Genomic DNA, 60,948 nt, shown 5'->3' on the forward strand with positions numbered 1-60,948 from the left:
AGCCCAACTAAAATAACCTAAGCAACTCAAGCCACAACTCAGCGCATGCACACTTGGTTGCAACGGACCCACTAGATCGAACCCAACTTGCAAACGCGGTTCATGCGCTTTCCATGGACTCGGGTGGTGATGGTCAATGGCATTTTGACACAGGTGCAACTTTTCACATTACTTATGATACAAATAAATTGAACTCATTCTCTAATTATTCACCAATAGCGTCAATATTTGTGGGTAATGGTAATAAAATTTCAGTTATGGGTTCGAGGTCTTCAATTATCCTCACCACATGCAGACCCTTACACCTAAAATCCGTTTTGTTTAACCCCAACATTAATAAAAGTATTATATATGTTCGTCGTTTTAACATTGATAGTAATACTTCCATTGAGTTTGACCCATTTGGATTCTCTGTGAAGGATTTCAAGGATGACACGATCCTGAGTCGTCACAATAGTACATATGATCTTTTCCCACTCACATCCAACGCTTCTGCCATTGCTTGCTTTGCCTCCACTAAAGATTCTCTAGTCTGGCACAACCCACTTGGACACCTGGGTCAACCCGTTATGGAGTTTCATCATTCAAAGCATTTTATTTCTTACGATAAACTGAATTTATCTTTTTTTTTTTGTCAATCTTTTCAGTTGTCTAAACATTAACGGTGCCATATGTTGATTCCACAACTCGTACTTTTTGGCCTTTTGCTATTATACATTGTGATTTGTGGATATCCCCTCTATTGAGCCATGCACGTTACAAGTATTATATAGTTTTAACCGACGATTTCACTCTGTACACTTGGTTAAGTTATACCCTTTAAAATTTAAATCCAATACGTTTACCAAGTTCACCCATTTCCAACAGTTTATTAAAACACAATTTCAATTACCAATCAAATCCTTTCAATGTGATATGGGGGTGAATTTGATAACACCAATTTTAAATATTTCCTAATCAAAATGGCATGCAATCTCGGTTTTCGTGCCCACACACATCCCAACAAAATGGAAAGTCCGAGCGCATAGATTCGACGATAAACGAATGTTCACCCTTCTCACACATGCCAAACTACCTTCTACATTTTGGGTCGAAGCCCTTCACATGACTTCCTACCTACACAACATTCTTCCCACAAAATTACACAACTTTCAAAACCCAATCTCGATGTTTTACCTACATCAACCCCCGTATAATCATCTTTGCGTGTTTGGATGCCTTTGTTACCCAATTCTCTCAACCACTCGTCCACATAAACTCGCCCTTCGCTCCACGCCATGTGTATTCCTCGGGTACCCAACTAATTACCGCGGGTACCGGTGTCTTGAAATAACAACCGGAAAAACCATATTCTCGCGACATGTCACGTTTGACCAATCACAATTTCCAGATGTATCTTACAGTTTTTAATAACTCAAGAGACTCAGAGAGTACAGTTTTCATCACATATGATTATGAATTAATTTTGAAAGTAAACCAAATGCACCTCCGTATATATGTGTGTAACAATGATGATAATATTCACAATTAAAGACTACCTAGCACAACGTGACTGAAGCATAGCATGAGCCAACATCTTCCCAACCTGAACTTGGGCATGGGTGCTGAGGTGAAGCCCATCTGGTTCCAGTAAGAGTCCCTTTGCATCCACTGTCATTACATTTGGAAGGTTGATTTCATATTGAGCTTTTCTTACCGTTTCTATATAAGGTCCTTCACCAGAGGCCAAAGCAACCTATTATTATTTTATACAAAAAAAACATGTTAGACGAGAGCATATATACACCATATATGGTTCCAAACATGTACAGAAACACTTGTCCCATAATACAACTACTTCCAAGATACGTTGCAATATATCAATACATGGGTGTGTGTATGGGATGGATCAATTGCAAACACATAAATAGACATTTATTTTAAAGCTTATTACGCCAAAATCAACATATAATCACATCCGCTAATTAACATAATTTTTGTGGCAAAATATCAGTTTACTGGTTTTTACATAGGGAAGTGGTTTGCAATTGATATTTATTCCTTATATACACACACATGTATATATAGAGGCCGGTTAACGTACAATACCTCTTATCATACATTATGTACGCGATGCCCTCAACCGTACGATCTTCAATCGATCAAACGCGAGCGAAACTAATTTAAATGATTAAATTAATCATTTTAATATATCTAAATCATACCAGGAAGGTTAAACGTCATTGCGAGGTCATAAATCTCTGTAATTGACCGATGATAGTTCAAAATCAAACCCTAAATCAAATTCAAAAACCTGAAAATCTTCTTCCCCAACCTCCCTTCGTTCCTTTTAGTGCGATATCGATAATAAGAACTACTAATTTGGGAGTTATAAGGGTCAAACGGAAGAAGACTGACAATGATCGACCAACAATCGAAGAAGATGAACAGTAACACACACACAGATTTTTCACATGCGATATTCAGTTTTCCACATGCGATTCTACACACCCCATGCCATTTTTCACATTACCCCATGCTAGCCATTTTTTCACATGCGATATTCAATTTTCCACATGCGATTCTACACACCCCATGCCATTTTTCACATTACCCCATGCCATTTTTTCACATGCGATATTCAATTTTCCACATGCGATTCTACACACCCAATGCCATTTTTCACATTACCCCATGCCATTTTTTCACATGCGATATTCAATTTTCCACATGCGATTCTACACACCCCATGCTATTTTTCACATTACCCCATGCTAGCCATTTTTTCACATGCGATATTCAATCTTCCATATGCGATTCTACACACCCCATGCCATTTTTCACATTACCCCATGCCATTTTTTACATGCGATATTCAAATCTTCCACATGCGATTTTGTCCATCAACACACCCCATGCCATTTTTCACATTACCCCATGCTAACCATTTTTTCACATGCGATATGTATTGAATTCGCACCAGATCTGCACCTGATCGAACGGCTGGGATGATCACGTACGTATCGTACGATAAGCGCATTTGTATTTTACTCTTTACCTGTATATATATATATATATATATATATATATATATATATATATATATATATATATGTGTGTGTGTATATGTTTGTATATATGTGCACAAAACCAGTTTTGACTTAATTGTTTCTCTATTCTAATATATCTGTTTATATGATTCTCTACTTAAGATTCGTTGTTTTGTATTGAATGCATACGTGTGTGTGTTTGTATTTATATATAGACAAACTAACACCGAAAACAATCACCGAGCTTAACACCCACAAAAGAAAAAGAAAATCTATATCGTCTTTAATCGCGCAATGATTACCAACGGATAGGTGATATCGAAAAAAAAATTATCATAAATTTCCAAAAGTCTGTCGATGCGAGGGGTTGAAACCCCCCCCCCCCCTCCCCCCGCCCCACCCACACACATACACGCACAAACCATCATTGATACGATGTGAGCATCATTCACCAAGGCACGGCAGCTGGATAACTCCATTGCAATAGGAACATTCGATAGAAAACCAACTTTAACTAGAAAACTACAAGAATTTTATAAACACTTTTATCAATTGTTTTAACTTTGATACGTAAAAAGCTTATATAAATGTATAATCACTTCTAGTTCTCTCTACTACCATGTCTCACAAATACTATATGGTTTTACAAATCTATATACCTATTCTAATTTATAATTTTATGCAATTTTTAAATTATCGTTGTTAACCTATTAAAAGATAATATTTCTAGAATCAATCAAATCTCCATGAATATCTCTTTTTTTATTGTGATTGATTTGTAATCAATTGTATTATATTATTTCCTTGTACAGATTGTTTGTAACATTCTATTTAATGTAATTTCAATCTCTCAATGATTATGAGAGAATTCACATACTTACATGGTATCAGCCAAATAACTCTCTAACCCTCCTTCCCCTTCGATCCTGCAGCTCCTTTTTTCGTTTCTAACCTATGGCACCCTCTGCTTCATCTTCATCATCCTCTTCCACTGTTGAATCTAAACTCCCAATGGCCACTATACTACACATGATCACTCTTAAGCTTTCATCCACCAACTATCTTTCTTGGCATTACCAAATCCTTCCTCTTCTTGCAAACCAGGGACTACTCGCTCATGTCGATGGTTCCTCCACTCCACCTCCCAAAACCACTCTCGTCGAAAACAAAGACCAGCCCAATCCCGAATACTCCGCTTGGTTCCTTCAGGATCAACAAGCGGTTCTCATCCTCAATTCTTCCCTCACCGAGGAGGCGGTCACCGAAATTCTCGGCCTCTCAATCGCTCGGCAGATTTGGACTGCTCTTGAAGCGGCTTATAGCAACACGTCCCTTGAACGTATGCATCTCCTACGTGATAACTTGCGTAGATTGACAAAAGGCTCTTCCATTGTCGGTTATTTCTGTCGCAAATTTAAGGCGATTTGTAATCAGTTATCGGCCATTGGCCATCCAGTTAGCGACACGGATAAAACCCATTGGTTTTTGTTTGGTCTTGGTCCGACTTTTGAAAGTTGGTCCACTGCCATACGCACCGCTCGTGACCCTTACCCTTTCACGATTTACTTACCAAAGCCGAGAGCCAAGAACAGTTCCTTCATTCTCTTCACCCGCCCACTCCCGCACCCGTTGCCTTTCATGCTCACACCACTCGCACACCCCACTCTAACCGTACCCGATCCGGGTCTGGCTCCGGCTGTTCTTCCCGCGGTCAGTCTCAGTCCGCTTCCTCAAAGGGAACCCGTCGTCCACCACATTGTCAGTTGTGTAGAACCAACGGGCACTATGCGGATAAGTGCCCCAAACTTTCATCCTTTGTGAAGTCGGCATCCACTGATGAAGGTATTGCTCATGCTTTTCATTCCAAATGTAATGTTACTGATGATGATGTTCCTGATTGGACAGCCGATAGTGGTGCCGATCTACACATGACGGACGACACCGGTTGTGATCACTCTAGATTTCAAGGTCATTTTCTACGAACCACTTGTTTTATAATCCTTTCTGGATTACAATTGGTCTATATGATGTTATGTGTAATTGACTGACTAAGTATAGTTTAGTACCGCTTAATATTTATGTGTAATGGAAACAAAATATGGCATTTGGGCTTCGACGAAAAATTTAGTATATGGGCTCGACGAAGAATGGCCCACTAACCCGACGAAATATGGGACTTTCGTCACAGACCCAAACTCGACGAAATATATCTTTCGCCAGGAGATGTTTCACCAAGAAGGGCCTTCGGCCCAGGTCCATGCGCGGCCCAACTGTTAAGTATATGTATTTGTTTAACCTTTGTAACTGCTAAAACGAAAACACCAAACCCTAAACTCCTTCCTCCTCTTCTTTGAAACCCGACGGCAGTCTTATCATCGCTCGAAGCCTTCTTCGCTCAAAACATTCTATCCGGTTAGTGTCTTGTTATTATCTGTATGATTAATGGTCAATACGTACTGATGATAAATCATGTGCTTATATGATGATAGTGTTGGGTTTCTCGTTAAGTAGGGTTTGCTTGCATGAAGATTGTGCTATGAATTGTACGCTAATAGAGTTGCTGTTAATCTAATATAGAAACATGTGAGATATAGTTTATGATAATCTAGAGATGTTTGTATGCATATTTTTCCGATAATCTTCGGTTAAAGAGATTGATATTATGTTACAGGAGGACTAGAATCTAAGGTGATTGTTGATGTTGAATTGTTTATTAAGAATGAAACTGATCAAATGACAATTTCGATTCAAATATTGTTTATGTAGTTGACTGTGTTTGTAAATGATGAAATTGCTGATATGCAGTGGCGAAAGACCCTCCCCACGAAATACCCTGCCGACGAAACACCTTAGTGTTTCGTCACACAACATGTTGACGAAATACCCAGGTATTTCGTCACCTCCATGTCGACGAAAAACCTTAATGTTTCGTCACCCACCATGCCGACGAATAACTGGAATAATAGACTGTGGTTTATCATGTGTATGGAACTTCAATGATTATTGTCTGCCTGTTTATGATGTTAATTATGATTGAGGAAACATGACTGGCTTACGATGAATAGCTTAGTGAATTGTTAAGTACTATTATGAAACATGCATGAGAATAGTAAACTTATCTGTTACGTGTGTTATGAATGATTGTTACCTGTTATGCGATGATCCTTGCTACGAATACACACTATGAACATACGTGAACAACGTGAACGTAAACTGATTTCGTGTACATGAACATCATAGGCTTTGACTGATTATGTGTGAACATGTAACTAATCCTACCGAGCAAACCAAGGTGAGTTCACTTCTCTCAAAATAAGCATGCATCCGGTGGAAACAATCAAACTGGCAAAACTTGTAAACGGATTTTTGTAAACCCATATCCTTGTAGGGAATATGAGGCGGTTTTCAAATACCCACATCCTTGTAGGGGATGTGAGGCGGATTTCACAAATGCATATCCTTGCAGGGGATGTGCATCGGTTTTCAGCAAACGTTGATGTTGGATAATACACTCACTTTCTATTACTTAAGTCCCATCATACTATCGGGTTGTTGCTTGTAGGGCAACGGGGTTATTAGTTGATAGCGCTATTAGGTTTGGCACCCTCACGACGTACCTGGATAGGACGGGCGTGAACTAATAACTTTAAATCATGACCAATGTTTGATAGAGCATTGGAGAAGGGCAAAAAGGGCCGTCTGCGGTATCGAGTTATTATCAACATAACATGAATCAGTAATCAGTAACGAATGGTTTAACAAATCAGTGAACTCACCAGCGTTGTCTGATACACGTTTTTCTGCATGCTTGCAGGCCTTTAGGTACATGTTGTTGGAACTTGCTGTCTGGGATGCTGGAGTGGTCATGGGTCGAGATACATGGAATCCGCAAGACAAGTCTAATAGTTTTCGTACATATGGTTTATGGAACATTTAACAATTGATTTATGCTTCCGTTGTATACGATGAATTACATTAAACGTTTTGTAACACTTTATGTTAATGAATTAAAATTCGTATTTATAATATTGTTATGTGTTCAATTGGATTGGTGGCTAGATCCTGGTACGTCACACGTTCCACGGTGTTTCCGCAAGTGGTATTTTGGGGGTGTGACATTTTGGTATCAGAGCCACTGGTTATAGTGAACTTGGTTTTAAAAATGTTTTTATAAAACCAGACTATAACCGAACAGTTCTGAATACGTGAATACGACCATGACACTCAGCTCCAGATTGCAAGGTTCGTCTTTCCCACTTGTTGCATACATTACATGACTAGTACACATTTGTTTATGACGTAACATATGAACACACACTCGTCACTATAGCATGATGGCATGGATTGCTTGCTTACCTTATGATGCGTTGATAGTATACCTTAGTCCTTGGATTTTTGTGATCTTATTACTTTGACAACCTCCGTTTGACATCTGAGTTTGAGGAACCATTTGACATGAGTTAGGAGGAACTGAGATGAGCATGCAAATCACAATATTATTGTGGGTGCACAAATAATAATAATAATGGGGGGTGCATGTGAGTCCCAGTGAGGCTTAGCAAGTGAAAAAGGGGTTCTGTTCCAGCTTCATCGCGTACGTATATCACCCACCATGCTAGATTTGATGAGGCATATTTTCCCTTTAATAATACCTCTTCTCATACTGATGTTGCCAACCTTTTTTTGTCTACCTTTGATGAACCAACTTACTTTTCACACTCAAAATCTTCATCTTCAGTACCATCTTCTGTTCCTCATAACCAATCTTCCAATCACTCTTCTACCCCTTGCTCTTTATGCAAGGACACTCCTACTTCTCCACAAATCATTGCTCCCATTAATTCTCAACCGGCTGCGGCTTCCATCTCTGATACTGCTGACCCACCACCGCCACCTTCACCTCCGCATACTGCCGCCCCACCACATCCATCTTCCACTTCGCCGCTCCCATCAGCCACAACCATCGTTCAACCTCCTCTCGATCCACCTCAGCCCCAAAATACCCCAAGCCATCCGATGGTCACTCGCTCCAAGGTTGGCACCTTCAAACTGAACCCCAAACACATGTCTTACCTTGCTCAAGCCATGAGTTCATGTCTCCATGCTGCTCTTCTTTCCCGCACTGACCCAAAAGGTTTTCGGAGTGCCTCTAAACACCCTCATTGGATGAAGGCAATGCATGATGAACTTCTTGCTCTACACCGCAACAAAACTTGGACCCTTGTTCCTCGCCCTTCGTCCACTAATGTGGTTGGTTCTAAATGGGTCTTTCGCACCAAGTTTCACTCGGATGGGACTTTGGACCGTCACAAGGCTCGTCTTGTGGCGCAAGGTTTCATACAAATACCGGGCCTTGATTTTCACCATACGTTCAGTCCCGTGGTCAACGCATCCACAATTCGGGTTGTTCTATCCTTAGCCGTCATCAATAAGTAGCCCCTTCATCAACTGGATGTGACCAACGCTTTTCTTAATGGGCTTCTAACTGAAACCGTGTTTATGGAGCAACCACCGGATTTCGTAGACCAACGATTTCCCGATCATGTTTGTAAACTTAACAAGGCCCTTTATGGACTTAAACAAGCCCCTCGGGCTTGGTTTCAGTGGATCAGCACCTTCCTCACTACCTACGGTTTTCATTGTAGCCGTGCCGATCAATCTTTGTTCGTCTTTCATCATGACAAATCCATTATGTACTTACCTGTCTATGTGGATGACCTTATCCTCACGGGTAATAATCCTACTTTGCTTCGTAACTTCACTGATCGGTTGCACAAACAGTTTGCTATCAAGGATCTAGGCTCCTTAAATTATTTTCTTGGTCTTGAAGTTATTCAAAATAATGAGGGCCTATTTCTTACACAAACCAAATATGCTAACGATATCCTCGAACGTGCTGGTCTCACCAATGCTAAACCGGTTCCCACTCCTCTTTCTACCTCCGACATCTTCACCGTCGATGGTACTCCTTACTCCGATCCTACTACCTATCGGTCTCTTGTCGGGGCTCTTCAATACTTAACTATCACCCGCCCTGACTTATCCTATGCGGTTAACCAAGCTTGTCAACACCTCCACGCACCCACTAACAGGCATTTTCAGCTAGTCAAACGCATTCTCAGGTATGTTAAGGGCCCCATCTCTCATGGCCATGTCTTCACTCGTCCCACTACATCCACTATTCTCGTGTACTCGGATGCCGACTGGGCTCGGTGTATTGAAACAAGAAGATCAACGTATGGTTACTCAATTTTTTTTTTGGGGGGGGGGGTAATTTAGTCTCTTGGAGTGCGAAGAAGCAACCGACTGTCTCACGATCCAGTTGTGAATCGGAATATCGTGCAATGGCTAATGTGGCGGCGGAAATTGTTTGGATTACTCATCTATTAAAAGAATTACAAGCTCTTCCATCCACGCGTCCTACCTTGTTATGTGACAACAAAAGTTCCTTATTTATGAGTCAAAATCCGGTCTCTCACAAACGGGCAAAACGCATAGACCTGGATTATCACTTTGTTCGGGAATTGGTTATGTCAGGAAAGCTTCACACTAAGTTTGTTCCTACCAAGCTTCAACTTGCTGATATTTTTACAAAAAGCCTGTCACGGCCGCAATTTGAATTTTTTCGTGACATGCTTCGGGTTCAATCACCGCTGTTTCCCTTGCAGGGGATAAAAGATAATGTTTCTAGAATCAATCAAATCTCTATGAATATCTATTTTTTATTGTGATTGATTTGTAATCAATTGTATTATATTATTTCCTTTTACAGATTGTTTGTAATATTCTATTTAATGTAATTTTAATCTCTCAATGATTATGAGAGAATTCACATACTTACACCTATGATAAATAAAAGAAACCCACCAAACTCGTGGACCATTCTCCCGCCGCGTGCTTATCGTGCTAGCACATGTTGCATAAATTTTTCTTCAATCATTTCTGGTTAAAGTTACAATTTAAGCTACCCTTTTGCTTTTTTTTTTTAACAATAACAACTAAAACACATACAATAAAATATGAAACCCTCGTTTTAAGTTAAACTTTAAACCATCTAACCTTTATATTTTACTTAAAATACAATTTAACCTAATATCTATAAGGATTTAAACCCGACGACGTTCTATGGGAAACAAACACCATACCACTGGTCTGAGTGTGTAAGTCGCTATCTGTAATTCATTCTAATCGGAATTCAAACTATACAAATTATAGAACATACATACCTGGATAACAGGAAGCAATGGAACCTTCAAATCAGTTCTCAAATCAATAAACAATTTCCTCAATCTCTCTTTATACAATTCAGCATCACTTATGTTCAATGTATCTCTCTCCCCTTGAAACCATAACACCGCCCGAATCTCCCCGCCACCTTGCACCGCTGCTGCCGCCCTTCTTGTCAACCCATCAAAAAGTCTACCGCCACGGGACCACTCTCTTATCCCACTCCCTCCAATCGCACATGGCACCAACCCAACCACCCGAAACCGCCTTGGGTCACCTCTCAACACCGCATTCGCAAACGCCATCCCTGGCCCCACTCCACAAGTCTTGTTCACATCAATATCTATATGAAGTGGTTCATGTGCATCTTCCCATCTTAGATCACCACCTAACCGTAGAATCTTTCCAGGGCGGGGCTTGACTTCTGACGGGATTATCCCTGTTGGATTATTCGGGTTTGTTTACGGGTCACGGGTCGGTGCGTTATCGGGTCACGGTTAAAATGGTTAATTGTTTACGGGTGACGCGAGTCGCGGGTCACATGTTGCAACTCGGGTAAGCTGGTTGCAGATCAGTAGTTGAAGATACGGTGTAGATTGACCGAATTATGTGTGTGACCGAGTAAATTGGGGAGGTCATGGTGCACGTTTGACAATTTCTTGGGATCTGCATGTTGGAGATAGAAAAACCCTTCTGCATATTATCTTTCATCTTCGAAGCTTTCAAATCATTCATATTAGTGAGTTTTGTGAGTGAAGTTGAGGGGCCTGTAATCAACATTTGGTATCAGAGCCTAGGGCTCGAGAAGATCGGAGGAAGCCTCCGCCGCCGGCGGGTGTGTCGGTTGGTGGAGGGCAGGCGTAAACGAAGCGTTCGGGACGGAAGGGTGCTGTTTCTAGTCTGTTTAGCAGCCGTAATCGGAGGCGTTATGGTGTTTCGGTCGGCCGTTGTTGTGGTAGACGTACCGGTAAAGACGACGGGGGTGACCGGTGATAAACACTTGTTTTCCGGGCTGTTAATAGTGATAAAAGGGGGGTTCAAGGCTGTTCGGTTGTTAGTTGCGGGTTTGCGCGGCTGGTATACAACCGGTGATAACAGTAGATGGTGAGAATGGTAGCCTTGATCGGCTTGTTCGTGATAAGAGGAGACCGGCGTGGTGCGTGAAAAACGGGCAGAATGGATCCGTCAAAGCAGGTGGCTTTGGATTCGTCTCGTTTGGCAAGGTGAGAAAACGGTAGAAGCGGGTGGCTTGTTTTCTTTGTCGGTGGAGAGCCTCTTGAACAAAGGCGGTCGTAAAAAGGAAGATATTGGAGAAGAACACGGTGGTGACATTATGGCGTTGGAGTTCAATCGGGTGGCTTTGGATGTGACCGGGGAGAGGTCGTTGATCCGTGAAAAAGTCGTGATGTTAGTGAACGTTTCCAGCGTGATGCCATGTGACATGTTATGGTCTTGGTGTTTTTTATTCGGGTTGAACCGAGACATTGGACGTGATCGAGGTGAAGATCGGGTGTCCGTTAGATGTCATAGTGGTTCGAAACCGAGGTGATTCGGTGCTGCGGTGAAGGCGTAAACAAACACCGATTAAGGGGGTGATTGTTGGATTATTCGGGTTTGTTTACGGGTCACGGGTCGGTGCGTTATCGGGTCACGGTTAAAATGGTTAATTGTTTACGGGTGACGCGAGTCGCGGGTCACATGTTGCAACTCGGGTAAGCTGGTTGCAGATCAGTAGTTGAAGATACGGTGTAGATTGACCGAATTATGTGTGTGACCGAGTAAATTGGGGAGGTCATGGTGCACGTTTGACAATTTCTTGGGATCTGCATGTTGGAGATAGAAAAACCCTTCTGCATATTATCTTTCATCTTCGAAGCTTTCAAATCATTCATATTAGTGAGTTTTGTGAGTGAAGTTGAGGGGCCTGTAATCAACAATCCCGTCCCAGTTTTTGTCAATCACCCCGCCCCGTCCAGCCATGTTGCTTTGGCCGGCGAGGATGAAAACATCGTTAACAAGATGGGTTGAACCGGTATAGGTGAAGTCAACTACTTGCACATGACTGGACCAATACTCGTATGTTATGATGAATAGGAATAATATGGTTAGCTTAAGGCCCTTGTTGGCCATAAAGATATGAAATTTAGGGAAAATGAAGTTTATTGGTGGATATGAATTAATATTTAAAAGCGATTTTAGTATTGTGCTTGAAGCCAAGATTTGATTGTTTAGTTGGCTTTTTAATGAAAAATTCTAGTCTAACACGAAATAATTAATGAATGGTCCCCTTGTAAAAACAATAAATATATATAAGCTTTATGTTTTAATATGTAGAATAATCATATGTCTATAGTAATCAACTTATCAGCATTTTCAAAATTTAATAGGAGAGATGATGTAAGTTCAGTTTGCATGAAGTAACTTCGTAATTGTTGTTGTAGTTAAAACAAATAGCCAAATAGTTTATGTTATTATATAAAACCCCAACTTAAATAGATAGATAAGTTGGTTAAAGGGGTCAATCTATAAACCTGTCAGGTTAACACAATTAGCTAAACGTGGTCACGAGTTCGACCTGAAAGGCTAAAAGTGACTCAATCTAATTCAGACTAAATACAACTTGATGAATATTTTTTTATAGAAATAAATAATAAGCAATATAAATGTTTTTTAAGAAGAAAACATGTAGGTTTCTGTACTGAGATCTGCATGTCATAAATATTTAAATGAGGATGTAGCAGTTGCAAAGTGTGTGGTATATCCAATTCTAAAAAAATTAAGATAATACTTCTTTGTCCACAATTATTTCTAAAATACTCCTATTTATTAATTATTAAAAGAAAAAAGTGTGTCCAAGGGATTCAAGGAGATCAACATACGTAGGAGGACTTCATTAAAAGTTTTGATATTGATATTAAGTTATTCATATTGATTAGGTCAAATTTTGTGTTTCTGAGATATTTTATGTTTGATTTATCTATACGTTGTCTGTATTCAATTAATTGTTTCTAATCTGAACGGAACCAGATGTGTAACAAACTTGAGCAATAAATAGTGTGACCTACATAAAACCTAAAATGAAAATACTTGTCTTCTAGTAATTTTTATACACGTCCAGATATGCATAGATATAAAGAAAAAAGTTTGAAACGTAAATATATGCATAAAATAATGTTATATTAAAAAACTAGCCTAAGATCCCGCGAGTTTCGCGGGTAGCTTAACACAAACATATAATATCTACTGACATTGAAGCCTATGTAGATCATCATTTTTGTTCTAGGCCTTTCCAAACTTAGGCTTCACGTTTAAGGGTCGCCAGGTAGATACATTTTGGACCAAATATTAAAGCCCCAAACAAAACTTTAGAATGAAAAGGTAACATAAAGCATTGATGAAGAATGTCGGAACTAAATCACAACATACTGTAGGAAATGGGTCATAATTATAATAAAAAAAAAAATTATATAAATAAATATAAAATTGTAAAGATACTCTCTTTACATATTATTTGGGAAATTGTAGTACCCGTACCGTGTACAAATCCATACAAATTAAATACGAAATATAACATATTTAAATAATTCGATTCAAATCGTTGTCTTTGACAAGAGCTTGAGAAGCGTCTTCTTGTATAATTTCTGCCACGAGAACTTGAACCGCGTCTCCTTGTGAGATCCTTCTTGGCTGCAAAGATGAACAAACTGATGTTGACGGTTGTGGCTGAGGCACGTGTTCAACACGCTTCCCTTAAAACAGATTTCGCGCCTCTACTAAAGATGACGCGTCTGTTTCCCAGGGTACAACAGCCGAAGCAGTTTGTACTGCCGGAGAAAGCCACACGCCCGAGGTTACACCGGATAAAACGTAGTGTTAGACCTTTTTTGGAAACTAAAAAATAGAAAAGTAGTTGAATTATGTAGAGAAACTTATCTCTATATGTTCCCAACATATGGGTCATCAAATACCACTTCTCCAAAGACTCTTCATGCATATATATTATGTCTTATACTTGTATTCTTGGTCTTGTAGTTTTATATCTACAACCCTTAAGTTAGGCACATAGCCTACTACTAATACAAAAGAATGGGTAGAGACATGTCTCACTTAATTAGAAATTTATTAGAGACATAAACTCTAATAAACACTAATAAATTGACATAAAAACTCTACTTAAGAGTTTATGTTACATATGAAGAGTCTAGTACTTAATTAGAGATTTATTAGAGACATAAACTCTAATAAACACTAATAAATTGATATAAAAACTCTTCTTAAGAGTTTATATTCCATATAATAATCTAGTAAATAATTATAATTTCATTAAATTATAATCTCACTAAATTAATATCCATTCATAATATCTAAATTTCCAACAATCCCCCACATGAATGGAGATTGATCAAAACACAAAGTTTCCAATGGAACCTCGACAGTTGAGTATTGCCGGATAAGTAGGTGTCCCTTTGAACTTTCCGTTGTGAAGCATACTTAGCCTCCTAGCGGTTTGTAGACACGATGTCCTTGAACAAACCCCCATTTATGTAGACGACAATACAATTCACACAATACTCTCCTTAGCTGGGTCATCCCCTCATAGTCGTGTCCAATAATGGTCGTGGAACACTTTCCTGGTTCTGCGAGAGCTCTAGGAATTGTGCCCCCAATTCCATTCGAAGCGACCCCACTTCTCTCTAACATAGGTGATTCTCCTTAAATCATTAAAAGCATCGTAGTTATCATGATTACGCAAAATCATTTACCTCATAATATGCTTAGCCTCACAATTTGTCACTGAATTTCATAGGAATGAACTAGGACGTATTTAAACACCCTTTTATCGTTTAGGGGGTATATATGACCATATATACTAGCTTATGCATATCAGCTATGCCCCCACAGTGACCACCCTTAGGTATATGAATTCGTTGTCCTATTGAACTTAGATCTTGGGATCTCCAGTCAGCTAAGGTAGGTTTCCTTCACACACCCTTTTTCCATGAGCTTTAGTCTCATTCCACAACTTGATCTCTAATAGACCCTCAGGTTGTTGGATCCATAACATTATATTTGTCTTTGACAAGTCACTGAAGATAACTTTGCAATTGAGATCAATTGTCATGACGTGTTCGTAACTCGAAAGTTAACATTGCCTATTGTCAACTTCTAAGACTATAACCTCAGTGGCCACCTGAATCTGGTTATAATATTTGCCTTAGAATGATACATTTATTATATAAGGCAAACACGTCTCCATTATGCAGTACGACATTTGTGTCCTCCACTTTGTCGTCAGTTTGCAATGTTAGATTGGATTACAAAATCCTTATTGCCAAAATTTTATGGTACAAATGCAAGACACCCCCACATTTAAGTGTTATTGGATAACATCTAGATGGGTTAATGAGAACCATTTCTATATACCCTTATAGGGTTGTTTCTTAAATGGATCTTCCCCCACATTTCTTGCCATTTGATTCAACTCATATTGCATTAGCTTACATAAGCTTCCGAGCTAAGCAAAGCAACACATGCCATTGGCATAAGTTTGTCACCAATTCTAATTTAACATCTAGAATAAGCTTAGACAATGAGTTCTCCTCATTAGCTTTTCGAACAAACTCTTAAAATGTTACATGCCTTTTCCTTATAATGAATGAAAATTCTCCCTCAACTTTGTCTATACACAAATTCTTTTTGTGTTCATACACATTTGAATGTTTAGAGTTAATTAGTCTCCGTCAAGACCCACAATTAACCAAGTACTAGTCTAGCATGCTTTAGACTACAATACTTTAGCATGTGAACAGAAGATGCATCATTCTGATTCTTCACAGCCCTAAGGATATCATAATATCACTTTGCAACATTCATCCCTTGTTAAGACAAAATAATGAGACTTATTCATAATCCTAAAACAACAATATTTAGGAAGGTCTCACGAATTATTGTATATAGCACATAGCTAAATTTTATCATTCATTTAAGGAACATAACTTGTTTACCTTTGATCTCCAACACTTTACCATTGACTCATAAGGACTTAAACATAAGTCTTAATCCAAGTCACTTGGTGAACACATTCATCACCAACAAGATGAATGTTCCTCGTCTACAATCACTATTATGTGTGACATAGAGTCAATTAGATTGACACTCAACAACATGGCATTCATAATTTTGCTATAAGTGATTTGCACACAATTATTGTTATTCATTAGGAGATATGTATATTTAGGATGCTCTCCCAAATAAAGGTAAAATCTCCATATAGTTCTAACAATAATCAAGTGGTAGACGCATCTACATGTAGATCACTTGGAACAAATCTCGCAAGATTTATTATTCACACTTATGAATTTTCCAATGACTCCTAACGAAGTATGTCGACATGAATCTCGTTTGTGTATTTCATCTCAATACACTTAGTACGTTCTTTCATTATTCTCTCATGATGTGGTTACACATTTGATGTCTCGTCTTTGACATTTAGTCAATGCAACAACTCTTAAGTTGTTTATGTTCAAGAATTTTCATGTACTATCCGTTTAAAACCATATTCTGTTAAACAATGTATAATTGGCGTTATAATTATTTTCACAAAAATAATTTATACGTCACAAAAATTAGTGATTTATTTCTTTGTAAAAAATTGCATGTGTTATCCAAAGATATTGAACACAAAACAATAAAATACATTGGAAACTAAATCATAGATGTCAATCACTTTTGAAATTTAAACGGAAGCATAGACAATATGTAGACATCAAATAGCAAAGTGTTTTTATCTTCAACACTTTATAATCTGACTGAAATCTTCTCAACAATATCGTCCCATGGCATGTCTTGAGGTACTCCCTCAATAAGACTCCATGCACTTGTAAGTATTCCCCATTTCATCTTTAAACTTTAAACTTGGACAATTATGCTTAAAACAACACCAAGTTGTTACAAATACTACATTTAAGCAGTAAACTTGAATAATTAAATTTGTTCACAACAACACCAAGTTGTTTTTCACCAAATAACATTTTCTAACAAGCATGTTAGATAAAAAAAAATGTTATAATAAGCACATTATAGAATCGAACGTTTACATAAAACGTTTTCCAAAGATATAGTTTATAAAATAAACAATTTCTCATCATTTTTAATGCACATATAGGTAATTAAATGTTTACATAAAACATTTATGTTCATTATGAACAATTTCTAACCTTGTATTCGTGATACACATTTTCTAACACATGTGTTAGAAATTTAAGTCATTTTATATATAAAACATGACCAAATTAAGGCATTACATGTCTTCATTAAAACTCATCAAATGTCATCAATAAAACTCTACTCAAGAGTTTCACATATGAAGAGTTAAGAGTCTTAATAATTATAGACTTAAACTCTAATAAAACTCATCAAATGTCATCATTAAAACTCTACTCAAGAGTTTCACCATAAGAAGAGTTAAGAGTCTCAATAATTTTATATTTAAACTCTAATAAAACTCATCAATGCCATCATTAAAACTCTACTCAAGAGTAGGGGTGTTCAAGATCGGATTATCCGATTTTCGGATATCCGAAAACCGGATATCCGAAAATTTCGGATAGTGAATATTGATATCCGAATCCGTATCCGAAATTTCAGATATCCGATTTTCGGATATCCGAAATTTCGGATACGGATTCGGATATTTAAACGGATATCCGAACTTAAAAAGACAAAAAAAATTGATTCATCATGAAAGCTATTATACGAGCTCTCATACTCATGAATATGATTAACAGTTAACATGTTTCTTTAATAAAATGGTAATTTGTAAACCCCAATATTAAATCTAGTAGAACAAATTACATATTACCAACTGTCCAGCTTTATTCTTTTAGGTTTTTTTAACAATTCAACACAAACTACAAAATATTGTTGTAATACAACCAACAAATCAGATTTTATATAGGAGAAGAACAAGGGAATGTGATTGTTTACTACAGAACGAACAATAAGTAAGATTGTAAAGTAAACACCCTGTGACTATATCATAAAAAACCTAACTTTGGGGGCGACGGTGACCGGAGACTACAAAGCGGGTGACGGCGGAAGAGGGTGGGAGACGGCGAGTCAGGAACGTAGATAGTCTGATTGAGAGAGCAAGGGGGTTGGGGGCACGGGGAACAACAATGAAAAAGCCCAAAATTTTGAATTGGGTGTATACAGATTAGCATTATTTGGGATATATAATAAATATATTTTTTTATTTTTGTAAGTTTTCGGATATCGGATAATCCGATTATCCGATTTTTTTTAAAAATCATATCCGAATCCGAATCCGAAGCTTCGGATTATCCAATTTTGGGATATCCGAATTTTCGGATATCCGGAATTTCAGATATTTCGGATACGGGTTTTCAGATATTTCGGATTCGGTTTCGGATTCGGATTTTTTTGAACACCCCTACTCAAGAGTTTCACCATATGAAGAGTTTAATTAGTAATTAAAATTTCACTCAAATGGATTTAAAAATCACAAATTAAGATTGGTGATAAATCCCACACAACTACACCATCACTTTATGGTGATTTGAATTTTGAAGCCAATCAAACATCAACTTCAATGTATGACCTTTTGTTTCTAAACCATACAAAGAATAATATAAGTGTTTATATTCATTAAAAATCAATGCTACAACAAATTACTTATATCAAATGATTACATAAAACATTTCAAAGCATTTGTATTTAACCATTTTTAACAATCATGTTAAAATGAAAGAAATTCTAACGCGCACGTTAGAAACATTAACATTTCCACAAAATGTTAATTCGACTTGCTATAAACACATATATGGTTTAAATAAATAAGCCATTTCCAACACACACGTTAAAAAATAAACAATTAAAAAATTGTCCAAACTAACACTTTCCATGAATGTTTCTAACACACATGTTAGAATATAAATGATTACAAAAATCATTTTCAAATTTAACAGTTTTATAAACAGTTTCTAACATTTTTGTTGGAAGTAAAAAAATTACAAAAATTGTTATAAAGCTTATCAATAAATAAATTATAACAAGCTCGTTAGAAATAAACGATTACAAAAACCGTCATAAAACGATTACAAAAACCGTCATAAAACTTATTAGTTTGAATAAATAACTCAATTCTAACACGCTCGTGTAGAAATAAATGATTACAAAAATCATTATAAGGCTTATTAGTTTATATAAAATAAACTTATTTTTAACACTCATTTTTTTTAAACCATATTATATAAATAATATGATCATTTCTAACAAGCATGTTAGAACATGAAACGTTTACAAAAAACGTATTGCTTATAAAAATAAAGCATGTCTAACGCACACGTTAGAGAAATTAACGTTTACAAAAAACGTATGGTTTACACTATTAAACCCATCTAACACAAAGTTAGAAAAATTAACAATTTCCAAAATCGTTTCAAAACCAAACGTTTGAACCAAAACTGTTCGTTTTGTACCACGGTATAGGATTTAAGATTGTATCTCAATCTCAATAAATCCAAACACAACAAGTTGTACTACTAACATATTTCCCAAAAAAAAAATATTATAAGATCATAATCTCTAAAAATTATTTTTTTTTATTATAAATTTTTTCGTGAACCCAAAATCCTTATAAATAAGGTTTTAAGATTGTAGCCACAATCTCACGAAATCTGTTTTAAGTTTGTAGGAAATGGGTCATAATTATAATAAAAAAAAAAAATTATATAAATAAATATAAAATTGTAAAGATACTCTCTTTACATATTATTTGGGAAATTGTAGTACCCGTACCGTGTACAAATCCATACAAATTAAATACGAAATATAACATATTTAAATAATTCGATTCAAATCGTTGTCTTTGACAAGAGCTTGAGAAGCGTCTTCTTGTATAATTTCTGCCACGAGAACTTGAACCGCGTCTCCTTGTGAGATCCTTCTTGGCTGCAAAGATGAACAAACTGATGTTGACGGTTGTGGCTGAGGCACGTGTTCAACACGCTTCCCTTAAAACAGATTTCGCGCCTCTACTAAAGATGACGCGTCTGTTTCCCAGGGTACAACAGCCGAAGCAGTTTGTACTGCCGGAGAAAGCCACACGCCCGAGGTTACACCGGATAAAACGTAGTGTTAGACCTTTTTTGGAAACTAAAAAATAGAAAAGTAGTTGAATTATGTAGAGAAACTTATCTCTATATGTTCCCAACATATGGGTCATCAAATACCACTTCTCCAAAGACTCTTCATGCATATATATTATGTCTTATACTTGTATTCTTGGTCTTGTAGTTTTATATCTACAACCCTTAAGTTAGGCACATAGCCTACTACTAATACAAAAGAATGGGTAGAGACATGTCTCACTTAATTAGAAATTTATTAGAGACATAAACTCTAATAAACACTAATAAATTGACATAAAAACTCTACTTAAGAGTTTATGTTACATATGAAGAGTCTAGTACTTAATTAGAGATTTATTAGAGACATAAACTCTAATAAACACTAATAAATTGATATAAAAACTCTTCTTAAGAGTTTATATTCCATATAATAATCTAGTAAATAATTATAATTTCATTAAATTATAATCTCACTAAATTAATATCCATTCATAATATCTAAATTTCCAACACATACCACTATGTTTTGCGCTTAAATATATGAAAGCTCATGGTGTATCAACTTAAAATTAGATTTATATACGCTAAAATATACATATAAGTTACCTAATATGCAGTAAGTTGCCATCCCATTCCAATTCAAGGAGACATTTGTAAACATCATTTAGCTGAATTTGTAATACACTTATATTAGTAAAAAAAACTTTGAAGACATTCATTCATCTGGAAGCTGAAAACAAACAGTCGCGCTTTCTTGCTCACGCTCACATTTGGGTGAGACTGCAGCTTCTCATACATAGCGCGAGCTTTATTGGATTTGTCAGCATAGGAAACAATTAAATATCTGATTCTGACAAAATAAATAAAATAACAATGAGTAAAATGCCAATTTCGTCCCTGAGGTTTGGCTAGTTTTGCGACTTTCATCCAAATGTTTGTTTTTCCGCATTTGGATCCAAAAGGTTTCATATCTTGCCATTTTATATTTAAAGTGAATTTGGAGGTGCATTTTAGAAAGACCCAATCATCTAAACTAATTAGTTAGGAAGATATATAGAATTGACGAATTAAACGAAAATAAAAAATACTTCCTTAGATCCAAATATAAGAATCGAACCAGAAGTTCCTCTGGTAAGATAGTAGTTACAAAACCGGTTAGGCTACCCGTAGTAATTGAACCACAAGCTCCTTTGGTCCGAGCATCAATATTGGCACCCGCTCAAGCAGTTCATCCATAACCTTTATGTGATCACCCTTGGCAGCAAGATGAAGAGGGGTGAGCCCATGAGTTGTGGGGCTGAATGCTACCACATTCGCATCCATTCCTTCATCAAGAAGCCTTTTTACCTGCCACAAGACAAATGCCAGACACCAAATTAATTCTAACAGATATACAAAACACATTATCAGGGCCATCTAGCAACAATTGTCATCCTAAAATCATGGTTGCAAAAGTCGCTAGGCGCTCCCTAGTCGGCCGAGCGGGGAGTTGAGAGTACTCGGTATAAGCGGAGAGTACTCGGGGTGTACTCGGACATGTTAAATTATAAAGAAATTAGTTTTCGGAAATTAAATATATGTCTAATAACATAAATTTACTAATATCTATAACAAAATACGTGAAAATGATATTCATTATTTAATATGATAGTCTTATAAATTATGTTTTATTATTTTTTAAGTCAAACTCGGTCCGAATTGATCTACTAGATCTGATTTTGGCCGAGTTTGACCGCGTTTGATCGATTTCGAGTAATTAGTCGGAGTTAAAGAAAGTCGCCTCGGCAGCCTACCTTGTAGTGACTACTCGGGGACTACTCGGCCTTGGAAACCTTGTTTTACAACCATGCCTAAAATACATAGATAGCTTCCTAACTTATATATGGAAAATAAGTACTAATAAAATAAAATATTCATAAAACCCATATTTGTTGTGCAATACTACATGTAACAAACAAATGACCTGCACTTTCATACATTATAATAATGAGAAAAAAGAATGAGAAAGGGAAAGAGACACATACACGATTAGAATAGGCTTCAAAACACCGTAAATCATTTCAATGAATCCAACTGAACCTCCACGAACCTAAACACCAAATTAAACAAATCAACAAAACAATCAGTTGAATTATGATTAAAAGAAAACTGCTTCTAAATCAACAAACCTCATTTATTGTTTTCACTTGATGCTAGGATACTTCACTTAAAATCCAGGTATGTTCTTTTCTTTTCTACAAAATCAAACACTCAACAACAAAAAAGCAAGAGCATAACCGGTAATTAAAAATACCCGGTTTGTGCATCTCTGTCTACCCGTTTATAAGTGAATGGGTTGAAATTGCTACCTCGAAAACAAAACTAAAAGCGAAACGAAGAACAAACCTGGATTGTGCTGCGTCCGTCTCGAAGGTTGTAACCGTTCCTGCTAGCTTGAGTCCACTGTCCGACATCCATTAGGTATTACATAAATAAAACTTTTTTCAGCGACAAACTCATTAATTCGCTCTTTCTTCACGACCATACCATGAATTTAACTCCATAATCTAAAGGGACTTATTTGACCATATTTAAATAAGAGAACTAAAAATTAAAAAAGCCAGTCAAAAGTATGATGAAGTTGCAAACCATCATTTCATTTCTTCCTCTATATATATTTACACACTCATTTTGGAGGTGCATTTTAGAAAGACCTGATCATCTAAACTAATTAATTTGTAAGATATATAGAATTGACGAATTAAAAGATCATAAAAAAAACGCTTCCTTTAGATCCAGATATAAGAATCGAACCAGAAGTTCCTCTGGTAAGATAGTAGTTACAAAACCGGTTAGGCTACCCGTAGTAATTGAACCACAAGCGCCTTTGGTCCGAGCATCAATATTGGCACCCGCTCAAGCAGTTCATCCATAACCTTTATGTGATCACCCTTGGCAGCAAGATGAAGAGGTGTGAGCCCATGAGCTGGAGGGCTGAATGCTACCACATTCGCATTCATTCCTTCATCAAGAAGCCATTTTACATGCCACAAGACAAAAGCATTACCCTTTTGTTAAAAAACAAAAAATATAAACAAAATAGATACATTTACCTTCCCATCTCTTACGAACGCTAAGGAGACTCTAATGAAGAGTGCCCAGATAGTTAAGAATTCAATTTGTAAAACAGCAAAATATATCACTTTAATATTAAAATCTAGTATAAGTATATACTTTAAGTACCCGTGTATTAAACGGGTCAAAGTAACAATTGGCTTTTATTGCACCTTGGGTACCTACAAAATATTAATAAAAATGCCATAAAATATTTAATGTGATAGCAATTATATAGCTATGTCAAAGGTAATCACAAGATAAACAGGTCAACCTGACTCTACCAGCATTGAGTTGTATTAAAAACAATAAGTTTCAACCCAAACCCATTAGAAAGTCAGGTCTACTGTTGGGATTGAACCCTACTAAAGGAACAGATAATGAAAGCCAAAACCGGTCCACCATAGAGGATTAATCATAAGCAGCTGTTTGCATTAAGCTCTCCCCTTGACAGTGGTTATCTAGCATCTGATAGACTTTAAAACACTGCTCAATAGAACAACTGCTACTAAAGTACTGATGAAGATTAAAGACTGAAGCTCAATCTACTGATGGATTCCAAGCACTGATGAAGCACTAAAGTACTGCTCGTTCAAGGCCTGATCACCCTTTAAAGAAAGCATTAATGCTCAACATCAGTGGTTGACTACAACAGTGGAATGAAGAATCAGTGTTTATATATCAGTGTTTAGAAAGTAATCAGTGTCTGTATGGTCAGTTGTTATAGAACAGTAGATAGAGTTTGTTAGTTTGTTAGATGTCACTTTCATGGTGACGTCAGCTAAGATGCTTCAGTGGTTTGGTTTGCCTATAAATGTAACAGTACCCTGTACTGTTACATTTGATTGACTGAGTGGGTTCTTCTCCTCTAGTCTAACCCTTTCATCTTGTGCAATCAACCTTGGAGCATCAGGCTGAGGGGGAGCTTAGTTTTGTAAGCATGCTCTTTAAATCTTTTGCTTTGTATTGTAATCATTTGACTCTATGAAAAGCATGTGTTTATCAAAACTATCTTCTTCCTGAATTGTGCTTACAAAGTTTGTGTTCATTTCCGCTGCACTTAATGTCTAAATTATGCAAACAAGCACAATTATGAGAGCCTCCGATCCTAACAATTGGTATCAGAGCTCGGACAGTCAAATTCGATCTAACAATCAATTTGACATAACGGTTCAACTCAAAATTCATTGATACTAAGATTGTTTGCATTTTGTTGAAAAACAGAGTAACGAGTATGGACGTTCAAAGTTACTATTCAGGTACTCTGTAAAACAACCAAGATGTCATAAGACACGCAAATTTCACATAACAAGTGATCTCATGCATAAGACATCTATAGTGTTCAGATCTGAAAACATGTCTGATAACTATGGTATAATCATTTCCTTTATAAAATTGATTTCAAGTGTTAATATGAAGTTTGTGTTGCTTCCATCATGTTTGATACTAAAGTGTGAACCTCTGGTAAACAAAAACCTAGTTTCGTAAAAACACTAGTATTTTTGTTAACATGAAAAGAGGGAAATTAAAACTTTAGTTATTGAATCTTATGTGTTGAAAAACAGGTTGAGAATCCTGTTAAAAGGATCAAATCAACTTTGTTAAGAACACACTAAGAAAATCAGATGAAAAACAGACTAAATCATATGTGATGTGAGATTTGACATAAGCATATGCAAAAATGTCCAAGTCTCTCCAAACATTGCTGTAAAATGATTCTGGTCTAAGTATTTCTTCAATAAAATCCTCCCAGTAAGTATTTTAGTACTTATGAATGGGAAGGGTAAAAAGGGAAGAAGAAAAATAACAAAACTCAAAAGTGTGTTTATCTCAAAACTTTTGAAGTCAAAAGAAAAGAGTATAAATGCAAAACACTTATGAGTCCAAAATTGGGTAAACAATGGTCATCAAACAGCTGTGTGCATTCATTGATTTAGGGAAGTTCAGGTAACACTAAGTATCACCAGTGATTGAACTTAAAAGAGGTCTAGGCAAATTATCAGCATCATCACATGGTAACAAAGTCTATAACAGGACTTTCAAAAACCTATATGTACATGTTTCCTCATTTTTGCAATCAATTGACAAGGAAATGGTCTCAAACAGTGGTTATTACAATGCATTTCAAATCATTGACCATATTCCTAAAACTTGAGAATGATGTGACTATGAGTTTTAATTGGAAAATATACCAGAACCCTTTTTGATGTTGTTTTCAGAATAACCTTTAATTATTTTTGAAAAAGGTTTTTCTAAATAAAACAGGATATATTATTCTCTGTTTTTTTTTTTGAATAATATATTTTGTACTTTTACTTGTTTTTGATAGTAAAAGTATCAATCTCCTGTCAGGATATTGAACCTCTTTTTTTGTTGGTGATATTATCCTTAAAACAGATCAAAAGGAAAAGGTACTAGTGCCAAGGTCATATCAACCTCAAGTTTGTTTTATCACAGATCAGAAATTGATTACTAGCAGATTTTAAACTACTGAGATACTCATGTTCTAATTCAAATAATTAGACACAAAATGAGTAGCCTTAGTAAAAAGGTTTTCATCATCTGGGATACTAAACCACTGTCAGAAATTTAAAAAAGCTTCAAAAATAAACATGTGGCAAAACCTCGAACATAAATCCCTGGAGAAACTGCTGACAAATTAAATTTGATAATCTACATCTAAAATGTATATTGTTAAGTATAGCATTCCCGCAGATGTTACAAAAATTACCATCAACAGATGTTGGACATGATATTGTGTTTACACAAGACAAAATCAATCCCCTCATCTGAACAAGCAGTTGCTCAAATTTTTGTCAAAAGTTCAAATAATATTGCACTAACAGTTGCTGATGTAATAGTCTTTCAAAACCTCACCATTTCCCTACCACTGTTATGCTCAAATATCTGTTTCTTAAACACTGTCCACTGCTGAAAGTCAACCTCTGCTCTCTCATTTTCATGATAAACACTATTGTTCAAAATCAGTGTTTCATCCACTGATATGCTATCCACTGATAGTAAAAATCACCCACTGTTTCATTTGTTACCGTTGTAACTACTGATGGTTGATCCATCAGTGGCTCTCAAAACAATTGTCCTCCATTATCTAACCTTTCATCAGGGGTTGGCACGTGTTCAGTTTTTAGCCATCAGATCATTGTAACCGCTGCCACATCAGCATTCACTTTTTCCTTGAATAAAACCCTGATCAAAAACCCCAAACAGGGTCACACACTGTCGAATTGAATTCCAAAATTCTCTTCTCAAAGCAGTTTTTAACTTTTCTTCTCAAATCACTCTTCGATTCTTATTCATCAAAATGACGAAATCAAAGTCAAAATCAAAATCAAAATCATCCTCATCTTCTAAAGAGGCCACTCAAATGGCCGATGAACCAATTGAAATCCCATACAAATCTCCTCACAATTACTTGGGTCTACTCACAAAACCCACTACCACCAACATCTTCGATTCCATCATCGACACCTTATCTGCATCAAAGTACAAAACTTTGCTAATATCAGATGCTCCCATTTACCAACAAACCCAGAGAGAGTTCTGGAAAAACGCTACCCTTGAAAAACAAGAAGACATCATCATAGCCATCAACTCCTCTATACAGGGTAAAGCGATTCAAATTACTCCACAATCAATCTCAGAAGTGTTTAAACTCGATGATCAGAAAGGTAAAACTTCTTTTTCTAAAACCGAGTTAAAAACTGATTTCTTGAAAAGGGGGTATGTAGAACAACCTACAAAAAGGTTTCTTTCCTTCTGCACCTAGGTTTTTATTTCACACTCTTTTGAAGTGTGTCTCAAATAAAACAACTTCTTTTAACGAAATACCATTAAAGATTAAATGCCTGGGTTATGCTATTTTAAACAATGAAAATTTTAACTATTCCCAGGAGATCTTTAATGATTTGGTAAAAAATGTTGACAGCAAATCATTTTTGCTTTTTCCAAGGTTTTAAGCTACTATTTTAACAAAAATTTGGAAAGGAAAATAAAAATTTGCTCAAACAAGGTTTTTATTTTCAAATAAATGGTTTAACACCTGAAACATTCTCTAGAATGTTAGCACCTACAAAAACAAAAACAAAGGTGCCTGAGCAGAATTTAGCAGCTACCACTGCTCCTCAGGCATCTGCTGTTGAGCCCACTGCTCCAGGTGATCATAGCAGCACAACCACTGCTTTGAAACCCACACCTGCCATTACCAAAAAGACCAAAAAGAAAACATCCAGAAAGCCCCCCAAACCTAAATCAAAGGCAACTCTGGAAGATGAGATCCCAGAGCCACTGCCAGTGACAACACAAATGTCACCAATAACCACTGCTGCTACTTCCTCACAGCAGATGGAAGAAAGATCTCCACCTTTGCCTCAAACTCCTCCTGCATCCTCACAAAAGGATCAGGTTGTAAACACAGGGACCCAACAATATGAAGCTCTGGATTCAATTGGATCCATCTTCCTCAGTCCTGATCCCAAGGACATATCTCTTTCAACACCTTTATCTTCACCCTTCACTTTACCACAATCCATAATACCTTTGTTGCATACAGTTGATATAGCACAGACACACACCAGTTCCTCTCAATCACCTGTCACTGAGAGTATACTCCAACAAGTGACTGGGTCTGATGTTTATACCTCTGCTATCCCAGCAACAACTGAGGAGGTTACACTGCAGGGATTGCAGGTAATTCCTGACAGTAGTTCAAGTGGAGCAGCCATTACAAATGTTGAACCCACTGGTTTACATTTGGACAGTGGTTACATTCATAAGACTCCCTTGAAGGCAATTCCTTCCATAGCACCTCTAAGAACCACCAGTGAGTTTGTTATGCCCACTGGTACCTTCAAAAGGCTATCAAGTGCTGAAGGAAGAAGACCCCAGTACCAAGAACAAGGGGCATCAATGAATGACTTTTGGGATTCATTTCCTAAGTCACACATTGGTACAACCACTGCTGGTGGGGAATCAGATGATCCCATTAACTTAGGTGATGATTTAAAATATCAGGATTTGACGAATAGAGTTGAAAATCTTGAAACATCAGTTGCTAAAATAAAGGATATGGTGCAACAGTTGTTAAAAGCTCAAAAAGCACAATCCACTGATGTTCTAGCTCAAGCACCTGCACAACCTGCACCTGCTGCAAATGAGCTATGGAATGTATTTCAACCCCTGCTTGAAAAACAAAAACAAATGGTTGATCAGCAGCATGCAATACATGTACAAATACTGACAAACATGGTGGAGTCAAGATTTAAAGATACTCAAGCAGACATCAAAGCTATCAAGGCTCATATACAAAGCACCACTGGAAAAGTTCCTCCCACTGTCCTCTTCATGAAAACCCCTTTCCAGATAATGCCAAAAAGGGGGAGAAAATCAAGTGGAAGAAGAAGGGAATTGAGGATGGTGTTTATATTGAACCAGAAAAAGATAGCCAGACTAAAGCTGCCATATCAACACACACCACTTCTCCACACACCACCACAACCACTGCCCTACCACCATCATCATCTATAATCACATCACCACCACCAAAACCAAACTTACCACCATTACCTCCTGCCATAAAGCAGAAGACAACAGATGTTACAACATCTGTTGTAATGACAACAGTGGTTGAAGCACCAGTTGTTTCAACACCTGTTAGTCAGACACTTTCCACCACTCAAATCATTACCATCTCAACACCTGCTCAAAAGCAGAAGACACCTACTGACACATCAGTAGTTGTAATGACAACAGAGGTTGAAACACCAGTTGTTTCAACAGTTGTTAGTCAACCATCCACCACTGCTCTCAACATTTCTACATCACAACCAAAATCTCCTTCACCCAAAAAGCTTTACACAAGGAAAAGGAAATTTCATAAGAATACTGATGATATACCACCCACTCAAATATCCTCCACTAGAATTGAATCTGTTGCTGAGAAATATCCACTGGAATTGGAGGCTGTAAAGGATGAAATGAAACAATTCTATACAATAGATGATCCTTGGGAAAGAAGATTTCCTTCTCTCATTGGCTTCAGGAATCCATTAAACATGAGTGAGTATCTAAAACTCAAAGCCAGGCAAGCAGATATAAGAGCCAGAATTGAATGCAAAGATCAAGGTGATAAAGCTATTTCTGAAAGAATGGAGTTCTTACTCACAAAGGTCAAACAAATGGAAGATTATGCAAAAGACCTGAGCAAAGACATGTCAAATATGCCACCTGATGCTGCCTTACAAAAGGTAATGAGAAAGGAGTTTCTTGAATTCATCATAAAAGAAAAATTTTATCCAGACAAAGAAGAACAATTCTGTGAATGGCCACTCATTGCACTAAAGCATGAGGTGAACAGAATCAAGAGAATTCAAAATGATCCAAGCAAGAAAAAGACAGCTCCAAACTGGAGTAAATACAAGCAGGCCATTGATAAACTCACTTCAGAATACAAGAGAAAGAAACAGGAGTTAGTGGATGCAAATATGGGAACTGCTAAAGCCATAGCAAAATGGACTAAGCAGTATACAGATGAGGCTTATGAAAGGCTGAAAAGAAGGAAAATAACAGATCCTAATGTACCAAAGAAACTTGTACACAAAAAGCCAAAACAGATCATTGATCCTAAACCACTGTTCACATCAGCAGATACCCCTATCATTGTGTTAAACCAAGAAAAAGGGAAACTGTTGACTAGTGAAGAAGAAAAAAGAAAAGGAAGCTGAGTACTTTACAGAAGCCATGAAGAAAATGGATCTAAATGAAGATAGCTCAGTGAAACTTCAAAACCTTGTCAAAAGGTATTGACCAAACCTGCATCACCAAACACTTCAGCAGACATGACAGCCATTGAGCTTGAACAAAGAAAAAGGCAAGAGCTGATTGAACAAGAAGCTGCAGAAGACATAGCTGCAGCAAATGAATCATACAAAAGGCCTTCAATCAAATGTCAGTTGAAAACTCAGAAGTAGCAAAAGGTCAGAGTATTGATCATACTGAAAACTCTGAACTATCAAAAGCTCAGAGTGCTGATCATGTTGAAAACTCTGAACCAGCAAATGTACTGAGTACTGATCAACAGACTCTCACAAGGACACAATCCCCTGACTCATTAGTGAATAAACCTCTCCCGAGAAACCCATTGGGTTCAAAAGTACTAAAGTGGATGTCTGATCAAAAGACCCATGCATTGACCCTGATCAGATCTAATGGAGAAGTGAAGCACATATCAAGGAATCAAGCACTAGGCCTGGGTGTTGAAGATCTACAAGATCTCCTTGAGCTTACACTATGTAGGGATGAGGGTGATACTAGTTCTCAGGATTTTGAGCTTCAATTTAAAGAACAAGTTAGGGAACTTCTAATGAGAAATAAAAATCCAGAATAATGAAAGGTTATGGCATTATCTGTTCCAGGGGAAGATTGTTGGGATGGAACCCTACTAAAGGAATAGATAATGAAAGCCAAAATCGGTTCACCATAGAGGATTAATCATAAGCAGCTGTTTGCATTAAGCTCTCCCCTTGACAGTGGTTATCTAGCATCTAATAGACTTCAAAACACTGCTCAATAGAACAACTGCTACTAAAGTACTGATGAAGATTAAAGACTAAAGCTCAATCTACTGATGGATTCCAAGCACTGATGAAGAACTAAAGTACTGCTCGTTCAAGGCCTGATCACCCTTTAAAGAAAGCACTGATGCTCAACATCAGTGGTTGACTACAACAATGGAATGAAGAATCAGTGTTTAGAAAGTAATCAGTGTCTGTATGGTCAGTTGTCATAGAACATTAGATAGAGTTTGTTAGATGTCACTTTCATGGTGACGTCAGCTGAGATGCTTCAGGGGTTTGGTTTGCCTATAAATGTAACAGTAACTTGTACTGTTAAATTTGATTGACTGAGTGGGTTCTTCTCCTCTAGTCCAATCCTTTCATCTTGTGCAATCAACCTTGGAGCATCAGGCTGAGGGGGAGCTTAGTTTTGTAAGCATGCTATTTAAATTTTTTGCTTTGTATTGTAATCATTCGACTCTATGAAAAGCATCTGTTTATCAAAACTATCTTCTTCCTGAATTGTGCTTACAAAGTTTGTGTTCATTTCCCCTGCACTTAATGTCTAAATTATGTAAACAAGCACAATTATGAGAGCCTCCGATCCTAACATCTACGCACAACCATCAGACTTTGATAAAGATAATAGGTTACATGTATAGAAAGCACAGTTGAGGCATCTAAGTGAGCAAAAACGGTGGCGGGAGACTGGCTCTAGCACTGGTTCAATCTTTATATCTAGCTCTCTATTTAAGTCAAAATCTGATAACGAATACGACGATGATGATGACAACAGGTATTTTTGTGGGCCAGTAAATCTTCATGGTGAGCTAGGGTGAGGAGGGTTAGAGCCCCTATAATGTCCGATATCAATGGACAGGCATTCCACTCATCTTGAAGACACATAACCGCCACCTCAACTGTTTTATTTATATTATTTTTAGGAACCACTCCTTTGACCATAGAATCACCCAATTCTTGAATCTCTTTGGTTCTTTAATATATGGTTGTGCCTGTTTCAATCACATTAGCACAAAGGTAAATATGAAATAAAGACATACTATTTTTAGTCTTTTAGTTGCTGAAGTCGTTATCTCAAATAATGATTTATAAAACAATATAAAGACAAAAATTCTTGACAGTCGTATCATCGTATGATTTACTAAGATTTGCAAACTCCAAGAATCTAAATTCGATGTCTAAGATAGTATAACCCAATCCATTCTCATACGTTTTCACAAGAACCCAAACAATACCTCTATAACATGCATAACAATTAATCATGATGAAGTAACTTTTTTATTCAAACCAATTTTGTAACATTTTCTTTGTAGAACTGAAAAATATTTTAATCACACTACAGCATGTAACTTATGTAACCTACCTCTCCACTGCAGGTTGTGGTTATGTAACATGAAATAAGATTATTCAGTTGTTACAAAGATCAAAACTTGAATTGAACACCCAAAATCAAATGCATTCTGAGAAAGTACATTGACTTTCAAGGTCAAACCCATTTTGTGTAGAGTTGAATTATGAAATGTGGTGGTGGGTTGAAGTGGCTATATATGTTTGGGTTAACAATTATTTAAAAAAAAAAAAGAAAAACAAACTCGTTTATATCCTTTTAAAACTTAGAAAAGTGCCAAAGTTTATTCATATTAAAGTCTACTAAAACTATAGATAAACATTAAGAAAAAGGACAAACAAACGTTTTGGGTCAATTTAACTCTACCGGTAAAAAACTATTTTGTCTAACCAGACCCGTTTAAAAATTCAAACCAAACCCTGTCGGCTGTTATGCCTAACCTGCCTAGTTTGCAACCTCAAGTAATAAAGATAGAAAAGGAGGAATGGGCTTTTTGATATCCAAATAGAGACTAAGTAGACCCATTACAGTAATTTATTTGTTTGAAACTTACCTGGTTGGAAAGCAAGAGTGGAAAAAAAAGGTTACACTATTAGCATTGCATTATTTTTCATCATATAATATATATATACCTTATGTAGGAACCGTTCGCATAAATTAAATAAAATAAACAAATTTTATTACTGATTACAATACAAAGAAAGCAGAAAAAGAAACAATACTATTACAACTGAAAAATCCAAAATACAAGAAAGGTGTAGAAGCAGAATTTGACTGAGGCACGTGTTCAACACGCTTCCCTTAAAACAAATTCCGAGTCTCCCAAGAGTACTCGTTTTGTTTCCCAGGGTACAACAGCCGGAGCAGCGTACTGCCGGAGAAAGCCTACAACCCGAAGGCTACCTTGAACAATGCTGGAGAAGATCTTAATTATTGTAGAGAGAAAGTTGTTTGCTGTTGTTGTTGCTGGTATCCTTCTGAAGTGGGTATGGAGCTGTATTTATACAGCTCCTAGGTTGAAACAGTCAAAATGAATTAAATGAGAGGTTTAAATTGCATTAAACGTCTTCAATGCAATTTAATACGTCATTTAATTCTCAGTCAAAGCCTATTAACTCGTCAGTTACGAAGCTGGACTGAAACTGCCCTGTCATTCAATGCTGGAAGCTTCTGTGCGCGCGCGCGCCCATGCGCGGTGCGCCATGCGGCGTGCGGCCTCTTGGCTCACTGCCATGCGGCGTGCGGCCTCTTGGCTCACTGCCGTGCGCCGTGCGGCGGTGCGGCGGTGCAACTCAAGTCCGTCCATGCGGCGTGCGGCGGTGCAGCTCAAGTCCGTCCATGCGGCGGTGCGGCGTGCGCCACGTCACCTGTGAGTCTATACGTGCGCGCCACACAGTCGCGCCGTATTGGCTCACTCTGGTGCGCCGCACACGGCACAGTAGGACCCATGCACCATGCTCCCAACCGCGCGCCTCGTGTACCCGTGCGCGCATGCGCATGACTGCCACGCCATGCGCCGCATCACCTACCACTTGGTCCTTGCAACCCTTGTGCTTCACCACGCGCGCGCGGTCAAAAATACAAAGGCGGCTCTCAAGCGGCTCGCGGCGATGCGAGCGTGCGAAGTGCAAAGTGCGCCATCAAAGCGCCACATTGCGCCTCATCGCCCACGCCACGCGCGCGCGCGCGCGTGTGCGAGTGCGAGTGCGAGTTAGGGTGCTCCGCACCCTTCGCGAGGACACTAGTGAGTGCTTCCATGAAACAATAAGGATGGAGAGTTCCACCTTAAATACCCATTTAAGTTCCATCCCTCCTCCTATGTGGGACAAGGTGCTACTTTCCCTTTAGTTTCAACATTGAATGTTCCAAACACCCAACTTTGAGCATCGATATCTCATTCATCTTAGCTCGGTTTTGGACGTGGTTTAGTTCGTTGCGAAGCTCTTCCAACATAGAACACAAACCCACAAATAAATACATAAAACCCGCTCATTTTATTATATTTATTTCTAGTCCAAAATAGGAAAAAATCATTTTCCTATATTTGTGAAAAATGCTATTTTCACTTATTTTCCAACAATCCCCCACATGAAAAATGCTATTTTCATCAAATTTCCAACAATCCCCCACATGTATGGAAATGGATCTTTTCCTTACACTTTTCAACGATAAACTTCGACAGTTGAGTATTGCAAGATAGGTAGGTTGAAGCCTTTGAACCTTCTTTTGTGAAGCGCACTTAGCTTACTAGCGGTGTGTAGACGCGATGTCCTTGAACATACCCCCATTTGTGTAAACGACAATACACTTCACACAATACTCTCCCTGGTTTGGCCAACTCCTCATTTTCGTGTCCTATTATGGTCCTGGAACACTAGCCTGGTTCTGCGAGAGCTCTAGGATTTGCGCACCCCACAAATCCATTTGAAGCGACCCCACTTCTCTCTAACATAGGTGATTCCCTTGAATCATTAAAAGCATCATGGTTATTTGATTTCCCGAAATCATTAACCTTAATATGCTTAACCTCACTTCATGTCACTGATTGGAATGGACTAGGAAGTATATGTAACTCCCTTTTATTTAGTTTGGGGTACTCCCCCACAGTGACTCCGTTTTGGTAATATGATTAAGTTGTCCTATTGAACTTAGATCTTGGGATCTCCAGTCAACTAAGTTAGGTTTCCCTCATATTCCCATTAACCACGGGCTTTAGTCCCATTCCTCTTGATGACGTTTCTACTAACTCTCTGCTTAAGCCTTTTGTAAACGGGTCCGCAATGTTATCCGCTGATCTCACATAATCAATTGTGATAACACCCGTTGAGAGTAGTTGTCGTATCGTGTTATGTCTACGTCGCATATGCCTTGATCTGCCATTGTACATCAAGCTTTGAGCTCTACCAATCGCTGATTGGCTATCACAATGTACACATATGGCTGGCAAAGGCTTTGGCCATCTTGGAATATCTTCCACGAATTGACGTAGCCATTCCGCCTCCTCGCCTGACTTATCCAAGGCGATAAATTCAGATTCCATTGTGGATCTTGCTATGACCGTTTGCTTAGAAGACTTCCAAGCAATAGCAGCTCCTCCAAGTGTAAACACGTAACCACTTGTTGATTTGGAATCTTTATTATCCGATATCCAGTTTGCATCAGTGTATCCTTCGATCACTGCTGGTTGTCGGGTATAATGCAGTCCATAGTCTCTTGTGTATCGTATGTATCTAAGCACCCTCGTGATAGCCTTCCAATGATCCGCGCACGGATTGCTGGTGTATCTACTTAGCCTACTCACCGCGTAAGCCAAGTCGGGTCTAGTACATGTCATTAGATACATTAGACTGCCTATAATTCTTGAATACTCTAACTGAGCAACTCCATCTCCTTTATTCTTCTTGAGATGTTGGGAGGTATCAACTGGAGTTCGAGCGACACTCGTATCTCCCGAGTTGAATTTTTCAAGAATTTTATCCACATAGTGAGATTGACTTAACACAAGACCTTCTTGGGTTCTTATGATCTTTACTCCAAGAATCACATCCGCTAAACCCATGTCTTTCATGTCAAATCTCGCTTTCAACATGCTTTTAGTAGCTTTGATAATTTTATCATTACTCCCAATGATAAGCATATCGTCTACATAAAGGCATAAGATGACATAACCTTCATTTGTGTCTTTGAAATAAACACACTTGTCGCACTCATTTATTTTGAAACCATTGTCAATCATGACATGATCAAACTTTTGGTGCCATTGTTTTGGTGCTTGCTTCAAGCCATACAAAGACTTGACGAGTTTACATACTTTACCCTCTTGACCTGGGGCCGAGAAACCTTCAGGTTGCTCCATGTAAATTTCTTCTTCTAAATCGCCATTTAGAAATGCGGTTTTAACGTCCATTTGGTGAACTTCCAAATTTCTTAACGCCGCTATAGCAAGAACCAATCTAATCGAGGTTATGCGCGTCACAGGCGAGTAGGTATCAAAGTAATCTAGACCTTCCTTTTGTCTAAATCCTTTAATCACCAACCTAGCCTTGTACTTATCAATACTTCCATCAGTTTTCATCTTCCTTTTGAATATCCAACGATATCCAAGTGGTTTGCAACCAGGTGGAAGATCTACTAACTCCCAAGTATGATTTTGCAATATAGAATCTATTTCATTTCTTATTGCTTCTTTCCATTGAGGTCCTTCTGAAGAGGAAACCGCTTCGCGATATGTATTGGGCTCGCCCTCAACCATATAGCTAACGAAGTCTGGACCGAAGGATTTTTCAACCCTTGGCCTTTTACTTCGCCTACGATCGGTTTCTTCAACCTCAGGTTGTTCATGTGTCTTATCATGAACCACCTCATCAACTGGTGTAGATGAACTTTCACCTACTTCAAAATTGGGTGTTGATGACGTTGCATGTGTTTGTCTTCTCAAAGGAAACACATTTTCAAAGTAAGACACAACGTTAGAATTCACCTCCATAATAGTGTTTACGTGTACATCAGGATTCTTGGACTCATGTACAAGAAAGCGATGTGCACTACTTTGATGTGCATACCCAATAAATATGCAATCAACAGTTTTGGGTCCTATCCTAAGAGCCTTAGGAGGTGGTACAGTCACCTTTGCTAGGCACCCCCACACTTTCAAGTATTTGTATGAAGGTTTCTTCCTTTTCCATAACTCATATGGAGTTTCGTCTCTCTTTTTGAGTGGTATCCTGTTCAAAAGATAATTAGCCGAGAGAATGGCTTCCCCCCACAGTTCGTGGCTCACCCCAGAACTTATCAACATGGCGTTCATCATTTCTTTCAATGTGCGGTTCTTTCGTTCCGCCACGCCATTTGATTGTGGAGAGTAAGGAGGTGTACACTCATGTACAATGCCACTTTTTGCGCATAACTCGGCAAAAGGTGCAACATATTCGCCTCCTCGATCGCTTCGCAAAGCCTTTATCTTCTTTTGAAGTTGATTCTCAACTTCATTTTTATACAAGATAAATTTACTTATTGCTTCATCTTTACTTTTTAGTAAATAAACATAGCAATATTTAGTACTATCGTCAATAAACGTGATGAAGTACTTATTTCCACCTGTTGTGGGTACCGCTTTTAAGTCACAAATATCAGTGTGAATTAAATCAAGGGGTTCGGTTATTCGTTCAACCGATTTTGATGATGTTCTTGTAAGTTTGGATTCAACGCATGTTTCACATTTATAGTGTGAATCAATATGGAATGTTGGTATACAATTTAAATTGATTAAACGGCGTATAGAATTAAAATTTACGTGACCTAATCTACCATGCCATTTATTCGATTCAGAAAACTCAAGCATATAAGTAGAAGTAGTAGCAATTTTATTCATGTTCTTGACAGCCATTACATTCAATTTGAACATTCCATTTTGGGCATAGCCCTTGCCTACATACGTTCCTCGTTTAGTTAGTACAAATTGATCGCTCTCAAAAACTAAACGAAATCCAAACTTGTTAAGCAACCATCCCGAGACTAAATTCTTTCGCAAGTCTGGGACATACAACACGTTGCTTAGAGTGAGCTCCTTCCCCGAAGTCCACTTCAAGATCACCGTTCCTTCACCCATGATGTCAGCGGTGGCTGCATTTCCCATATACAGCTTCTCTTCTCCAGAAAGCGCCTTGAAGGTGGTAAAGAGACTTTTGTCTGCACAAACGTGACGGGTCGCGCCCGTATCAACCCACCAACCTTTTGGAGTGTTGGTCACAGTATTGACCTCATCCATCATTGCGCTTTTGTCGGAAATCATTGCCACCAAAGGCATTCCGTCTTCATCCACCATGTGCGCACGCTCACGCTTTGGTTTCTTGCATTGGTTAGCCCGATGCCCCGGCTCGTCACAGTTGTAACAAGTCCCTTGGAACGTTTGAGGTTTCTTTTTCACAACCCCTTTCTTCGGTCCAAGGTTGCTAGCCTTTGCTTTCCCTTTTCCTTTGTCCTTTTTCCCCTTGCTCTTCGCGCCCTTTGAGGATTGCCCATGCTCAACCAGATTTGCGCTAGCACTAGGCTGCACAAGGCTGTTTTTTAGGGCGATCCTATTCTCCTCTTCTATACGAAGACGAAGAACAAGGTCCTCCACCGACATTTCCTTCCGCTTGTGTTTAAGATAATTCTTAAAATCCAACCAAGCAGGAGGTAATTTCTCAATCATGGCTGCCACTTGAAATGTCTCGCTAAGTATCATTCCCTCGGCATGGATGTCATTTAGTATAATTTGCAACTCTTGGACTTGATTCATAACCGGCTTGTTATCAACCATTTTGAAGTCCAAGAAACGGGCGACAACAAATTTCTTTGTTCCCGCATCCTCCGTTTTGTACTTTTTCTCCAAGGACTCCCATAATTCTTTGGAAGTCTTGATATTATAGTACACATTATACAAAGCATCCGAGAGACCGTTGAGTACATAGCCTCGACATATGAAATCCGAATGCTTCCACGCATCTACCGCGCTCAGAGCCTGAGCGTCGGTCTCCCCTTCCGCAGGTTGGGGAGCGGTTTCCGTCAAGAACCTCGCAAGGTTCATGGTGGTCAAGTAGAAGAACATCTTCTGTTGCCACCGCTTGAAGTGTAGACCCGAGAACTTCTCAGGTCTTTCAGCATGATTTGCCACTGTGGACGCTCCCACAGTGTTGGCAGGGGTTCCAACTACAACATTCGTATTGTTGTTGTTTGAGGTCGACATTCTGAAAAAATTAAAATTAAAATTTTTAGTCAAAAAATTCTGATTTACGCACAAACCAGAAGGAAACTACTAAATTTTAATTTTACCACAATTTACTGTTTTGGCTTCTAAGTCCAACTTTGAAGACCAAAGACAGAAAATTTATAATATTTAAAACTTACTAATCGGCTTCTAAGTCCAACTTTGAAGACCAAATCAGAAAGTTTAGCAAATTTTTAGGACAAATTCTGATGTAACCAATTGTTTTCAACCAAAGTCGCACCTTTGAAGAAGAAAACAAAAAAAATCTGTTTTTAAAACACAAACTGAGTGAAATCAAAACTGGTTTGAATCACAAACAGAATGGTTTTGATTACACGAACGGTTTTAAAAATTTGTTTTAAGATTGTAGGAACCGTTCGCATAAATTAAATAAAATAAACAAATTTTATTACTGATTACAATACAAAGAAAGCAGAAAAAGAAACAATACTATTACAACTGAAAAATCCAAAATACAAGAAAGGTGTAGAAGCAGAATTTGACTGAGGCACGTGTTCAACACGCTTCCCTTAAAACAAATTCCGAGTCTCCCAAGAGTACTCGTTTTGTTTCCCAGGGTACAACAGCCGGAGCAGCGTACTGCCGGAGAAAGCCTACAACCCGAAGGCTACCTTGAACAATGCTGGAGAAGATCTTAATTATTGTAGAGAGAAAGTTGTTTGCTGTTGTTGTTGCTGGTATCCTTCTGAAGTGGGTATGGAGCTGTATTTATACAGCTCCTAGGTTGAAACAGTCAAAATGAATTAAATGAGAGGTTTAAATTGCATTAAACGTCTTCAATGCAATTTAATACGTCATTTAATTCTCAGTCAAAGCCTATTAACTCGTCAGTTACGAAGCTGGACTGAAACTGCCCTGTCATTCAATGCTGGAAGCTTCTGTGCGCGCGCGCGCCCATGCGCGGTGCGCCATGCGGCGTGCGGCCTCTTGGCTCACTGCCATGCGGCGTGCGGCCTCTTGGCTCACTGCCGTGCGGCGGTGCAACTCAAGTCCGTCCATGCGGCGTGCGGCGGTGCAGCTCAAGTCCGTCCATGCGGCGGTGCGGCGTGCGCCACGTCACCTGTGAGTCTATACGTGCGCGCCACACAGTCGCGCCGTATTGGCTCACTCTGGTGCGCCGCACACGGCACAGTAGGACCCATGCACCATGCTCCCAACCGCGCGCCTCGTGTACCCGTGCGCGCATGCGCATGACTGCCACGCCATGCGCCGCATCACCTACCACTTGGTCCTTGCAACCCTTGTGCTTCACCACGCGCGCGCGGTCAAAAATACAAAGGCGGCTCTCAAGCGGCTCGCGGCGATGCGAGCGTGCGAAGTGCAAAGTGCGCCATCAAAGCGCCACATTGCGCCTCATCGCCCACGCCACGCGCGCGCGCGCGCGTGTGCGAGTGCGAGTGCGAGTTAGGGTGCTCCGCACCCTTCGCGAGGACACTAGTGAGTGCTTCCATGAAACAATAAGGATGGAGAGTTCCACCTTAAATACCCATTTAAGTTCCATCCCTCCTCCTATGTGGGACAAGGTGCTACTTTCCCTTTAGTTTCAACATTGAATGTTCCAAACACCCAACTTTGAGCATCGATATCTCATTCATCTTAGCTCGGTTTTGGACGTGGTTTAGTTCGTTGCGAAGCTCTTCCAACATAGAACACAAACCCACAAATAAATACATAAAACCCGCTCATTTTATTATATTTATTTCTAGTCCAAAATAGGAAAAAATCATTTTCCTATATTTGTGAAAAATGCTATTTTCACTTATTTTCCAACACCTTATTCACGATGGCATTATATACCTTTGATGAAACAATGGTTAACCGGGCGGGATTAACACACTGGTCTCGTCAAGAAGGGTTAATCCCTTCCTCTCGAGGATCGCTGGCTGGATCACCGGTGGTTGATCTCCTGCACAAGGAAACAAGCTGTGACTCGTAACAAGGAGGATGGGGTGGGGGGTGCTCCTTGTTACCACTCTCCGGCGTGAGAATCAGTAGTTTGCTTGAGAAGCAAAGTAAGATAGTAGTAGTAGTGAGAGAGTTGTGAAGAGATACCTCAAACCTGGTTTGGGGTTGGTATTTATAGCCGAGGAGTGAAGGAGGATGATGATGGATGGACTGACGACGTGCTGCACCTTTGCAGGTGTGTCAGGCTTGTCGGTTGTGGAGGTTACGCCACGTCAGTCCATTGCTTACGTAGCTCTGACAGGTAACTGCCATTGGTGCCACTTGCACTGTGGTGTCAGTCCCACTTGTTGAATGCATAGGATGCGGTGCAAGCCGCATCGCTACGTGCGGTAACATCTGAAGTTACCGCGTCTCCTACTTGTGATCAAGGAATACGCGAGATGCGGTGCTAGCCGCATCGTCGTCCGCGGAGACTATTTGCCTGCATCCCTTGTCGTGACGAAAACGTCCATATGGTGCGGTGTCAGCCGCACCGTTACGTTCATCTTCTTCTATGCCTAAGGTAAGGCTTTCTTGTATTGATAGAAGTGTTCACTGGATGCGGTGCGATGCCGCATCGCTGTGAATACTTCCGTTTTCATACACCAGATGTGATGCTATGTCGCATCACTCTACCGTTCTCATGTTCCATGTAAGTCCTCCTTCGTTACTAGATAGATTGGATTCAACCCTTGTGCCGACGCGTTCTCGCATGGGCACAAGTAGGTTGTTAGCTAGTGGGGGTTTTGATAAGGGTAATGGTCACTCGCGGTCGATGCTGACGCGAGATCTGGGACCATACCCCTTCAACCTTATTGACGATGGCTTGTGAAGAACAATTTAGCAAATAGTCTTTTACTTCAGTGAAACCGAAACTAGATCCGAAATCAAACAAATTTGCATTCAGCCATTAAACCTTTCTCGGACCATATATTATACCACAAGTGGCAAATTTGAAACCCTCGTCTCTGTTGCCACACTGCTCAAATCAGTTTCAAAGAAGAAAAACTAAAAAAATTATGCCACGAATTATATAATGCATAAAAGCCATTAAGTGAAAACCATCAAAATCATCTGACTTATGTTCTCATGTGTATAGCCAATGTTCGATTTTCTAACGTTGTTCAACTCAGGGGTCTAGAATTAAACTAAAATCAACTAATGTAGGTGGAGGGACATCTACCTGTTAAAAGCAGGTCACTTTTTTAATAGTCGGTATTTTCTTTAATTGTTTGGAAAAAAAATTACATATCCCCTGTTATAATGATAAAACACTACCCCAAGGGAAAGATCAATTTGATTTGCTAAATAACTTTACAACTTGAAATGAAGATAAACCTAAATCATGTGAATTAACCAAAATCCACAACGAACAATGCTAAAAGGGCATCTTTTACATGTGCAAACATAAGAAAACCAAATATTTTTTATTTTTTCAAGGATAATTAGTAACAATCAGTCAAATCTCAGAAGAATTACACAACCAGTTTAACAAAGCCTATCATGCAATACCCGTTTTCAATAGATGTATTTGTAATCTGAACCACAACAGCCAACTTAACATGTAATAATCAAGATTTTCAAAAACCCTAACCTGAAACATGATATCCGGGTGATCCCCCATCCGCGAAGAGATTGATGCTGAAAAATTAGAGAAATATTGGTATTTAAATCGAAAGTTAGAGACCTGTAGATACCTTAAATCAATATGAGATACAACAATCAGGACGAGCCATGCTTAGAACCAAACATTCGGAAGTATATACTAACCTTCATCTTCTTCTCTACTGACGGGGAATTGAAAAACCCTAACCCGTCAAAACATATCAGATGAAAATCGATCTGCTGGATTAGGACAGTCTCCATTAGGGTTGTTCAAAGAGAAGATGTAAACGTGAAGAATGAAAAGGAAATTAAACGACGGGGAAAGAGGTATGCGGCCATGGTTGAATAGGGTTTTGGAAAGGGAAAAGGAAAACTGATAAAATGGAAAATAGAAAAAGAGAACGGTGAAGGCAAAACAAAATTTTGAGCGCCATTTTCCAAAGCCAGCAGTGTTAGGAGATGACATGTGGCCTCAGCTTGTTTTGTTTTATTAGAAGTTATAGATCTATATCCGTTTATGTAATGTCTTAACTACATGTCCACATCTAGTTTCAAAAAAAAAACATGTTGCATTTTCTAATAATAAAGGTTTTATAACAAAACATATAAAACTATTTTATGATTTAATTTTTAAATAAATCATTATTTTCTTAATTATGTTAGATAATTTACCATAATCCAATACATCATTTTCTAATTTTATTATTTAATACATACAGGCCACAATCGTATATCCTGTATATCAATCATGGTCTATTAAATTAATTACAATTTGATTTACTAAATATATTATTATCACGTGTTATTTAATTATTATTATTATTTTATTACAATTTAATATATATTGGACCTTTGTCTTTAAGTCCCTAACTTTTGCAAAGCTACACATATAGCCCTTACACTTTTATATTCTTTCAATTTACAAATAACCACCAAAAGTTACAATTCTATCCCTTATACTTTTAATTCTTTCATTTCACACTCTCAAACTAACTAAGTTACACATTCATTTTCAATTTTGATAATTGACAACTTTGATCCACCAACTTTTTTTTACTTAATAACTTGATGTCTCATTTTACTATGAATTACTTTTACGACTTTAGCTCATAGCATCACACATTAATACACTTTTTTTTATCTATATATAACCATGTTAATGTCTAAATTACTTTTACGACTTTACACGGTTATCTAAAATATTGTTATAACTTAATACCACAATGAGCGATTCATACTCTTTTTTAACCATCTAATGACGTTAATGTCAAGAACGTACTGTATATAACAAAGTCAAACACGTGTAATGTCGCGTGCGGGCATCACACGTTAATGTCATCATCGTAAACTGTAACCACAATGCTTATATAGGCTACACAGAGTTAGATCGGATATGTCAAAACATGTGTTTTTATATGGTTAACGAATCATATAACGTGCCGCCTGCTATAAACAACTAAGGTGTCGCCACCGTAATGCGCGACGTATGACAATTTTAACGTACCTGTCATTTTAAATTCACGTTTCAACGTAAACGATTCACGTGTTGACATAGATTTTTCTCTCAAATGAGTCTGGTAAACAATAATACGTTTTTATACTTATTTTGTGTACGTTCGTAAACTATGTTCGAAAGCGAGTCGGGTCAAATATAATGCGTGTTCATTCGACAAAGACGTAATTTTTATTTTGGATAAAGAGTCAAGTCAAATACACACTATAAATGGAAGTTATTATAGCTTTCGCCGCCGCCGCAACGCACGGCACGTCAAGATCATAGTATTATATTATATTTAAATAAGCAAGTTCTAGTTGTTGTATCACTTGGAGACGACTTTTATATCAATGGGGTGGTAGTCTATTAGTAAAGAAAAAGACTTTAAACAATTTGGGAGAGCAAGATCTTGGATTAAAATCCCACAAACAACAGGAAAAAAAATTGCCTTTCAAAAAAAACTAGGAGACGACTTTATGATCTTCCACATGAATATATATTTCATCTACCTTCTATGTATAAGAAAAACCCACTTCTTGTATGGTTCACGATGTCCTCGTATGTATTTTAATTAGTATCTTAGATTGTGGGGAGTGGGGCGTGGGTTGGGACGGCGGTTTGGGTTTAACGCCAACTGCTCCATTCTGGGCAAGCGTTGGGCATGACCAAGCTCCTCCACTCCCCATAGTCTTAGGATAGAAATGTTTTTAAAGAGAGAGAAAGTGATGTGGAGGAGAGAGGGTGTGAGGTGAAGGAGAGAGAGTGTACTAATGTATGTATGTGAGGAAGAATGGATGGATAAAGAGTATGTAAGTGAGATGAGAGAGAAAGAGTGTTTTTTGTGTATGTGTTAAGAGAGAGAAATGCTCTCATTGATTGGGAGGTGCTACATTAACACCAAAATACACCTCTATTGGTGATGCGCTAAGTCCTTGTGTAATGCAGCACTATATCACGAGGATCCCCACTATACCGCCCCATAGCGCCGCCCAACACCATTTCAGGGGGCGCTATGGGGGTTTCAATTTCTGCTCCTATTATGAACATCGCGGCGTGACCATTCTTTCCAACTCACAAACACACATATATATATATACATACATACATCTGTATAACTGAAGGGGGTATAACCTCTTACCACTACACCCTCTTGTGATATAAAGCCCCTCTCTTATGCGTTTCGCTACTTGTCGAATAATGCCCCACAAGGGGCTTTACGACTACATATGGCCTAAGAAAGTAAACGAGTAAACGAGCACATGGTACACATCATCAAATGTTTATCGATGACAAATGTCACACCCCAACCGATGGCGGAATCATCGTGGCGCGGCACCACCAGATTGCTCAAGAGAATCCATAACAACTATTAAATGATAATATTTTTAATACGTTTAATATCCCATACTATCAAACAAATAATCCACAAATAGTTATTACAGACATCAAAATCTCTCAAACAAGATCCAATCCGACAACCTAGATTTTATTAGATGAGTTTCTAGACTTCCTATCTTGATTTCAGCATAACAATCCATCAACCTGTCACATACGTTAAAATAAAAGTCAATACATAAAGTAAAGGTGACTACACAAGTTTGCATAGATATAGTACAAAAAGCGTTTACACATAACCAGCATGTAACACGTAACGGGCGAAGCATGTAACTACCAACAATGATACAACCTAACCACGTGATTGCGAGTAGAGTATGCGCGACACATGTTCACCGAAGCGAACACGTGAAGTAAAGTATGTGATCCTTAGCAACCCCTGACAAATCAGGTGCTGAGTCCAAACTATAGTACTATCGTTGCTAAAGGTGGTCTGGCAATAACACTGTGTAAGCATAGTAACAGGCATTCAACAAATCACGTATAGCATGCGGGAGCGGTTAGCGTTTATAAAGTGTTTGCGTTGTGTGTTGTGTTTTTGATAGAGAACGTATGTAACGCCCAAAAGTGCGTTAAACGAAAATGGGTTTGAGTATACTCACAGTGCGTGTCTATCAAGTAAACACGATCTGCAATGGATTGAAGGGAGCGCCGGATCAGCCTGCGTACGGGGACAAAATGCGTAAGTCTTCCAGAGTGCTGAAACGATCGAAATCGAAGTGTTGGTGGAAAACAGAAGCTTCGTACGAAGCTGAAGGTGTGCCTTCGTACGAAGGTGGGTCTTCGTACTCGTGTTGCTTCCGTTGTCCAAAATCGAGTGTCTTCGCGTCGTCTTCGGAAAATCGAGTGTTCATCCCTCTAACCTTAAGCTACTGATTAAGCTTAAAATCGGAGAGGTCTTTGATTACGTCATGAGTGAGAATCGGGCTGTTACGTGTAAAACCAGTGCCTTATTACGAAGGCAGCGCCTTCGTACGAGGCCATGTGCCTTCGTACGAAGCTGGCTTCGCACAGAATAGTCCAGTTGGCAAACGTGGCTGTTCTTGGCATTTGGTGCTGTGCTTTCGCCTGAATCGGATGTGTTTCCGAGTCCTATTCAAGCTGGTTTTGACATTACCTCGTTCCACTATTCAGTGAACGAAATACATGTCGTTTTAGGTCCGTTTTAGGGTGTAAATCAAGTTTAAACGAGTTTTAAAGAGTTTTCACTTAGATCTAACACTTGGTGAGTGTGAAATCAACTTATTTCTAAGTTGGGAAGCCGAAGCTAGTCCCAATTCACTCGGTTAAGTGTAAATCCGTTGTAAAAGAAGAAGGTTTGATGAAAAAGATGAAGAGTTCTATAGAAAACAGAGAAGTTAAGATGAAAAAGATAGAGTTTAGGTGAGAAAGATGAAGTTTCAAGTAAAAAGATGAAGTTTAGTTGAAAACAAAAGAGTTTTGATGAAATCAAAGTGATTTGTGGAAAATCGTAGTGGAAAATGTTGTGTAATTGAATAAAACTGTTAAATCTTACTTGAAAATGGTCGGACAGCAATTCGGCAGGGTTTCGGTATGAATCAGCAGGTGAGAATGAATGAGGAGTGTGGCTGGGTATTTATAGAGATGGTGGGATCGCACAAGAGGCCTGATTCGAACCTGCTGCCTTCGTACGAAGGCAGTGCCTTCGTACAAGGCTGCATGGCGTCGTACGAGGGGCCTGTTTTGTATGGAAATTTCCCGTTTTCGCGTAGAGAATGCTCGTTTAATGTGTTTTGTTGCGTTAATTAGTATTGGTACCTAATGTATTTTGGTGTGATAGTAAGTATCGGGTCATGTTGCGTTTTAGAGTGATAAATCGAGTTGTGCGAGTAGCATTGAGTTTGCGTTGCGATAAGCATTTGCGAGTATAATCTATAACATATAAAGCACACACAAGTAAAGCATATAAGAACACACAGCATAACATTACTACTACTAATAGCGTTTGCGATTTAGTGTTTTTAATCATAGCAAGCGAATGCGAAGGCGTGAGTGGTTACCGAACAAACAAACACACTCGGAAATTTAAATAGCATAATTCTCTGTAATTCGTGTTGCGTAAGCGTTAAGCGTTTAAACATGCAGCGGTGCAGTGTGATGAAAATGTATTTAGTATAACACAGCCCTTTATTTATACCAAATCTCAGAGTACAAAATGGTTACAAATTGAAGCAAAAGCAAACAGATAACAATCCGAAAAGTCGGGCTGTTACAACAAAGATAATATGGACTCAAATGCTTACAAGTGAAATATTAGTTTTTCTTAAAGGTATAATTTATTCACATAGCAACCTAAAAAGAGGCTGCTAAACACAACACCAAAAAGAGAATTACCTCAGCACAAATTTGCACCATATATCCCAGGAAACCACATCGTTTTTCACTCTGTCCTTATACCACAAGAAGCCTAGTGATTTTAAATCTTGAATGATAACTTCGATCTTCACATCCATATTAGAGAACCTCTTGTTGCTTCTAGCATTCCATAACCACCAACACGCAACGATTATTGTGCACCTTCGCTAGGTCTTTGAGCGAGAATAAAATCAGCGGACTAACCTTGCACCAGATGTCACATGCATGGTTCCAAATGGCAGCAGCAATGTAACACGAGCAAAAAGATGCTTTGTAGTTTCTTCTCCAGCATTACACAAAACACATCCAATGTCTCCATTGTAACAGTTTCTGACCCGAAGAGCTACAAACGTTGGTATTCTATACATAATCCCACGCCACATAAAGATATTACATCTCTTTGGCATCCACTTGCACCATTCGAAAACAAACTTGCTGCTATAATTTGTTGTGTTGCCGAGAAACTGTTTGACAGCCCCGAACGAGAACTCTATATCTTTGCCTTCCAGGCCCGATAACACATAGTTTAATAAATAATGCTACATAATGTTGTACATGAATAGTATCAATATTAGTTCTGAATTTTTTTATTATTATATTATAATAATTACTATTGAATGTATTTTCTTTTTGTCATTTAACTTTTGAAATATGATGTTTTATAAAATTTCGAGTATGTCGTTGTAATATGCTTATTTTTATCTAATTTTATATATAGGTTTTATTCAAAAGTGAGTAGTGAATAGTAATGTACAAATAATCAAAGCACCAATATACATGTCATCAACACTGAATCATGGTTTAGTTTTTTTTTATATATAACGTGACGTCATTATCATTTTCATTATTTTACTAATACAATATGATACTTTATACCATTGTGCTTATTGTTATCTTATCTACGTTTCAATAATTATTTTATTCTTTACCGTGACGAATCGAACGGAACTGAGACCATGTGGTACCAAGACTAATAGAACCCATTCTGACTCAAGGTACCGGTACATATATTATCTAAACCGGTACCGGTATTTATTTTTATGGTTTTCGAGCATTATATATCATGTGTCGATATCCTATTGGGTATTCTGTTTTAATTGCTATATGGAGTGTTGGTACCATATTGGTACCATAACGAACTAAACCAATACCGATCGAATGTCCGCTGCAACGTGTAGAGAATCCAACTAGTTTATGACAAAAGATAACTGAAACGGTGAGTCTCACCACTAAAGACTAACACTAACTTACTCTCTCAGTTTTCATCAGTAAAGACATGTAAGCATTAAGTCCTTTAGGTATACTTTAACTCATCTTAACTCCATCTAAATGTCACATCAATTTTTCTTCCCCATTTCATTTGACCCTATTTTTAGTGGTTTTTGATTTAAAGAATAATTAATTCAGTCTCTTAACATCCAGTTAACATGTTAACATACAACTTATTTAATGCCCCTTAACACAAGGAGTGAGTGGTTTGCAATCTCGGTTAACATGTCATGTCACCGTCATGGCCTAACTTACCAGTAGTAAATTCATTTATGTAATTCGCTAACTAACATCTATACCTTATAATAAAACAAAACAAACTTATGCCATTTGTCCTATTCTTACAAACTTTATTGCCACGTGTCATTTGATTGTATGTATGAATATTCATTTGAGCGGCAAATTGAATTCCCCCTCTTTACCTTCATTATCAATCATCCGCCCTTTTCTCCTCAATCAAAATCCTATTCACAAACCCTAATTCTCTATACTGCATCTATGGCGTCAAAAAATTTCTATTATTTATCGGCATGTGATCTGGATAAAAGGGTTTTCTTTTTACATCGATCAAAAAACCCTAGACTTCTACCTTTCTTCTTCATCTCTCTATTCCATCTCCCTCATGCCTTAGTCCCTTGCCATCCACGTTTTATCTTCTTTCCATCGGTCATGAAAGGGTAAGTCGTAGGTGTTTTGATTCATCTGAACTTCAATAAAAGGTTTCTTTGTTGAACGACAAGCCGATTTTGCCGGTGATTAGTTACAGGTATGAGTTATCTATTTCTTAGGTTCTAAGTATTGTCGTCAGAAATTTGGGGTTTTTTAATGCAGCGATTAGGGTTCCGGCGAGTAGAGTATGGTCGATGATGAGTTGAATGGAATAGTTGAGCATCGATGTCCAAGGTCGCTCATATCAGTATAATAAGAGGTTACTGGGTGTCGGAAAAATCATGGAGCTCTTCAACAATGGCTGGACAGGTTAGTGTACCCGAACTTTTATGCCTTTTTTCCATACTAATGGATCATCATTTGTTGACACATGATGGTATTCTTTACTAGAATGAATTTATACATGGGATTTAGTTTTGTTTGTTTGTATTGCAATAATCATTTAGTGGTCTTTGGGGGAACTAAGGGTCAAGTTATCATAGAAAGTCTAATTAATCAAATCAATCTATAAACATATTTGTAAGTCGAGCATTTCATTTAAAAAAGTTTAAAGATTTATATTTTTTTTCAGCAGAGTGGCATTTGGTGAATCGTTCATTTCGTTGGACATGGGTAAGAAAACTCACATTCATGTGGGACAGTATTTTAGTTATTATTGCCATGAGTACGCTGATGTGAACAAATTTCACGTATCCAATTTACGTTTGCAGACTATCATAAGCGTTTTGGATTAGTGCGTTATACCATGTTTCATTTGTAGGTGTAGTAAAACCATAGTTTGACCTGTTACTACATCTTATAGATAAAAACACATTCATATGAACTAACTACTTTTTTGTTTATTGGAGACTTGGATTAGGTTGCTTCACAACACAAGGTTTTGGAAGAAAACCAACAACATTACAATCAAGTTCAAATTCAAAAAGGTCAGTATTTTGGTTCTTATCGAGCATTAGAGGTTGCAACCTCGACCAATATGAGCAGGTCAATTTACTTTCCACTATTGTTTACTTTCTGTTCCAATAAGAAGATCACCTGTAGATTGATTTAGAGTTGTGTGATTTGTTACATCTTAGTTAAATCCAATATCATCAGGTTCATTGAATAGATGAGGTGCATTGAATTCACCGATATACGGGTATGAGTTTATCACATGCAATGGATCTTGTGCAGACCCAAGAAAGCAGGTTCCTGGAATTATTGCGGGTAAGTACATTAGGTTACAGATCAACAGTTAAAAAGGTAACTTATTATTGAAAAAGGGCTTCAATTAGATTCATCAAATGGGGAGGGTTCAGGGTCAACTAAATTTGGTGTGTGTGAATGTTTGGGGTACTGGGCTTGGCATGAGAAGTAGGTCCACAACTTGTGTGCATTTGTGTGAGTTGGTTGTGGGATTCTAAGAATGGTGGGTCAAAAAGTGAGCTTTCTTCTTGTGGCCTTGACCAGGTTTTCATTCGTAGGTATGCATTTCAGTTCATGAGCTTTCTATTAAAGAACAGTTCGTAGAAAAAAAGGGTTGGGGACTGGGTTGTAAGAATATATTGAGGTGTGTATCACACCAATTCCAGGTTCCAGCTGGGTGCTCTAAATGGGTCACCTGGGAAAGAAGACATATGTCGCTTCATGCGCGACCGGTTGAGGATATCAAGATGATGACCATATGAGTGATGAGAAGAAACATTATGGTCCATCTGTTCAGTTTACTAATGAAACCCACAATATGAACTAACGAATGTACACTTTGTTGAATTTATGTTGGTGGCATGAAACAGTTCGAGCAGAAATGGCGTGAGGTAACCAGAAAAGGATGCGACATCAGCGGTTAGTTCGCCACCATCTACACCCAGAAGTGTTGCAACATCCATACCCATATGTACACCCCTTATTTAATATTGATATAGACATTTGACCGTAAAGCAGCATTGCTATTGCTATGTTTGTAGGTGTGAATAAATTAAATGTTTTTTTTCTATATTATCTGTAGGATGGTAATGAACAATCATCGTGACAAGGCCAGGTTAAAGGAAATGCAGAGGTTAGAAAGACAATGGATGAAAACATACAAGATATTGTGGATCAACAAAATGCTTTTGTTGAGGCTGATATGGTGTGTCATTCAGAAATTTATACGTTTATTGCTTTTTATATTCAAGTTAACTGAAATAGATGTGATTGTTACTGGTAGACATAATAACAAGGGAAATGAACTTTGAAACTTCGTAGTGAAAGAGATTAAGAGATTTATGTTGAAAAACTTGGTGAACTTTGAAACTTCATAGTGAAGTTTTATTTTTATAATTATTTTTATTTTTCTGAAGCATTAAATATAGAGTAAATTACAAAAATCGTCCTTCATGTTGACACTAAATTGCAAAGTGTGTCCTTTATCTTCAAAAACTACAAAAAAACGTACTCGATGTTTGCAAACCACTACATATTATGTCCTTTATCCCTAACTTAGTTATTTTTCATTGTTAAGTGAATGTGAAATGACCTAAATACCTCATGTTAAATAAATAACTAAAATGGTAATGTTTGTCATCTTCCCCAGTGTTATTCCTAAAACAAGTAGAGGGCTTTTAATTTAATCTCAAATTGAAATGGGATTGGCTTCTTTTGTTAAGAATTAGTAGAGGCCTTTTAATGTTTAAGGAATTGCGAACAAAAATAGATAATAATCATACCTTTAAGAGCACAGAAGAAAGCAGTCGGAGAGGTGACCGGAGCTACGGGATTCCCGTGGACTTCAAACAAGGAGAACAGAGAAAACGAGAGAGTTGTGTGTGGGTCGGAAATCATGTATTTATACTAGAATGCAAGCGATAAACAGACAATGATGATGATTAGTATTTTCGGGGTTTGGGGTTTACGGATACCGTGAATTACGGGTCAAGGTTCGAGATATAGATAAGTATCGGGTTGAGATGAAGGTAACCGCAACAAAAACGGATTAAAGACGACTGTATATGTTGTTCTGAAATCGCCGGAATTTTGGCAACTTTGCCGGAGAAGAAGACGCAGAAGCAGAGATTTGTCTCTTCTGAAAGTTTGTTTCTTTTTTTCATAATTAGTCCCTGCACTTTTTTGGTCTTTTTAAAATAGTAAATGTATTTCTTTTATCATTTTAGTTATTTATTTAATAGTAAGGGTATTTAGGTCATTTCACACCCATTTAACAATGAAAAATAACTAAGTTAGGGATAAAGGACATAATGTGTAGGGGTTTGCAAACATCGAGATTAAGAGATTTATGTAAATGAGTTGGGGTGTTAGTGTTATGTTTGTTTTGACCCTATGAAGATTTATAAGTAACTAATTTTATCCTGCAATCTCTTTTGCAGGTTTTTTTGAAGACGTCTCAAAATTCTTATTGGCTCTTTAATGATATATAAAGCTAACACATTATCTTTTTGTAGGGGTGTGAATTTCTAATACAACCTGAAAACACAACACGAACTGAACACGAATTTCTTGGATTTGGGTTTACTCTAAACGGGTTTGGGGCAATTTTAGGTCGAACCCATGGACCTGTTTAGCTTAATAGGTCATGTTCGGGTCAAACCCGTCTGGTTTGCGGGTTGGCCCGTTTAGTTTATAAATGTAATAATATGATGGATTATGTGAATGTATGTATAATTGAGGGTTTTAAAATAAAGTAAATATATCCTTTATTTTAGTATGAGCAAATTACTTCAAAATTTGGGTGGTTAATAAGACGATGGGGTATGGTGGGGCTTGAGTTGTGACATTTGTTGACACGTGGAATGGGAGCTCCCCCACCACTCAAACCAACGCCCATGGGGTATGGTGGGGCTTAGGTTGGGGGCTTGGGTTTAGGGGCATGATTTTGGTTTGGCCATTGAGAGCCTGCCATGTCATTTACTACCCCGCCCCACGCCCGGCTTCAAACCCACGCCAATAGGGCCACGCCCCAAACCCACGCCCCAACCCAAGCCCCATACCCATGGCCTAATGTGAACTTAATAATGTGATTAGCAGGTTTGTTTAGTTCGAAGCAAGAAATGAAACGTCAAGTGTCTTTTGGCGTCAATTTTATATTCCTTTTTTAGTTTTTGTTTTATTGAAATTTCCTTTTTAGACAATTTATTAATTTATTGTCTTTCGGTACTACTTTAAAAAGAATTATTGGAAAATGTGTTTTGTGAAGATTTATAATTTTTGAAGTTATATTCTACTTTAAGTATGGTTTTGGAACTTTAGAGCAGATTACTCATTACTTCTAAATAATTAAATGTTTGTCGTTACGAGAACAATACCATGATATTTAATCATGAAAATACTATTTTTCATACATTTATGTTATTTAATTGTATATCGCATATTGTTTGTCGTTACGAGAACAACACCATGATATATAGTTTAGACATCTATTTTCTTTCCTTGAATTTAACTGTTTTCAAGGATATCATCCCTGAGTACACTAATATGAATTTAAATAAGAATTTAGATATTGAAGTTTATATAAACTTGATGTCAATCAAAAGATGAAAATCATGACCTTTCGTTTATCTATTAAAGGTTCGTTGGGATGTAACAAGTTTTTGGATAGGGGAAGTGATCACTTTGTTCGGTTTTGGGTTTGTACCGGTTAGGGTTATGTATTGTCTGTTTGGGACCTGTTTTAACCCTTAGACATGAAGCCTTAGTTTGGAAAGGCCTAGAACAAAAATGATGATCTATATGGGCTTCAATGCCAGTAGATATTATATGTTTGTGTTAAACACCCGTGAAAGTCACGGGATTTTAGACTAGTCATTAACAAAAACATTCCTTTGGTGACAGACTTATGTTTTGCTTCCATCCGTTACAAAGATCTTAGACTCAACAGATCCCAGCCTGCATAGCTGTGCTTTTGATGTCCAAAAGTTCTATATTTTCGCTGAACATGACACAACTATTGTTAGAACGTACATACCCATGTGATTTTGGTAAGGCAAGAAGAAGAACACAAAAGAATTCGGTAACAACCCTTACCCATATGTAGTACTGAACTAGTGACCCTAATGACCGAAAGCCCAAGGCCCGTCTACTGTGTAGTGTCAAGTCCATTACTCTCTAGGGTCAAGCCCAATATGTTCAATACACCTTATCTATATGTAACTCCATAAGTCCCTTACTATATCTTTTATCAGAGAGTTAACTCACATTTTCGTTCCTATCCTTTGTCTAATTATGCCGGTCCAGATCAAATTTTAAATTTATACCATTTTCGTCTTTGACATGTTTAAAACATGTCAGTTCCATCCAAAAAAAAACATGAGTTAACTTTCATTTCCGTCCATGTGGTTTGTCCAATTATTCGATTCAACCTTAGTTTTTTTGGATAGAATTGGCATTTTTCAAGAATTTTAGGGACGAAAATGACATAAATTTGAAATTTGGCCAGTACTGACATAATTTAACAAACCACAGGGACGAAAATGACAGTTAACTCTTTATCAGATACGAACTATGTCATAGTTTTTCGTGTTAACTACTGTGTAGGGTCAAGCCTATTATGTTCAATAAACCTAATAAAAAAAATTCACATGACTGGCCACGCCGACCTAAGCCATGCCACACCACACCCCTCATTTTTCACCATAAACTTGTGGATCCCACCCTTGCCTCGTGTCGAACAATGCCCCCAAAACCGTGTTAAGTCTTGTAACAATGGTTCCCTTCATATCATCGTGTTAAGTCTTGTAACTTTAGGGTCTGTTTGGTATGGGGTAATGGAATGGACGAAGGAATGGAATTGACGAGGTAATGGAATGGACGAGGGAATGCAATGGATCATTACCATTCTATGTCTTGTTTGGTTACCATGTGTGAATGGAATGGATTATTATTGTGTGTTGTTCGATAGGCAAGAAAATGGAGTAATAAAATCAGCGGTGAGTGGTGGTGGTGGCCGCTGGTAGTGATTGCGGGTGGTTATAGGTGGCGGTGGTGGGTGTCGGTGGCGGTGATGGGTAGTGGTGGTGGCGGCAAGTGGCGGTGCGGCGGTGACGACGAGTGGTGGTTGCGGCAAGGTGGTCGTTGGTGGTGGGTGGCAGCAGAGGTGGCCGTCGGTGGCGGCGGCGGCGGCCGTTGGTGGTGGCGTTGACGATGGTGGTGGGCGGCGGCGGCAAGTGGCGTTGGCGGTTAGTCGCAGTTGTGGGTGATAACGGTGGCGAGTGGGTGGTGGCGGTGGCGGGTGGCGGCGGTGGCTGTCGGGGTGAGGTGGTGGCGGGTGGCGGCGATGGCGTCGGTGGTGGGTGGTGGTGGTGGGTTGTGGCGAAGATGGTGGGTTGTGGTGTTGTTGATGAATGGTGCAAGAGGGGATGGAATGGAAAAAAAACATGTGGGGTGGAAGGAATGATTTTGAGGGAATGGAATGGCTTTTGGAATGGGTGATTCCATTCCATTGACCAACCAAACACCCTTTTCTTCATTCCCTCGTAATCATCCATTCCATTCCACCTCTCATTCCTGCATACCAAACACTACCTTAGTTCTCTTCTCATCAGATGTGAGCGTAAAAACCTATTAACTGAATGAACCAACAACCGTACGATAACCATAAAACCAAAACCGAACTTAAATAACCAGAGAAGATGAATAACTGATTGTTTGGCCGGTTTGAAAATTATTGATAACCGGCTATATATATTCTGTCTTTTGATTATATACATTTTCGAAAATGAGTCAAATAGATAGATAGCCGAACTGAACCCCCTTAGTAAATTCTTCTCAAAGTATATTGGTCAAATTTTGTGTCTTTGATTGATGTTTAAAAATCTTGTAACTAATTTGATGTACAAAATTGAGGTCCAAGTATAATGTAAGGGGCTGTTTGTTTACCTCTTAATGAGGCTCTTAATGGTTCAGACCTCTTACTGGTTCAGCACTTAATGGTTCAGACTGTTTGCTTCATGAGCAGATGTCTGAATGGTTCAGACATTTGCCTCTGAATGGTTAAGCATTATACAGAGTCTGAATGGTTAAGATCTCTAATCTGAATTGGTCAGACATTTGCCTCTGAACGGTTAAGAATTATACAGACTCTTAATGGTTTAGACCTCTTACTGGTTCAGCACTTAATGGTTCAGACCTCTTACTGGTTCAGCACTTAACCATTCAGATGTTGTCAATAACCAAAAATTAACCGAACTGGAACGATTTGCATTTCCAGTTACCAAAACAATCAGTTATTTGTTAATACCGAAGTGCACACCCCTACATATCATAGGAACTATGTTGTGCATATTTCCTTTCAAGAAACAAAATTTATTCTTCTTTGAATTGCAAAATAACACAACACACCATGTCATCAAACTAACACACTTATTACTAGGGGCTTGAGGTATTGTTGCTTGGTGAGGCCACATGTTCTTGCATGAGGAACGCATCGGCTAACATCCGACCAAGACGCACCTGAGCCGGGGTGCTAAGGTGCAGTTTATCATGTAGCAATGGCAAGCCCTTGGCGTCCACACACCTAACTTTCGGAAGCTTGATTCCCAGTTGTGCTTTTCTCACAGTTTCCACATAGTGTCCTTGTCCTGAAGTTATAGCCACCTGTACCATCAACAACCCATGTCTCATGTTTGAGAATAATTTATATAAACAGTTTTATAGAATATGGGCAGGATGACATTTAAGTAAATAGTCATCCAGAGAAACTTTTCTAAACATTACTCTCTTAACTTGATATATACATAATCCAAAACTAATAAACACGTCCAATTATGAAGTGACACGTGGTAATACCAAATAAGGCGTTGCCACAAACCTCACTTAACTCTATGTGTTATGCAATAACGCCCATGTCATGTGGCGTGCAAGACGCAAAACGCCGCTCCAAGGGAGCCTGATGGGCCCGGGTGTGTAGGTGGAGTATGTGGGGCCTATATTTGGACCAACCATGGTTCATCATTTCTTTTTTGTTAGTTTATTTGTTTTCTTAATTAATTTTTTTATGTGAAACCAAAAAGTTAAAATAAATGAGTCATGTCTACGTGACAGACTGGCAATAATGTGGAAATCACTTTTAGACCATTGGGTATGGGGATCGGCAGAGGGCCGTCCCCCCCCCCCCCCCCCTTTAGCCACGTCCCACACCGCCCTCTTGGGGCCGTCCTCGGCACTTCCGTCGGATATGTGACGCCGGAGACGGGGCAAGCTGGTGGGCCCCCATGGCAGCTTCTCTCTCATCCTTTATATATATATATATTAATATATTATTAATGGTGGGGTAGTCTTGGCTAGTCCCCACACCCTTGGGTAGTCCCCAAATCCTCATCTCGTGATTACGTGGCGCCTACATGGCGGGTAGTCCTTTGAAGACTATCCTCCCCCATTACCCAATGGTCTTATAACGTCAAGGTCCGTGCGGTGTGGACCTCTAGTGGAACGATAGAATCATGGCAAAGTTTAACTGCGCCAATTGCGGTTTATGAAGTCATTTGCAATTTAAGTACACAAAATGGTTACATATTTATAAATTTTGACCAAATGGCTATTTTACTTGTTTCTTTTTCATTTTATTATAATTTTTCAAAATTTTAATGATATTATATTTGTGGAGAGTAAAATTTGTCAAATCTACAACTAGGGACATAAACGAGCCGAGCTAACAAGTTGAGCTTAAACAAGCCCGATCCTAGGCCTAAAAATAAGCTTGTTTAGTAAACAAGCCTAAACTCAAGCCGGCTCGCGAGCCTAAACCAGCTTGTTATTTATATATTTAAATAATAACAATGACTATTTATAAAATTATGAAAAGACAACTAAATTATATATAGATTTATATAAATAATAATTATAATTAATATAAACTAATTAATAAATAATTAATAAGAGAGTCGAGACCGAGCTGAGCTCGACCTCGAGCTTTTGAAACAAAACTCAACCTGAGCTTAGTTCAAGCTTTCATAATTTATAATTTAAACGAGCTTGTGCTCGAGCCTAGTCCAGCTCGGACTTAAAAAGTCTTACATGAACAATTGGGAGCAGAGGATCTCCAAGATCAGCCCGCAAATTACCAAACAAATTCACCAACCGTCTCTTATACTTCCTTGCATCCACTTCACTAATCGTGTCACTCTCCCCTTGAAACCACAACACCCCTCGAACCGAACCACCCGCTCTCCGAGCCACCTTAGCCCTCATCAAAACCTGCTTATACAACCACCTCTTTCTCCCCCACTCACTAATCTTAGTCCCCATTAGACCACCAACCGCGCATGGAACCAAGCCCAATGGGCCCAAGCTCGGGTCCCTTTGCAACAACCTGTTAGCAAAGGGCATACCCGGACCCACTCCACATGTTGCTAGGACATCAATGTCCTTGTGGAGTGGGTCATGGGCTTGGACCCATGTGAGGTTGGCGGTTAGACGGAGGATTGATGGGTTGGGTTGGCATTGGAATGGGACGACGCCGTCCCATGTGTTGTTTTGTACGCCGCCTCGGCCGGACATGTTGCTTTGTCCGGCTAGGATGATTATGGTTTTGGCATTGGATGTGGAAGCATTGGTGAAGGTTAGATGGAGTACTAGGCACAGGAGAGCTAGCATTATTGTTGTGAAAATGGTGAGTTTGGGGATATCGTTGTCGGTGCTTTGTAAGGTAGTTTCACTTGCATCTCACATATCCCGAAATGTTCCCGGTATTTAAAAATAATAAAAAGAAAAAGTAGTTTTCTTAAGTAATTGATAATTATTGGAGTGATGTGTATGGAACCTTGTGTAATCGGAGAAAAGGATATTAGGCTTTTAAATAAAAATGAGTAAATTATAAGTTTTATTATAGGTTTTGTTGTTTATGTATATATCAAATTGTAGCGGTTTTTTTTTTAACTTCAAAATTAATTGGTTTTGTTCTTAACGTTTTAAAATTTTACATGTTATGTCCTTTAGCCTAACATAGTTAGATTTTTTAGTTAAATCAGATTACACAAGGACATTTCGGTATTTTTACCTATTTATTTAATATTATTTTAAAAAAGAAAACAAAATATTTTTAAAAATTATTATTATTATTATTATTATTATTATTATTATTTTAGCTCTCTCTCTCTAGCACTGCCACCACCATCAATCAACCACTACCAACCCACCACCACCATCAACTCTCTCTCTCTCTCCCTCTTGGCTTCACCTACCACCTCCATCACCTGAAAGCCATCTGTCACCCACCCACCTCCCACAACCACCCTTCACCCACCGCCGCCCCAACCCACCACCACAACCACCCTTCACCCGTCGCCGCCCATAACCCAACAGCAAAACCACCCTTCACCCACCGCCACCCCTAACCCACCACCACAACCACCCTTCACCCACCACCCAGCGCCGACGCAACCACCCTTCACCAACCACCTCCCCTAACCCACCACCACAACCACCCTTCACCGCCATCAACCCACCACCACAACCGACATTCACCCACAATCCAGCGTCGCCGCAACCACCCTTCACCCACCGACGCCATCAACCCACAATCACAACCACAACCACAACCACCCTTCACCCACCACCTAGCGCCGCCGCAACCACCCTTCACCAACCGCCGCCCCTAACCCACTACAATAACCACCCTTCACCCACCATCAGATTGTGTTATGTTAGAGAGAAATAAAATGTATACAGAAGAGAGAGAGAGAGAGAGAGAGAGAGGTTGTAGATCTTAGAGAGAGAAAGAGAGAGAGAGAAGAGAAATGTTTATATCTTTTTATTTTGCACAATAGCCCCTGAATAAAAGTTCTTTGCACAATAGCCCCAGGAAGGTGAATTGATTAGAATGCCCTCATGTGCAAGGCACATGACCATAGTTCACCAAAGAATCTAATTGTGTTAGGGCTAAAGGACATAACATGTAGGATTTTGAAACGTTAAGGACAAAACCAGTCAATTTTGAAGTAAAAGGACACCGCTTGCAATTTGGTACATACATAAATGACAAAACTTGTAATTTGCTCCTTAAAAATTTGAGTAAAA

General features: G+C 38.4%; 2 protein-coding genes and 1 long non-coding RNA gene across 21 annotated transcripts; 1 reads left to right on the forward strand and 2 right to left on the reverse strand.

Annotated features, from left to right (window-relative positions):
• Nucleotides 1–1,204: 1,204 nt before the first annotated feature.
• On the reverse strand, nt 1,205–10,717 carry LOC110890931 (probable carbohydrate esterase At4g34215; the record flags this gene model as incomplete). Its single annotated transcript, XM_022138575.2, has 2 exons — nt 1,205–1,735; nt 10,256–10,717. Coding segments are annotated over 2 exons (663 nt in total), but the record flags the coding sequence as incomplete, so codon positions are not given.
• A 38,984-nt stretch (nt 10,718–49,701) lies between these two features.
• Nucleotides 49,702–53,634, forward strand: LOC110890932. 19 transcript variants are annotated; one of them, XR_004872009.1, is made up of 7 exons: nt 49,702–50,271; nt 50,534–50,574; nt 50,673–50,718; nt 50,811–50,888; nt 51,058–51,838; nt 51,950–52,072; nt 53,307–53,634. It is a non-coding gene; the product is annotated as an uncharacterized LOC110890932 (long non-coding RNA). The 19 variants fall into 19 exon arrangements; XR_004872008.1 differs by having other exon boundaries at nt 50,822–50,888; XR_004872010.1 differs by lacking the exon at nt 50,673–50,718 and having other exon boundaries at nt 49,703–50,271; nt 50,537–50,574; nt 50,822–50,888; ... (1 more) ...; nt 51,738–51,838; nt 53,307–53,610.
• Nucleotides 53,635–57,111: 3,477 nt separating this feature from the next.
• On the reverse strand, nt 57,112–59,616 carry LOC110890933 (probable carbohydrate esterase At4g34215). The gene is made up of 2 exons (XM_022138577.2): nt 58,948–59,616; nt 57,112–57,528 (listed from the first exon to the last, which is right to left on the reverse strand). The coding sequence occupies exons 1-2, from the start codon at nt 59,524–59,526 to the stop codon at nt 57,301–57,303; spliced, it is 807 nt and encodes a 268-aa protein (XP_021994269.1). The 5' UTR covers nt 59,527–59,616; the 3' UTR covers nt 57,112–57,300.
• Nucleotides 59,617–60,948: the final 1,332 nt, after the last annotated feature.

Source organism: Helianthus annuus, chromosome 11, assembly GCF_002127325.2.
Source record: "Helianthus annuus cultivar XRQ/B chromosome 11, HanXRQr2.0-SUNRISE, whole genome shotgun sequence".
Taxonomy (NCBI): Eukaryota; Viridiplantae; Streptophyta; class Magnoliopsida; order Asterales; family Asteraceae; genus Helianthus; species Helianthus annuus.

What these genes read in the sequence shown, in the direction of transcription:
- LOC110890933 (XM_022138577.2), bottom strand. Translation starts at nt 59,526, where the DNA reads ATGCTAGCTCTCCTGTGCCTAGTACTCCATCTAACCTTCACCAATGCT. An exon ending in CTCTGCTCCCAATTGTTCAT is followed by an intron (nt 57,529 to 58,947) that starts GTAAGACTTTTT and finishes TTGATGGTACAG; the next exon opens with GTGGCTATAACTTCAGGACA.